Here is a 72,089-nt window from a genome sequence, read left to right as displayed (position 1 = left end):
TTATAAATTGAAATGAACTCTACAGAGCTCACGTTCAGAATGAATTATCTTGCCACCTCATCGAAACCTTAGGCAAGGAATAATTCTAGTTATGGCCCTAACCCAAATCACCAATTTTAAATAAGAACTGTACAGATAATTTCGACAAAAGAAAGACAGATGTGATATCTGATTTGTAAATGAATTCTAAGGAAAGGAAAGGGAAAAGAAGAAAAAATTGTTTTCCTAAAATAAATCAGAGGGAAAAATGTAAGTAATTTCAGTACTATGCTTTAATATGAACAGCTATTCATGTGTCAAATGCTGCGTTAATATTTAATAAAATCTTGCATATTGCTACTAGTATTTCTTTCCAGGAATACTTCTTTTTTTTTTTTTTTTCTATTTCCTCCCACTGAATTTCTGGATAGGATTTTTAATGACTTGTTCCTATACTGAATTCCTACAGCTTTGTTTCCTAAGATGTCATGAGTACATTTAACCTATTTTGCTTTACATATTGTTTACCCATGCCATGTTTACAATAGGTGTATTCATTGCCCACACTCAGATTGTTGGTGTCTATAAGCATACATTCACATACTTCAATATGTGATTTCCCCTTGACTCATTTTTAAAACCCCAGTTCCTTGTCCATTCTTTTTGCTATAGTTCTGATTAAGATTTTTTTTTCCATTCTGCCCATTTCCCTGTATACTGTTAAATTTATTTACTATATATGTTAAATTGGGAATACAAGTTCTAAAATAGATAACAGGATTGGACAAAATAGGATATATTTTGCTTCTACTTTTTCTGCAGTAATAGCTTGCTCTTTAATCTCCACCGTATTTATTTTATGGGACATTTTTGGTTGACATTTTTAATAATAAAATTTCACCTTAGAACTGATAGTCTTTGTTCAAGGCTTAGCTTGCTAGACATTCTGGGGATCCTTTTAGGCATCTAAACTCAATGATTTGACACCTTTTCCAAGTGAATATGAGGTGTTTGGAGAAGATGTCTTGCTTGCCAGGAGTCGATCTTCTGGACAATAAAGTGTCCATTGAATGGCAGCATACATACTCAACATTTCAAACAAAGGCATGCAGATGTTTGTTTCTTAAGTGCTACAGAATATCTCACATAACAGGTAGGATCTTTGAAAGCCAAGCGATCATCTACATCAAAACAGGGCATTCTTATTTAGATATGCAAAGCTAAGACCAATATATATATTCCATTGTCCATAGCACGGCTACTTCAGTGTTTAGGTGCCTGTGCGTGGTCACCCTCAACTCCTGGCTCATCTCCCCTCATGGAGCTGCCCTGCTCTTGCTGCTCCCTGAAAACTGGACTGGAAGGTGATTTACTGTAAAACAATACTGTTTTCACTCATGCACTCTCGCAGTGGCACAGATGAGCACCAGGACGTATATGCACAGGCAGTCTGTCCAGCATCAAAGATGCCTGAATTCAGGTGGTTTGTCCAGGGTTCCCAGTGGAGGACAGGACACTGTCTATTGAGTCCTCATCTTGTCTCCTGGTTTGGGAACCATGTGCTGAATTCTGCCTGTGCCTTTTTATACCTTTTAGGCCCTGACGGTGATGAATATCTCCACCCCATCTCACCTCTGCGTGTTGTTGGGATTTACTCACTGTCCTTTGTATCTGACCTGGGTGTCCTGAGGAGTTGCACTTTGCTGTGTGTTGGGATTGTGATGAGTGACCTTATCTCTAGGTGTCTTCAAAACATGGTTAGACATTTCCATTCATTCCCCATTCACACTGCTCACAACATTCCTATTACTTTCTCTATCACATCAGTCGCAAAGTTTCTGTTACTTTTCTCTACACATTCCGCACAGGTTTTTTATGCATTGAACGCTTCCAGTGGTGGTCAGGGTGCCCCTTCTCTTTCCAGAGGAATAAATCAAATGGCACTATCAAATTTTAGACACTTTAATTTAAGAAGAGTTACATTTCAAGAAGCAGAGATAAAGGAGAAATTAATAAGTTTCCTTCATGTCGTAAAATAAATTCAGGTCTAGACTTAGAATTGATTGTATTTGCCAACAGAATAATGCCTGTCTTTACTGTATAATTCAAAGGCTATTGGGCAGAAAGAAGCAGGGATTCTGGATGGAAGAAAAAGTCACTAGCTCTTTGATGGCGGTTTCTGTGCTGCAAATATAATTGTCCATGTGAAACAGCAGTGTTACAAAGAAAGGTATTTGGAAAAAAATACAGGCATTAGCTTTAAACAAGACATAAAACTATGATCCAGTACAATTCAATCCTTTCTGTCTCCCTAATGTGTCTGTAGCTTCTGCAATGGGTGAGAAGATCCTAACATTGCTCATTATTATCAACGAAATTTGCAGTTTGTATTTTTTTTAGAGACACGTGTTTCCCTGAGGAGTTTGTGGCCATGCAGGTAGATTAAATATGTCCAGGACTGTTCTCCAGCACTGAGGTCAACTGGTATGCCATAGCCTGCCTCTACCAGTCCCAAAACAGGTCAGCCATGTGCAGACCACCCTTGGAAATGACTGGCCGTGCCAACTTTTGAACATTGCTTAGGAAATATTTAGGAGGGAACTAACTGGCTTCAGGCAAAATCAGGCCAGAGTTTGTTGTAAGAGTTTACTCCTGTAAATGAATGAGTTCTCATTCCCAGGGCCTCTGGCACAATGTAATTTAGCAGTGTAGACATAGTCAATGCAGACTAAGCTCTTTGAAAAAATACAACATATTTCAGCATTTAGAGTCAGAGAAGGGAAAAGTCATACACTGCACTGTGTCCAGATGTATTGTGTCTAGATGGTTTTTCTTTTTTTTTTTTTCTTCTCCCTGTCTGCTTCAGTATATTGTCTCCAGAGTGGATATAAGAACATTCAATCTTCCTTCTAACTTTCTTCCAGGAGATTATGTAGATTTTATTTAGATAATAATTAGATTTCTTAATATTAGATCAGATCTAGTGTTAGTAGACATAACTTTGATTTTAATAAGAAAATATTCCTATTTCATAGATAGGGCCAGCTAATTAGTAAAGGGGTTCATAAAGTCGCTACATTTCAGTCCCTTCCTCAGATGTGATTGAATGCTAATTACAGGACTGCCATTTGCTCCTGATACTTAATAGGATATTTAACCTTACATGCTTCCTAAAACATTAAGCTTTTCTTATTTTGTTGCTGCTTCTTTTCCTTCTGACCTGATTCTTAGCTACAGGCAGTTAATCTCCATTCTACTGCCTTCATCATTTAACAGAGAAACAAGTGGATCTGAGATTTTTCAGATCTGGACTTGAAAAATAATTCTTTCTCCTGGTGATAGCCTGAAAAGTGTTATGAAAGTGATTTGGAGACAGAGGTGACGCTTTGCCCGGGACTGGGGAAGGAACATCTGCTTTCTTTCTTTTTTCTTCCTTTTGTTCATTTGCTCTTTTTAAACTTCCACTCCTAAATCACAAGCTGGGGACATTACTGGACTTACTCATGCTCCTGTCTCCCAGTGCCTCGAACAGTTAATGGATGTGCTTTTTAACAGAACAAACCCTTGTTTTGTAGTAGTTTTTCTCCAAAATTCACAACATCAGCAACAAGGAATGCCTAAAGTCCTTGCAATTGCCAGGTTCCCGTCAGCAATGAGTGCAATAGGCTCCACATGTGCAGCAATAAGAACAGCACTAGAAAACGAGACTGGTAATAGAAAAGAAGATCTGCTCAACCTCTTCAAGCAGTGTGAGCTGTCAGATTTAAAATAACTAATGCAGTTACCAGGTTACTAGCATCAGGTCATGATTCATACAGCAGCCAGCCATATTAGTAAATACCTTTAAAAATAACTACAATTTGAAGGAGGGCTATTTTTATCTATATTTTAGTAACAAAACAACTGTTCTGCATGTTATTTACTCTGAATGATTTGCTAAAAGACTTCAGCTTTCTGTCAGAATAAAGGAGAATTAATTATAAAGTTATATATATAGTCAGTTCACAGCAACAACCCATGAATGGAAGACTGACATCCGACAAAGAGACTCAGGTGTCTGGATGAACCTAGTGGAATCCAGCACTTTCCTATAGATTCTTCTCCATTTGCTAAGAGTTTTTTTTGCATGCATGTGGATATACAGCGTCGTAGATGTTGTGTCTGCAGACTGAGATTCATTTGTGCAAGAGGTACAAAAGAAAAATAACAAGCCGCTCTGATCATCCTAAAATAAAAGATACATATTGTTGGTCAAGGATTTATAAATAATACGCCAATTCAGCATTAACATACTGTGGAGCAGATCTGCAGCTATAGTAAAGATCTGCTCGGCAACTTCTTGTGCTAGCTGTGCATTAACTATCTGGAACGCCTGCTGTGCGTAATCAGGGATTAATGGCCTTTCCGGATGGCTTCTTGCCTTGGTTTGCTGCGGGATCAATGGTGGGTGTGGTGACTACCCTGCAGGCAATGCAGTGGAAGGCTTGTGGTGTGTTTTGAGTTAGATGAGTTAGTAACTGCCCAGACTTTGCAAAAGCAGCTCCTCAGCTGTGTGGACACGGCCTGGTGAGAAGCTACTGGGCACGGACATCGTCACAACTGATTGCATCATTTACAAATGAGGCATTTGGGCAGCTGTGTTCTTCCCATGGCCAGCGGCAAGAGAGAAGCACAGGAGGAGGCTGAGCTGTGCTGTGTCTCTTCAGCTCCTGTCAGAGAGGAGGAAGGAGATGCTGCTCTGAGCCTGGGGAGCCCTACGGCTCACTGGCTGCTGCATTTGAGAAGCGTTGTGGGGAAGTTTGACAACTTGCTTGAGCTCTTCTGGTACTTTCCACTTGGCATCTTATGCTGACCACTTCTGGAGACACAGTACAGGACTAGGTGGTCTGTTTGCCTCTCCCTGTTCTTAGATTTTCATTTACTTATGAATTACCTCTGGCATTCTACCTGTTTCCACTGATTTTATATGGCACTGAAGTGACTAGCTTAGACTAGAATGCCTTAGTTTCAGATAAAGGCAAATTATATGAATTCTTGCTTGAAGTATTAACATTTTACTTTGGGAAAAGCAAATATACAAAAGGTTTTCACTCCTTATCCTGCAAGTAAATCTGTAACATCACTGGGACTCGGCATGCGTTTAAAGGTTCATTAGTGCCTTAATAACTAAAATGTTGCTGAATAATTTTGGCAATTATGATAACACAACTGTGCATGAATAGAATATTTTTCACTGCACTATGGTGTAACCTACAATATGCTTGCAAAATAAACCTGCAAATACTTGCTGCTTAGCCTTTCTTGTCTCTGAAATTTGTAATTAATTCAGTCAGGGACTTTATGTTTACTTGAATTGGCTTTGATTTAAACACTAGTTAAGATAGCATTATGCTAATTCATGGCAGATGTGCGAAAATTATTCTTCAGTTGTTAATAATTTTGTCCAATCCCTATCTTCCTAGACAATGCTTCTAAAAAGATCTGTTTCATTTTTAAATATTACCTTTCCTTTCCTAGCCGCCTGGATATACTTGAAAAGAGTGAGATTTGTTTTTAGGTAGAGAAATATTTTCCTCTTCCTTACCCTTCAAAACACCTGAAACACTGATCCCCTAGCTCCCTTTAAAAGAGTTCTCTGAGGTGGAGCCTTCCTTCCTGAGATTTTACACAGAAAAGTGGAAGCTGCAATCTGGTTGTCAGAGACCTGTGCTGCTTCTGTGGTTACTATAGGGATGTTGCAACATGACAAGAAATGTCATTTTCTATTTAAAGGTAGAACAAAAAGTCTAAATTCTGAGTTAATAATAAAAAAAAAGAGTCGGTCAGGAACTCCTTCATATGATTAGTTTAGGCAGATAGTCTTCATGGATTTATATGTAGTCCATACTTAGACTACTCCGTAAAAAATTTCAGTCAATGGGAATTAATGCTCAACTATTACTATTAATTGGACAGTTTCATTCCTTAACTACTTTTAAAATCAATTCCTTTATGTCTGGGTAATGAAATGTCATTCTGCCAACCAAAGCAGTTGTTATACTGCAATGCAGTGCAGGAAAAATACAACGTGCTGGTGTAAGGAAAATTTGTCTGGCTTCACTTTCCTCTTCACTCAAAGTTTTGACAAAATTGCACAACAGTTCTAGTAAAAATCCAGAGTTACAATGCAGCTACAATACCTCCAGAGGTGTTCTCATTCCAGTGTTACAAGAATTAATACATGTGAAGTAACTGCAAATCTTGCAAAAAGAAAAACAATTGAACATTGGTGTGCATTTACTTTGCCTCTATTGCATCTCTCCTCTATGCAAACGTGTATGTTTTCATCAAGCTGTTCCCTTGTACACTACAAAAAATGCATCTGCAGGATAATGTTTTTCCCTGGCCTATTTTTTGCAAGAGTCTTGAGAAGATTCTTTCTGATATTTCTCCTTTTTTAACAAAAATAGCTTTCTAATACAACAGAAATGTTCGTTGAAAACATCTGCTTTCCCTCAAAGCCTATTTTTTCTGTCAGGAAGTGAAATCCAGACTCAAAAAACTTTTAATCCACAAATCCAAAGTTCATCTGATTTATGCTGGCATATATTTACACAAAGTTTGTATAAGTAGGTTTAAGACACTGCATAAGCACTAAATATTAATATGTCCTGTGGGATTACCAGCCTCATTCCTGTTTATCCATGACACACGGGAATGAAGCATCTTTACTTCTGCAACTTCTGTCATTGTGAACCTCGAGTGCTATTTTCTACCATATTTTCTTGTTATTTTCTTGCTGTCAGCTGTAGTCAACAGTCCATCCGTCACCGTTGCTTTGATGATTGCCAGAGCCCCTGCGTCGAGGCCACACTGTCAGCTTGACATCCTGCGTGTGGAATAACCTTCCCACTGCAGCAGGGTTTTCTAGCAGCTCAAGTGCCAAGGGGACAGGCTATTCTTTGGAGCTGATAAGCATACAGATGAGAAAAACTCTTCTCTTTCCTGGGTTTACTATTTTTTTTATTGTCTGTTTTGATTTGGCTCTTTGGTCATTCTGATTTTTCTCCTATGCTCATGTTGCTGCTTTGACACAATCTCTTATCTAGGAATACCTTTTGAAGGAACTGAACACGGTTTTATTCACTCTGGTTGACCACAGTTAGCAGGAATGCATTGTGCCATCTGCATCAGATCTGATTTCTCAGTAAATACTAGCAAAATGGTGCTATGAAGGCTAACTCTCCTGAGTTTTCCTTATTTTGCATCAAAGCAGTTTTAAACAGCATGTTCTAGACTGGGAAACAATATGTTTGCTTTCTTCCTTTCCCATATGTGTAACCCACACACATACACCTGTATGTATAAAACTGTTGAGTTATATACATAAAGCAGAATAAAGCGAGTCAGCTTCAAGGCATGAATGGACCTAACGCAGAGGTAACGGTGCTATATCCCATGACATGGTTTAGCTTTTGAAGGGGCTGTGTGCCCTTGCATAGCTGGGAATTCCTTGGTGAAGGAATGTCGTGAACACCATCTCTCTGCCACATCAGTACAGCCTGGGACATGCAAGCAGGCTCACAGGGTTTCCATTTCAGTCAGTCATAGTCAATTAGTACACTTATGTCTTTCATTACATTCTTTGATGAAGAAAATAAAAGCACAGATAGTTTTTTTTAAGTTATATTTTAGTATAAAATGTGTCCTTTTTCTTCTCTCCAATGCATATTTGTGCTCTTGAGAGTCTTATCTTGAACAGCTTTTTCTTGTACTCAAAGCCTTCTAATATTAAATTGCCTAATTGGTCAGTCCCACAGCATGCGAATAAAACATCCCAGAGCACAGGATCCCTCAAAAGATCTGTTTCAAGAGCATCTTCCCTTGTTGCATATTTGTTGTATTTCTCATTGATGTAGTCTGGGACTGCTAAGGCAACAAAATGTTCCTGTTTTGAAGTTTGGGGAATGATGTGTCACAAAGGATTTGCATATTCCCTGCTGTAGCAGAGGTTTTCCTATTGTAGGCAGCATGATGCCTACATGATTTACCATTTTTCTTACTTCAGAGGAATCAGCTAACGCAAGTAAAAGCGAGGAAGTTTGAACATCTGCTCAGAGATGACAAAAATAAAAGTTATATCGGGATAAGGCTTTGCTTTCTACTTTCTATTATCAAAAATCATTTCATTTTTTACCAGAAATCAGAAGGCAGTCACTCTGCCCATAGCTGCAGTTAATGAACAGCATTGTCACAAGTAGGCCAAATACTTCTCAGTTTATAGTTTTCCAGATACAGTTGCAAATGGAAAGGCAATATCCTCCAAGTAACAGAAAGTGTTAAAGAAACTAATAAGCAGCTTCTGTAAAAGGTTGAAGACAGCACTTGACACAGCATAAAGATGAATATGTCTCCAGAATTGGAGGAAAAGTATTCTGGAAAGGAGCTTCAATCTGAATGTTGAAAGATACTGAATTATACAAAGTGCTAATGAATATAATTTGATGGAACTATCAGAAAATAAAATTACATTTAATATCTCCATGACAGAAAGTGCACCAGAAAATAAAGAGAAAACTGCATCACTTCATTACTGGAAAAATGAGCAGGCATAATTTCCTGAAGACAATCAATTCCGGAACTGCCAGTAAGTGGTCTGCCAGTGCCATGGCATCTGCAGATGTCAGGAATTCATCAGTTCCTCTCAGAAAGCTTATGACTAGCTCTGCCATTACTTGGTCAGAAAAATTCAAATTTTGGTAAATATATGTTGTTCAAACATATGAAATTGACAAAAAAAAAAGCAGCAATAAATTTAAATTTCAGTTTAAATTTAAATTTATTGATATTCAGAATCATAGCTGTCAGTTTTCAGTAAAAAGAACTGTCAGTCTCTCCCAATCATAATTTTAAGTTGATGTGTCCAATATTGGCTAAATCATCCATTGTTTTATGAGGAAGGTTCCCAAAATAGTTTATATGCTTTTTTTTTTAGAGGCACGCAAAACACTCCCAAAATGAAAGTGTTACACAGCCCTGGAGCAGGGATCTACAGTGGTGCAAAGGGTGGGAGCAGGGATAGAAGTGATGAGATGAGGACAACCTCCCCCACCACAGCAGAACCAGACACTTATCCTGGTCTGGCTTCGTGTGTAAGCAGAGCTGCACGACTACCAGAAGAAGGAAACTACAAGAACAGAGGATAAATTAAATCAGAAGGAAAATGGGTATCTCTTGTGCAATTGCCTAGACTTTCCTGATTCTTTTTAACGTAATTGTTGCATTAAATGCCTCATGGGCCAAGGACAGGCTGCCAACTTGGAAGACAAATTGCCCTCAGAAGAACCAAAAGGACAAAAGGGCACCACCTTCTGTCAAAGAAGACAAGAAGACTTTATTATTGCCCATCCCCAGGCATTCAAAGGTTGTGGTCAAGCTCCAAATAATATGAAACTGGCTTCAAACTCACAAGATTGAATTAAAAGTTAGATTTATTATATTTACTACCTGATTCGTGAGCCTGGTAGTAAGGAGGCATTTCTGTTACATTTTCAAATTTCCCAATGAGCATTAGGGTTGGACCCTGTGGCTGCCTTTTTTCCTTTTAACAAAAGGAGCTGAGATTGGCACCGAGTCACTTATTTCCAGAGTTAAATTTGCAGAGATAAACTATAAACTATTGCAAGAATCAATGAGATACTGACAGTTGTCAGCACCAGGTATACTGAAAAGTGGCAATAATCTGACTTCAGCTTTGCAGAAATAAATAATACAAAGTGCAATTTCAAAGAAAGCAGGGCTAGGGGCAAGAAAGGCTTTTGTCAGATTCGTATTCTCATTTCCCTATGGCTCTCTCCCAATGCCGAGATGGCTGCATTTCCAAATGCCTATCTTAAAAGTTTGTACTGGTCACAGGATTTTTAGGGTAGCTTGAAGAATATACTCCTTTATCAGCAAGTTTTTCTGGACAGCTGTCTTTTGCTGAGGAATTTTTTTCAATCTAAAAGTTTCTCTGTGCCTACAGAAGTTACCCTACAGAGGAAGATGTTTTGTTTAACGTGAATGCTACCATAGTCTTATTAGTTTAGACTTAATTTGATATCTAGTAATCAAATAACAATGCCATTTCATGGCCTCTAGGACAGAAGGGTGCCCTGACAGTGTAATACTTTTTTCCATCCCCATTATTTGCCAGATATGGGCCAAGGTCTGTTTTCAATGGTACTGGTCAGAGCCCAAAACAGTTTTCTGAAGTGAAATGCAGTGATGCACTGGTGTGAAGGAAGGCATTTCAACTGAGTTCCCAGTTATCTATTAATATCTTCTTTTTACCTTTCTTTGTTTTATTCTCTTTGGATGCTGGTCAGCATCACTGTGGCCCTCCCAGAGTTTTACCTGAGCAGTAGCTCTGCATGGCAGAGCCCAATGAAGCACCGAGGTCCACTCGCGTGCCAGCAGCGAAACTGGCTGAGCTCCCCTCTGCCTGGCTGCCACGGATGGGGTCAGTCAAAGGCCAGGGCTGAGATAAAAGGTTTATTAAAGTTTAAATGATCTGGTTGCTGTGAAGATGTCTTTTATTTGTTCTGACATCTCCACTGTCAGCAGGAATGACAAAGTGTTCATCACTCATCTGCTTTCTCTAGGGTTCAGGGAAATGGAAATCTGGAAGAGTTTAGCTGGGGCATCCAGTTAAGAAGAGTCACAGGGTTTGACACTGTTATAGCAAATGTTAGCAAACAAGCAGGGCAAGGGTTGCCAAGAGGAAGCTTAAAGGACATCAAGGGACCTATGATGGTCAGAGAGCTGGAGCACCTCTTCTATGAGGACAGGCTGAGAGAGTTGGGGCTGTTCAGCCTGGAGAAGAGAAGGCTCCAGGGAGACCTTATTGTGGTCTTCCAGTACCTAAAGGGGGCCTACAGAAAAGAGAGGGAGAAAGTCTTTAGCAGGGCCTGGCATGATAGGACAAGGGGTAATGGTTTTAAAATAGAGGGAGGTAGATTCAGACTGGATATAAGGAAAAAAACAATGAGGGTGGTGGAACACTGGAACAGGTTGCACAGAGAGGTGGTGGAGGCCCCATCCCTGGAAACATTCAAGGCCAGATTGGATGGGGCGCTGAGCATCCTGATGGAGTTGGAGATGTCTCTGCTCCTTGCAGGTGGATTAGACTAGATGACCTTTAAAGGTCCCTTCCAACCCAAACCATTCAATGATTCTATGATCTTCACTACTGATGTCCCAAAGTGCCCTTGTTAGGGAAACCTTGTGGAATGTGGTGAGGGCCTACAAGCAAGAATCCATTTTGGACATGCCAGGAGAGAGCAAGTTTTCCAAAAGGCAACCAGGTCCCTAATTCTCACTGAAACCTGTGGCTCTGAGGACCAAGACCTGAATTCTGAGTGCTAGGAGAACTTGCAGAAGACTGACTGCAACTGTGACAGCATAAAACGATGTAATTTTTTTCATGTCCTTTTTACACCTCCACAAATTCTCAATTACCCTAGTGTTACTTCATTCTCATCCAGTTCCTCACAAAGAGGTTTCCTGAGGTGCTCAAACACATTCATCAAGCTTTCATAGGTAGAAGCAAACACGGGGGCATCAGGATGTCCTTTAGGCCATGTCTCCTCTGAACTAAATTGAGAATTTGTAAAAGAGAAATCAGTCTGTCTTTCTGTTAAGGCTCAGGGGCTGAAGAGGAATCATCCTGCCTTACCCCCAGGCTTTCTCTCTTCAAGGGTTTGCAATTCAGTAAGTACTGCATTACTCCTAACTCCAAAGTTTTTGCTAAATCAAAGCAAGGACATCTAAGGACTAATAGGAGCTTCCTTCTCTTCAGCAAGAGATGCTTCTCACTCTCAGGCACACAAAGTGGCTGGCAAAAACATATAGCTTCAGTAGATGGCCATCCAAATGCAGGCATCAGAGACTGGAACTTGTAAGGCAGAGATCTTCATTATTATTGGCTGCTTTTCTCTTGTTTCTCACTAAGTGCCAGGAGTGAAACTACAGCCTTAAATTGATCGATATTTTGCCATCACCTTGAGGAAAGTACAGATTTCCCCTGCAGAGTCTGAGACTTTTCTTCTCTGCTAATATGTGCAGAGAGGGCAAGGGTAGGCTTCCTGGGGAACCAAGTGAAGAAAGGCTTTCCATTAAAAAAAAAAAAAAAAAAGCAGCTTCATGTTATAAAGCTAATTTTAGTATCCTGTTTGATACCCTGTCCAAGCAAAGGACAAAGCAGTGACTACTGTCTGTTTAATGTTGCTAGTTTAGGACTGAAATAACTTTTGTTAGAAGTACGTGACTTTAGGCAGGGATTTATATAGTGATATCAGAACATATAAGAGTTATTTGGGATGTCTTAGAAGTAGATCAGACAAAGGATAATCTTGGATCTTGACCCTAGATATTTGGTATTGCAAGAGTTAAAGACTTTAATACTTTTTTTATTCTATTCTAATAAATAACTAATATTCTATTTTGCATCACAGTTACTGTATGAGCATTGTAGATGACCTTTTATTTATCTTCATTAAGATACTGGTCAGATTTGACTGTAACTTATTGAGAACAATAAATGCTTAATGTGTTAACTTTTCAGTCTAATTTTATGTGACACCTTGCTGAGCCAGCAAAAAGAAAGGAGGACAGATTGGGATGTGCAGTGATATCTGAGAGGTATTTATGTACAACAGCTATGGATTTGTGGCACGTTTGCCAGGATTATTAAACTATTTTCACATCGGTGAGTCCTCTAACTACCTGTCCATAAAATGGAGAAAGGGTCATCTTGCAGTTCAAATGCAGAACTTGATTTCCATAGATTAACATTTAGCTCCTGTCCATGCCATAGATTTTGACTGTGACCTTGGGCAAATCACTTATTCTCCCTGCCTCTCACTTCTCTGTAAGCTGAAGTAGGGATAATAACTCCTTAAAGGTGAGAATGAATATGTCAGCATTCATGTGGCACTCACACTTGTATTCAGTTCAGGGTCTTACCTCTACCTCGAGCTAAGTTGGAGTTAATCAAATTGTATTTCACTAGCAGTTTGTTCCAAATTTAATTTCTTGCTCTTTTAATGTTTAGACACACTTATAGATGGTGACTGGGCTGAGACTCTTCCTAAAATGATCGGTCTGTACCCTAATAGATTTGAAGACCTTTGTTCGCCCTATCTTTGGTGCAGAGTACTTTCTCCTTTCCCAAATATTAAGCCAGATTCTGCCTTAATCGGACTCGTTCCAGAAGCTCAAGGCTTTCTGGGTACCCAGCATTGCCGCATAACCAGCAGTAGGACTTCATTTCATCAATTTAACAAAGCGCAGTTGGAAGGGAAAGAAGACCCTGGATAAAGAATTTGTTGTTTTTTCTTTGATGTAAATTATACATTGGTAATGATTTACATAAACCAGCCTGGTCTGCAGCATGCTAGGGGGCATGAGTATCTGCTTATCTGCACAAACAAAAGTTTGTTGTTGAGACGATTATCAAAAAGCCTTTGTATGACTGTGGTTATACGTAATCACTAGGATGCATGCAATGCTGCGGTGTGGTTCTTTGCCAGATACAGTTGTTGTGGGCTCATCTGTCTCCCTTTTAAACAAAGTCTTTTTCATGATCTTATGCATCTGTGACAGGACTTGTTTAGTGTCAGTATGTCACAGGGCATGGAAGAGACTTAGGAAGGTCATAGCTGTGCCCTTCTCACCCTCTCTTCCCCCATACTTGACAAATGGCTCATACAGATTGCTTCTTTCTTCCTTCCCCAATGGACATGTTCCAAGAGACATTTGGGTTAGATCAGCAAAATTTCTCCATGGCGCCGGGGTCCTAAACATCCACCACATGATAGCTACATGGTACAAGCCACAGCAAAATCCCATATGCTATTGCCTATCAGTGACGGTTAGATGCAGTGATAAAGCAAATAATATTACATTAAGTGTTATGCATTTAAAATCCCAGAAAGCATCCAAGGCAGCAGAAAACATGCTGCTCTGATCCTGTGAAAAAGTAATTCCCATCTCCTCTCCATCACAAAAGCCAGACCACTCTGGTTACCCATTGGGTCAGCCGTCATGCTACTTGAGGTGCCAGCAATTAAAATCACCACACTCCGAACTGAAGTTGCCTTTCTCTTAACACCAAAAAAAAAGGAAAAGAAAAAAAAAAAACAAAAGTCATACTGAATCTGCCAGGCAGCCTCTGAATACAAGCACACAGAAAATTCCCAATAGATATGGGATCAGTGAAGAGAGCACTGGAATTACTGAATATAGCTGGCAAACTATAAAAAAAGAAAAATAGGAACCAGTTCTCTCTGTGTTATCTCAGATGAAACCATCTTTTCTATTGGAGAAACAAAGTATCTTAAAATGAAAACAAAGATAAAAAAAAAGATATCTTAAGCAAGAAATGGGCACCATTCTTCTAAGTTGTGTCAGGCGTACTTCATCCTCAATTGAAACAATTATTTATCAATGATAGATAATTGTTTGTTCCTGACAGCTTAGGTTTTTAAATTAGAGTCAAAATCTCATTTTGTTGTATTCATAAATGGAAACAGAGAGCTTAGAGCTGTCCTGAGGCACTGCTGTGGTCTAGAGTGCCTCAGGGGAAGTCTTTAAAAGTGCCCTTAAAATGAAAGAGAAAAATATTTCCACAGAGAGGGTTTTTTACATTGAGGGGACAAAGGGCATGTTGAAACTGTTCAGATTTACAGAATGCAGTGCAAAAGAAAAGGTCATGAAAATCACATATGAACTAACAAGCACAGTTTACCAAGGGTGAACTAGATGTTTGGTCAGCTCCAACCTGTGCCAGGACTCTCAGAAAGGCAATCCCTACATCCTTTTGTGTGTCTGAAGCTGTAACATGAAACAGTGACCTTGCTACTTGCATGTAAGGTGCGCATTGATGAAATTGTTAATGGTATTAGTGAGAAAAGTAAAAATTGCATCTTCTGAACAAGTCCCCTTCAAAATCATCCTGTGCCTTACAAAGCAGACACAGCATGCACGCTGCATCAGACCCCTTCCAGTCCCTTCAGTAAATTTGTGACTGGAAAAGACTCTGCTCTCAGCTGTGAATACGTTGCCTCAGTTAAGCTTAGAAGAATAGAGATAATGAAGCTCTGCATGCATGTTGTGTCCCCTCAGGGAGAAGGACTGATTCACATAAGAGGATTAGAGAAGCAATTTCAGTGAATTGATGTGGGTTACATTCATCTTTATATTAAAATTTATATTAAGGCCCTAATTTCAGCTTCAAATGAGAATTCATGGGTAAGATTGGTGTTTCTTGAAAGTCTGTACTCCAAAGTGACAAAAATGCATCTTAACCTGTAAAGACCTTAGTGTTAAGATGGGTATGTCCTGATATAAGACTAAAGAAAATTTTGACACAGGGGCCTAAAGTTCCTCTTGAAATTTCATTCTTCTTTAATGATTGATTCCCTTGGTCAAGAATTTGTTTGTGATTATGATTTTAGACTCCCCAGTGGAAGAAAGGCATTGACAGAATGGAGCAAGTCAATGGACAGGCCACCAAGGTGGTCAGAGGCTAGAGCATGTGATGTAGGAAAAGAGGCTGAGGGCTGGGTTTGCTCTGCCTGGAGAAGAAATGGCTCAGGGACATCTTATTGCTGACTGCAACTGCCTAATGGGAGGGTGCAGAGAAGAAAGAGACAGGGTCTTCTCAGAGCTGCACGGGATCAGACAGGATCAGAAGGCAACAGAACCAATATGAAATCTGAGAAATTCCTCTTTGACATAAAGAAAAATTTTACCATGACAGCGATCAAATATTGAAACAAGTTGCGTGGAGAGATTGTGGAACACCTGTCTTTGGAGAGATCTAAAATTCAACCAGAGCTGAGCAGCCTACTCTAATTAGGCCTGCATTGGTGACCTCTACAAGTCCCTTCCAACCTAAATTATTCTGTGAGTTTATGAGTCAGGTCAACAAGGCGTTTTCATTGATTGATTCAATGGCTTGTGGTTTCTGCACTTCAAGACACTGTCTCTCTGAAGTATTGGCAGAGAAGAAATCAGTGAGGGTGTCATAGTTCAGCCCTGATCAGGACCAGATTATGCAGTCTCTCTCTCTCACTGCCCCCCACCAAGCAAGCCTTGCTCCCCACTTCTGCTATAGTAGGTACCATCATGACCTATTAGGGTCTTCATAGTCCTGAGCAATACCCAGACCACACTCAGGCAGAAGGAAGGGACTGAATGATAGCACTGTGGAATCATTCAGACCATAAAAACTTTGTTTCTGTGCTATGCTCCTTAAGGTTGTTTTTTTTTTCAAGTGAAAGGACAAGGTCTTTGGAGGTCCTGGGAAATGTTGCCTGTTTCAAGTGCAGCTGCTGGTGCAGGCCCTTAAGAGGACCAGAGAAACTGATTAAGGCCATTTGGTGCAAGCAACCATAATAAAATAAAAAATGATTAAAACTTTGCTGTAACCAAGCCTACTTCTTCTGAAGTCTGAGGGAAATATATCAGTGAGATAAATGGGAGGAATTAAGGCCTGAGAGCATTTCACCTGGATTTTCCTTTAAGAACTAAGCACAACTCTGTTTTACAGGTTAATCTCAGTGCTTCATCTCAGTCCACACTGGCATGCTTGCAGCTGAAGGAAATATTTATACAGCAGAATAATTCATAGCACTCTTTTTCCTCCTATATGAACCTACTTCTTATTTTATTCCTTTTCTCCACACTCCTCATACACATTCACCAGCCTAAATTCTGTTTGTTACATAAGCTGTCAAGTTATCTGTGTAATGTTGTGTTAGGGATTTAGCTAAAGAAACAAATTCCCTTGGTGCATGAGTAAGATTAGAACAGCATGTGTATGTGATGGATTTGTGGACTGAAAACTCATTCAATTTCAGTTTGATTATGAAGGCAAGGTTAAATGCGAACAATGTTAGCAGTAGTACAGGCCTGACTTCTCAAAAACCCATAAACTTTAAAATCTCTGCAAAACTGTTTGGTGCAGCACCATCTCATTAAAATTGGTATGTCCTTCTTTCCTACTTTCTATTTCTTCCTTTAAGCAGCTAAAATTGCTAAATACTTCAGTAATCAGCTTTCCTAGCCCCACTTATTTTCCTCAAGGTCAAATCTTCCGTATGCCCTCAGAAGAAGTGTACTCCAAGGATCATGTGCACATGTTGGAAGAGTAGAGGGAGCAAGACAAAACCTGCACTGATGCCACGACTGGGTGTCGGTGATACCATTGCCACAGAGGCACACTGAAACATCTCCAGGAGCGCTCCATGCTCTGCTGTCTACTCTGGACATGGCAAAAACACAGGCTGGTGCGAGAGGCTATGCAGTAGCAGTGAGTCTGAAGCTCACTGATAATGCCCGGCAGCCCCTTACTCCTCTCTCTGCCTTTGGAGCAGTCAGGAATCACAAGCCAGGGAGAATAGGCTTAATGTCACGTTTCTGCCATGAGATTTGTTATCCACAGCCATCCCCAGACCAAAGGCATCCTGAGCGTTGAGAGGCCACTAGAGTCAGCTGGGAATGTTGCATGTAAGACTGGGTGAAACACACTTCCCATGCAAAGAGATCAGTGTAGTCATTGAGGCTGACACACTGTATTTCATGGTGTTTTCAGACTCAGAAACAAGTCAGGTGGGTTGGTCTCCTAAGCTAAAATTTTCTGTGAGTCTGCTGATGATCTGACTAAGATCAGAGTGCTGTGCTTTAACCCAGCAAACAGCTAAACACCATACAGGCGTTCACTCACTCCATCCCCCCCAATGGGATGAGGGGACAGAATGGCAAAAAGGGTAAAACTTGTGGGTTGAGATAAAGACAGTTTAATAGGACAGAAAAGGAAGGGAAAATAATAATAATAATAATAATAATAATAATAATAATAATAATAATAATAATAATAATAATAATAGAATGTAGAAAACAAGTGATGCACAATACAGTTGCTTGCCACCCGCTGACCGATGCCCAGTCTGTCCCTGAGCAGCAGCTGCTGCCTCCCAGCCAACTCCCCCTCATTTTATTGTTCAGATGAACAATAAGAGATGTGAGTTCCTTCAAGTTCTGTTTACACACCTGGCAGATGCTAAAAGCAAGAAAAAGCTCTGCCTGACATCTCAGGTACTCGCAATTGCAAGATAGGCAAAATAGATTTTCCAGGTCATCTCTGACTGAACACTAAAAAGTAGCTTGACACATAACTTGAAGCTTCAGCCTCATCAAAAGTGAAGCTATTAAAACACTTTGAGCAACTAAAGATCTAGAACCAAACCCTCCTCATCAGTGTGATTTTTTCCTTGCTACTAGCAAAACCTGGAGCTAGTTCCAGCTATGAACTGGTCAAAGTTTAAGAAATATTGAAATCTCAACAGCTATTCAAGATGTTACTGTATAAATCATAACAAATTTGCCATGACATTTTCAGTCTCTTCTGGTCAGTCTTGTATTCTAGTAAGAGTATGAAAATTCAAGGACCCATCAGCAGTCTTTCGACAGCATACCAAGGTTGTCGAATACCCATGGTTTTTTTGAGTAGTACGACAGAATTCAGAGACAAGGCTATTTTTTGTTTAAGAAATAAGAGCAATATTTGGTTGTGCTTTCTCAGTTTATCAGAGGATTTCTAAATCCCAGAGAATTAAAGGCAGAGGTGTTGCTGGAAAGCGGCAGACTTTTCTCCGTATTGTTTGTTTTAATATAACAAAGAAAAGCTATAATTTAAGCTAAAACTGCAAGTAAAATATATCTCTCCACTTATCTACCGAAAGGTCCCTCCTCTGGTACTAGTAATGTTATAATTCTGTTTATTCTCCAGTTTAGTTTGTAGGTTCTTTCAGGGGAAAAGACTTTTCTAAAGTAAAAATAAAACCTAGAAGGAAAAATTCACCTGTTTATTCCCTAAACAAACAAACAAAAAGATATAAAACCCCAAACTTTTCCCTTTTTGCAAATCCTCTTTGAAATAACCCAACGAATTCAAATGTTTTAATGATTCAAACTAAGAACAAACATATACCAGGTTACTCTAAAAACATATGTAAAACACAGAGCTACAGTAATAAGGTAAGGTTACTGAGGCACTTTGTACTTATCAGAGTTTTAGCCTTTATTACTTGATGGACTCTTAACAAGCTTTGACTTTTCATTGACTTTCCTCACCTTTAATTTAAGACTGCATTGACTTTTTCTGTCACTTTAATCCATTTCTAGCATTAAATTGCTGCACAGCTAGCTATAATACTACTCAGTATTGATTATATTCTTTCCTCTCAATAATGCTTTGTTACATAAATTGAAAAATAATCAAAGAAGCTTCCTAGTGCTTTGCTGCTTTTTAGTAGTGAATAATTCCACTGATTTTTTAACAAGTGTTTTATTTAGTGTTTCACTGCTCACTTAACCCAGGTCAGTGTTTTGGAGAAGGGAAAGCTGTAAATAAGATGTGGTGCAGTGGCAATGCAGAATGTATTTGATGTCTGGGGTTCTCCATAAATGACAACTGCATGAGAGGAAATCCTTACCAGGTCCCAGTGGTGGCTTTCCAAGAAGTCAAAATCTCATTCCACGGCTGACGCCCAAGTTGTTTCCAAGCAGGGTCACCACAAAAGGACGGGATGACAAGGAGGAATGGAAGCATCCTCGGTCTCAGAACTTCCCAACTGTATAACCCACCAACAGGAAACACAACACCCCTGGGGATTTGGGGTTCATACAGTCTGAGCACCCTCTGCTAATGAACACCTACAGATGAGCTCCTCGGGGATGCAATGACGCTAGAGGAGCAAGACCTGTCCATGTGTAAGGTTTGCACAGACAGTGCCTGGAAAGCCAAGACTAATTTCCTCCACGCCCTTGCCCTAAAATGGCGGCAATATTTCCTTTTCATGCAGATCTCCCTTGTAGGGAATGTGGGGTTTTATGCCAAGGTGCTCAGTGGGGGGTCACCTCCGTTACAGCAACCCAGGCCTGATTAAAAGGTATTTCCATGTTACAGAAGAATTGGAATTACAGAAGTGAAAAGATGAAATAAAATATAGTATTCTACAGGCAAATACTGTATGGAATAACACTGTGTTAGCTGAGGCTTAAAATGCTCTGGGGAAATTTAAAAGTTGCTTGAAGAATTACACAGGGAAAGATAAAATCTTTTTTTTCCAGCCTCAGGATTTAAGCTTGAATTTATTGTTGCATGACAGTGTGTCTCCTCTCACCATTCACTGGATCATAAAACAAAAACTTATTTTTTCTTGTTTCTAGTCAAAGAGGTGACTCATACTTGCAGCCCAGACTTAGAATATGTGCCTGTCTAGGTAAATCTTCAACACTTGTTTTCGTAGAGAAGAGAAGGGCCATATCCGTGATAAATATGAAATGGCTTTTGTATTGTTTGGATGAAGACAAGTACTGTGTTCATTCCTGTCTATCTCCTTGACTAACCATGGTGTCACTACACAAGCTCTCTCCCTTGCCTGGACATTATACAGGAGATGTAACACAGGGCTCACGGGAAGAAAATCTCTTCTCTCGTAAGACTGTCTTCTCTCCCAAGGCAAAAAGGCACATCTTTCGTTGTCCTCAAAGTCAATCTGCTTAAGTGGACACTTCACTAAAAAATGAACTATAGAGTTTAAAGAAAATTAATGTGATGTTGTCCAATATGTACTTCTAGTAGCAGCTTTAAAAGAAGCTTTTGGTTTGGTTTTCTTCTCCTTGTGTGTTGTGTTTGGTGTCTTTTTTTTTTTGTTAAGGATGTATCCCCTCTGATTTTCCTTTCCTCTTTCCCATAATATTAAAGTAGCTGTTTAATGCAACTCAGTCCATACAGACAAGTGCTAACAGGTATATGATTGTGTGCCTGTTCCTGAGCAGGGTGTTAGAGGACACACAGAGAAAGCTGGTTTGTATAACAGCCTCCACCACGGACCTCAGATATGACCTCAGAAAAACCATTCTGGTTTTCCCCCTTGTCTTCCCTCTCTGGTCCCTGGTCTGCCCAGTCCAGGGAGAGCAGAGCCTTTTGGGGGCCAATCACCTCTTTCCGTAGGAAACTGAGCTCTGCCTGCTGCAAACTCTACCTGCTAGGAGAATAGAAATTAATGACATTAAACTACTATTGAAAAGCCTTATTGACTCATGTCTTTTATACAATATTAAAGCCTATATGGTTCTTAAGCCCCTCCATCACAGTTAATACCAGCTTTCAGTCATAGCTTTTGTAATTGAAACTCAGCAGGAGACTTATGGATGACCAACTGTTTTCTGCTAATACACAGTAGAAAGGAGTGTGCCTGATCAGTTCTTAAAAACACTCACAGTGAAGAAAGTACTCGAAGAAAGTCGAAACTCTGCTCTTTTTAAGAGCACATTTTTTATGATCCCTGATTCTGCATTTAATTCTGTAAGCGTAGTTTAAAGGGCAGAGGGAGTTGTTAAATTTCATTTCACATTCACACTCTTCTCCTGTTGGCACTCCTGTGGAATTGTTACCGCTGCTCATGCATATTGAGGGGGAGTGCACCCCTTCACAAGATCTGCAGCTCATTCCCAGCTCTGCAGCTCATTCCCAGCCATTTCCCAGATGCTTGGCACTGTGATAGCATCAAAGCCCACAGGATTTCCCATTTATGCCTTTGTCATTTTTTCTTGCTTCCTACAAAGGATCCGCTTTTGCAAAAACCGTCTCTATGGCAGAGGAGGGCTGGATGTGATGTCCTCATAAGCTCATCAGCAGTTTCTGCTGTTCCTTCAAAGTTCTCCACATCCTTCAAAGCACAGCAGATCCTTCAAAGCACTTCTAACTCTTGCCTGTCAGCAAATGAGAAAGCAGGGCAGGAGCCAAAAGTTAAAGATCCAGGTTGCACACTGCTGCTGGGAAGCTCACCGGTTCCAAGCGTTTTGACATCAGAATTACTGCCTAGACTAGGAGCTAGGCCAGAGTGCCTTGTGCCTCTTTGTGGATTAGCCGGCCGTGCCATGATTAATGAATTCCTGCTCTTCCTCATTTAGACAGAAGCTACATGAACTGTTCCAGTCAGCTTCAATTTCCAAGAAGAAAATTAGTACAGAATATAACTGCACTGCAGGAAGGAAGAAGTCAGTGCTTCACCAAAGCCTGGATGATCATTCTGCCCATGCAGTTCAGGAGGAGTCCCAGTAGCTGAGAAGCTCGTAGGTACAGCATGCAAGGAGTCATATGGCGTGTGTCACGGCAGGACACCTTTTATTGCATGCTGTGGCAGTTTCTAAGGTGTGTTGTAAGGAGATACAGCACATCGTGGCAAAGCAGGCGGCAGTGCAGTTTGGGAGACAGAGCTGCAGAGCTCTGCTGTTAGAGAAGAAAGCAAGCCATGGGATAAAATGCCTCAGATGCCACCAGGAAGGTTTGACGATACAACCCTTATAACTTCTGTGTATTCATTTATTTACGTCCTTCTCATTTGAAATCAAAGACAAACCCCAAGATTGTAGTGAAAAGCAGAACGTTTCTCATCAACAAGACACCTGGGATGGAAAATTCAGAATGTGCACTAATAACCATCTAAAAAACCCCTCCATTGTGCTTCCATTCCAGCCACTCTTCTCACTGTGGCTCTCCCAGGCTTCCTCTGCTGCAGTGCCTTCCTGCTAGACACTGTCTGACACGAAGTCCATGCAGACAGAAGAGAAGTCAAAGGAGGCAGTTAAGCAACTGAGTGTCTCTAATTCCTTTCTTGCTTAAATTGTGTGTACTCAGGTGGGAAAGGATTTTATTTTTCTTAGCTGAAAGAGATTATTGGCAGGCTTGAGAACATGAAAGAGTACGTTAAGCTGGAGACAGCTCAGATAATTTTTCAGTTGTGAAAGTTCTAAATAACTTTAATACAACGTAAATATGTAGCACTGCTTGACATAGGCCAATATGTGATGTCTGGAATGGCTGTTGTTCTTTGTGTTTATTAAGTCCCTGTTATTACTGTGCTTGCAATAAAGTCAAATGAGAAAAGACGGTTCATTATACCATGTTTTCAACAAACAGGGAGTAAAAGGCAGTTTCTTTCTCAGAGCTTTTCTCTAACCACACAGGTTGAAGAGGAATGGGAAGGACTCTAAGCAGAAAGGATGTGTGATAAATATCATGCTGGCATTGAAGTTTGAATAGGTGGCCGCTTGAGGCATTTCTGATAAAAGACAAATGGGAAAAAAATAGAAGAGCAGAGACTAGAAGGGGCAATAGTTGAAAGAGATGAAAAAGGAAGGAGAGCACATCTGCTATGGTGGAGGGGAAGGCACTGAGAAAGGTGTGTTGGATCATGCTAGCTTTTACAACAGAGGAGAAAACGCTTAGAGCCAAAATTGTTTGATATAACCTCTTGACATTAGTAAGAATGATATCGCAAACCTGCACAGTCCTTGTTGCTTAGGTCACCATCTGCTGCCATGGACAGGACTGGGACGTCTTGTTTGGCCTTCCTCTGGAGATGAAAAATTACTGTCGTGATGTCTTACACTAAGTGGGCAATATAATCTTCGATTGCATATCCAATTCTCATAATCACTTCACATTTCAGATAGGAGAACACTGGATGATGTCTATGACTATAGTTACAGTAAGGGAGCATTTCGTTGATGCTAATGACAGATTTGTGCCTTAGCTTTTTCTAGTCTGAATAATTGTAAGTATTTCTGTCATTGTTTGATGGTCCTCTCAGCATAATGTTAGCATTTAGGCCTTTTGTCAGTGCTGAATGAAGAAAGTTTAGCATTGCATTTACCCATTTCATAGTTTATACTCCAAAAATTCTTGAGCTTCTACAGACTCCTTATCCTCAGGCTCAGCTCAATGTGTTAGATTTTGATGGTGGAAGGTGAAAAAGAGAGAGTGCTTTTTCGGGAATGAAGAACTATATAATTTACAAGCTGAAAAAATGACTACGTTAGAATTTAGAGGAAGATGAATATACCTATGTACATAAAATTTCAGTGCTAGTGAGTAAAGCCATATACTTGTCCACGTGAGCTGAACTCCACCAAAAAAACAGTCACACATGGCAAACAGACCACTTATACGACAAATGTTTTTCTATTTCACAGTAGTTCCAAGAATGATTTGGATGTAGCAATTTTTTGTTAATTTTCTTACAGTTATTTCACAGACAATCAAAAGGATGTACAATTAATAAAAGCAGAGAAGTCTAGAAATGGTCTCTGAATTTCTCAGCCCTGGCCTCTGTATATCACAGCAGCATTTCTGCAGAAATTCTCCCCAGCCAATCAAACAGTATTCTGAAAAGAACCTTGTACCAAGATAACATCCCTGAGTGACAGACTAGATGGGGATGAAGAACAAATGTACACTTTACATTCATACACATAGTGGGAGCATTAAAGATTCAGCTCCTTATAGCAATATTCATAACTACCGGCAAATATTTGCTCTAAATTAATCTTCAATTTGCCGTATTTAGGTTTCATAAGCCATTGCGTTACTTTTACTACAGTGGTCTGCTAGAGTAAATTCCACAATAGAAAGTAGAGAAAATTGCACTGTCTCTGGCTTTTGCTAAAGATATGTAGTTAAATTATTTCACCCGAAATACCAGATCTACTGCTGCTAACAAACCCAAACTTCTCTTCATCCCCATTCGTGCCCTGACCTTTACTACTCACGTACCCAGACTACCATTCTGAGGGTCTGGTGGATCATCAGGATTAGTGTGGATGGCAGCTGCTACCTCGTTTTCTTCTTAAACCTTCTTTTTTTACAAGTTTCCCCCGCTCCGCTTTCATTAAGGATCATTATTTTGGATTAACTCCTTCTTTCCTCATGTCTCTATATTTCATTGCTCTTTTTTCCAAAACATAATGAAAGACTTCCACATCCTTTCAATTCATTTGAACAATAGCCTCATTGGTCTTGGTCTCGGCTGCTGAGTCTTCTTTTTTTCCAGCCCCTCTTGTGTCACTTCCATCCAGCTTTTCTACAGCTTTGCTACTCAGCGTAGCTTTCTTGGTGGACCATGTCACTTGTCTGTTTAAATTTTTTCCAAGATCAATGCTTGCTCTTAAACTTCTGGTCTTTATCTCCACCTCAGCCTAAATCTCAGAACTGAATCTGGCCCCTATATGGGGTGGCTTCTGTCACCCACTTATTACCTTTCACGTTGTCCTTTACCATAAAACTGTTCCCCGGTATTCCCTATCATATCCAGTTCTGTGTACTCATCTTACTCAAAACATTTTTAATTTTTTTTTTTTTTTTTAATGTGAAGGCCACACTATTAACTTGTCCTCCCCAGCTAATGAAAAATATGCTCGGGTTACTTAACAAGCACAGCTGAGATGCATTTGGTAATAGGAAACTGTGCTAAATTATATCAGCAGAAAATTGGCCAAGATACAAGTTAATTTCTTCATTTAGGGTTTCTTACTGTGCTTTGATTTATTTGTGTCTTGTCTTCTGGAGTTTGAGCTGCAAAGGGCAAGAATTGTCTTTATTACTGTACTGAATACCACTGCTATGTTCTCAGTTCTTTCAAGCAAGTAAATAATGAAATACTCATGAAATTCTTAGTGGGTGTTATGTTTTAATAACTTATCTGATATCAGTGGGAGGTTTACCTGACTAAGATCTTTTGGGATGCCTCCACAAAGCAGAATAATTTCTACCAGGTAACAAATGCCAGCTTACTGCATCAATCTATTATCACATAGTTATGTATTATCCATAGCCAAAAGCCCTTAATAGTAAATTCTAATCTCCTTAGGATGATAAAGTAGACAACTAATGTGATCCTATTGCAAATAAAACTGAATTCCCTAAAAGCAAGGCCTCTTTGTATCTTAATAACACAATACTCTTTCCAGCTGCCAGCCTAGAAACTCGGTACTGCTCGGTATTGCATACTTTATTCTGTTGTAACGAACCTGTTAATAAAATGAGCCCTATGGCTGTGGGAGTGAGGACTGCGGAGTGGGAAAATATTACATCTTGTTCTGCATGGAAAGTGAAGCTGCACTACTATGGCCAAGGGCAGAACTGGGGTTGTTTTGTGAAGAAGCAGTTGAGTATGCATTTTGAAGTTCAACCCTTGTTTTTGCTAGCAGATGAGAGTTTAATTCAGTTGATTGGACAAAAACATGTCCCTTCCCTGTACGGTCAATGGCTGTGTGATATGTCAAAGGGTTTTTTTTAATTGTCTGATATAACATCAGAGATGTAACATTACTGGGTAACACCCCACAAGCCATATTGTGAAGGACACCAGACGTGATCACAATGGCCTCCAGTCTTTCCTTGTCCTAATTATTTTTTCCTTTTCTAGGAGCTCCTGGTCTGTTTTATTGCCACGACCAGGTGGTACCTTGTAACATGGACACCCAAAAATCCACTACAAATGTTCCATCACAACTTGTCATGATGCAGTGCAATACGATTATGGGTTGTCTCAATAGCAGAGAATTCTGCCCATGTCTGGCAGAAAAGAGTTTGGCTGAGGGCTAGCTGGAAAATAGACAGGGCTATCTAAAATACTAAAGAGCTATCTAAAACACCAGAGAGCTATTTGCCAAGTGTGAATGGAGTCAACACTCACGCTGCAGAATATGATGCACATCTGATACTTCCCTTAATATGCAGGAGGAGTGTCTGCCAAAAGGCAGGGAAACCATATACCACCATCTCTTTCTTTCCCAGATCTCTTCATTTCTTGTGCTAGTTTAAACGTTCTCTTTTTTCCTAAGTGTTGAGCTTTGCTAACACCAAACTTACAATTCATTTCACTTTGTGACAATTGGTCTGCTGGTAATTTGAAGGTAGATTAGTTTTTTGTTACCTGTAATTACAGACAGGCACACTTAAATGTTGCTTTACTGCCAGTCTGCTGCTCTAGTCAAGAATAATTTAGATACTTTCTCTTGTAATTGAAAGTAACTGCTGATGGACAGGTAATCTAGCTGATGGATGGACCTAGTAAGTGTTCTTTCCTGGTAAATGGTACCAACCAATAAAATTCCATGGACCGCTTACAGTGGCAGGGATTTTTAGTTCAGTTAATTACCATTTGTTGTTAATCAATTGCATACAACCAGCACATACAGTCTCCATTGACCTGTAAGAGGGGCGATCATTATTTTGCATAGCATACTGCTCCCTTTAATCACTGGGTTCTTGACAGAAGGCACAGTCTTGCTTCTGATCCTCTCCTGATTCAATCTGAATGGTGATGGAGTGGAAGCTGTAGTGCTCAAACAGGACTTGCGTAATATCTCTCAAAATCTTTTGGTTGTCCGCTGTCTCTGCTACAGATAGCAAGCAGAAAGTAATCAAAACACATATAATATGATAGTTTAAAGAAGAGCAGGTGTGTACTGGCAGAAACTATTCACAAACAAGTTTGTTTTGAGAAGTATTTCTTGTCCTTTTTACCCTCCTTTCAGGAACCTCCATGTCAGCAAAAGTTTGTTCATTCAAATGCAATCAGAATATGCAATTTTGGCAAAGCTAAGCTAAGAGTAGTCACCAAAGAAATTCAATTTGGCAGAAGACTGGAGGAAAGCAGGAATACTTAATAAAGATTAGTTCATCCAGTCAGGGAGTAGCAACAGTGCCAAGTGATTCAGGTGGCTGATAGACCCACTCTTTTTGGGAAGCAGGGAGGACTTCACCTCTGCACCTCATTAATGGCCAAACACAGGTGGAATTTTTTTTTTAAATAAACCTTAACATGTACAAAGCAAACAGATAAACAAGAAAATTGATCTAGGTAGCAGACAATTTGTCAACAGGAATAAGGACTAAATGAAATATTAAAAAAATGTAAAGATTAACTGTTCCCCTGGAGTTACCTCTAAGCTCCCAGCTATGTTTTAAAGATTGTTTTACAGCTAGAGATGCATCACGAATGCAGATCTGTCCTGCAAGTTTTTCTTATAGGGATCTATAGTTTGACAAATTGACTCCAAAATATATTTGATATTGTGAGAAAAATCCAGGCTGTCTCATTCTTCTAATTTACTTAAAATATCATCAAACAGAATAATAGAATCGTATCTTGTAGTTTACTTCCTTGTACCACAGCCTCTGCAGTTTTCAAGTTTTGGGCTAAGTAGAGGTCCCTGTTGTTTTGGCAAGATTTCTGGGAGGAGGATTTGAGCACTTTTGTTGTTGTTATTTTTCCAACACAATGATGACATTTGTTTTAACAAGCAACAGATATACAGTCAGTTGTATCCCAATCAGGAGAGACTGACCTTTACGAGGCAGCAGCTGAATACTTACTCCCTGTTTACAGACATTTACTGACCTGTGGCAACGTGAGCAGATAGAATAGTTTGGTTCATTGTCAGAGACCAAAGATGAAGGTTGTGAACAGACTCCACTTTCTCAACTGCTAAAATTCTTGCTTTCACTGCATCATAAGCAAATCCTTTTGAAGTTCCTTAAAAGGAGAAATTGGTGGGAAAAAATATTTTGAAGAGATAAGAATGATGAACATTAGAGGAAAATGTATCATGAACCTTTATTCAGTTAGATGTATCATTTTTATAAAAATAGTCAATGCTTTGGAAAACCTGTCTGTTTCAGAGTTCACTGTGAAATGGAGTCCTATCTCTTGTTTTATACTTCTCCATGGAAGAATGAGACTCATCCATGCCTTAGGAGATACTCTGAGGGTCCAGTTTACACAGGGCAGGGTTTATGGCATCACCTGAGTACCTCTAAGGGATTCTGTCCTTGATACATTTACACACTAGGGGAGTATCTGTTTAGCAGAGAGGGAAAAACAAACATAGAGATTAAAATGATTTGACTCAGGAATCTTAGATTAGATTAGATCCCAGGTCTAGTTATTGAGTAGATGAGCCTTCTTGCCAAAGATGATGATAGTGATGACCCATATTCAGAGTGAGGATTGCTGTGAAAGGGTGAGTTGCAACATGAAATTCAGAGTTTACTCTAAATCTAAATTTGATCAAGGAATTTAACTACAGATCTTCCCTGGAATGAGACTGGGAGTTTGGAAATGCACCTCTGTGCCCTCATGAACAGCTATGTTCATTGTGCTTCACTTGGATCAGTAAACTGAAAAATATTTTTAATGCCACCAGTTATGAAGTATAATAATGATAAGAAGAGTTAGTTAATTTTGCCTTTCATACAATAACTGATAATTATTTGTAATTATGCATGACCTCAGTGTTGTATGCTTTGTCCTATCTGTTCATTACAACAACGATATGCTCTATGGAGTACTGACTTTAAGTAGAATATGATGCTGACATGCACATGCTCTTTCGAGAAAACTATGGACAGTCAGTGCCTGCACAACATCAGTCACAGGGGCCGTGGGGCTGATGCTCTCGGAGAGACTGGATGAATGGCCACCTCTAATACCAGCTCCAATGTCTAATTTCTTTAGAAAATTCTGGGCAGCATAAGCTACTTAGGAGGTAGGAGACTGGCTTCAGAGATCTCTCCAGAAGGACAGCATAAAAGGGTTTGTTGCAGAGGGGAACAGACCATTGCCCATTTTTGCATGTTAGCACAACTTATGGAAGCTGGGAATCACTGCTCTGAGAAAGAGACCCCTGAGTGTCAGGGGTTGCCAGGCCTTCCTCATAGTTTGATTTTTTTTTCAGTAATCAAGAGTTCTTCTGATTATTTGGCAGCCAAGATACATTCAGTTGCTTCACTCTGTCTAGGTACACTTCTACACAAATGTATCTCTATCTCACAATCACTGAAAGCAAACCAACCCTAGGATGAATCTTTACTGTAAAACAGTATTGGAAATTTTCTTTCTTGAAGCAGAAGTAGGTGCAAAGTGAAAATGAGAAGTAAATAGCCATACAGTCATACTGAGTAACTCATATCCATTCAAAACCTACACTGTTAAAGCGGCTTTTCCCTTTAATCCTTATGTCTTCATAGCTGAGACAGTGGTTGTGTTATATTATTCAGTGTAAGGAAGGCAAAAACATGCATCTATGACTGCTCAAGTCATTTGGCCTTGCAAATCAAATGTTCAGGCCCATAGCTGACAGGATTAAATATTGCTAAGCCTAATTCTCCTTGCTGCTGATGTGCTGAGAATTGTCTATTCCCTTGCACCTGAATGCAACTGGAAAGCTCCGTTAGCTTGCTTTTTCTGGACTGGTGTAACTAAATTTTTTTTAAATTCTGCCTCTTGCACTCAGCCTATTTCACAGACACTGTTCAAAGCACAGCCTTCTTCTTTTTTTTTTTGGTTTTTTTTTTTTTGGTTTTTTTTTTTTTTTTGGCAAAGGCTTGTATTTCACATGGGTAAAGGAATTACACAATGAACAAAGCGAGTAGATATCTCATATGCCAAAGGGGTGATAAAAAGCAATGTTACACATATGACAAACAAAACCAATGCAGTTTTAGGAATGCACTGGGAGTTCCTTAGCAAAACACCAGTGCATAGATTTGGCATATGTTTAAATCTTCTAGTGCAATGGTAGAAAACAGTTTTGATTTAAATTGTAATTAGGTTTAAAGTATTATCAGAATTATACAAATATTGGAAACTGATATAGAAGTGTGCTATTATACTTTCATCAGCAAGTGTAAGCGTTATGGAGAAAGAGAGAGAAAAAGCCCCAAATATAATTGTATTGATTCTGGAATTGCGTCCTACCTTCCATTAACACAATCAAAATATCCCTTAAAATGGTGATGGTGGTTGCCAAAACAAAGATGGAAAACACAAATGTGCAGATTGGGTCGGCTATTTTGTATTCTGGCTAGAAAAATATGAACACATCAGTTTGTTAATTTAATTATTGTTGGTTATTGCCATTTTTAAGTAGTTAATCTCAAATAATAATATATTCCATTCATCTAGTACAGAAGGAGTGCTGACCTCCTTTGCCAATTAGGGAGTCTCAGCACAGGGAACAGAGGTGCTATGGACAAAGGAAGGGAGAGACATCGAAGTATCCTCCTTGCAGTTGAAACACCACAAAGCAAGTGTTGCACTCTCAACAGTCATTTTAATTCCCAAGAATAAGTATTATTTTCTTTGACTAAATTACAATGTATATTATTAAGAGAGAGAAAATATTTACACAGTACCTAGTGTCACAATGCTTTGAAAATAACTGTTATCCTTAATTGCAAGGAAGGCAAGTGAACTAATAAAACTAACCTTAAAGAAGATGATAAGTGCGCTAACTAGCACACTGATACTCTGGAACAGATCTCCGATGGTGTGTACAAAGGCTGCTCGCAGGCTGGCGTTGCTCTGAGCTGCCCTTTCCGGAGGGGCCGCCGCGTGTTCCCTGCCTTGTGCCCCATGGCTGTGCCCGTGGCTGGTCTGGTGCAGAATCAGACTTAGTCTGCAAGAGGTGTAAAGCTGCAAATATCAGTGGGGTTACCGCATTTCTGAAAGCAGTGATGTCATACACGTCATCAATCCTCTTGCTTCTGAATGCTGAACAGGAAAATCAGACACATTAGGTAAAAATGCAGAGTGGCTAAGCAGATAATTCCTAGGTGATTTGGTGTTTTTTATTCAAACAAGAAAGTCTGTGAACAGAGGAATTAATGAGGCCTCATTTTCTATAGAGTTCTTGAATGTTCTGACATTTAACAAAAAGTGAGATGGTGATTAATCTTTTCCTGGAGTTTGTGCATTTATAATTTCCCTTCTTAGTGTCGCAGCTAAGAGAAAGTAGGAAAACAAGTGCAGCATTCAGTAAGAAGCAGGATCTCTCTTCTCTACCCCTTTCCATATTCTTATGAAACTCATAAACACTTAATATTTTTGAGGCCAATATCTCTATCATTTGTTATTGAAACACAGCAGCAGGTTCAAGATTCAAAAGTTATATGGAGAGGAAAAAAATTAGCTTACAGAATGTTGGCAAGCACGGCACAGGCAGAGGTAATGAGCATCACTGTAGCATCAATATTGTAATCGGGGTGTAGCAGCCTCATGCTAGCCAAATACGTCAACACACCAGTCACCATCCAAATGATTATCATAGACATCAAAGCTCCCAGAATTTCTAGGAATTAAAAAAATCTAATTTTAACAGGAATCATAACAGAAACACAAGAAATTTTGAGGGATTGATGGTAACGGTTCCAGATTTGTGAGCTTTATAGCCAGCAGAGTTACTTCTTGCGTATTGGCAGCCTTGTTGCTCACAAAAAACAAGTCAAAACCCTTTCTGGTCATAAGAAATCCAGTGGCTGCCCAGGGCAACCCTATGTATATGGTGGACAAACCCTGTTCTACCTGCTTCTACTTTTGTGTCCATTCCAGTGTTGAGTTCATGCAGCGCTTGGAGAAATTGGAGAGATGAAAAAGATGGGGGGGGGGGGGCGCGGGTTTGGGAGGAGCACAAGGAGCTGTAATGGAAAGGAAGGATAAAAAAGCAATTATTTTTCACCTTGTGCAGTTGCCTGTCCCTGTCAGTATGGTGTAAGGACCCCAGGAACCAGCCCTCATTCCCCAACAAGATTATCTTGATCACAGGAGCAGAGGTTGGAGAGAAGGAGAGAAGCACGGCTCATCCAAACCCATTGGCAGACATAGTCCCCCTCCAACAGCCCTCCCTTGTTTCTACACATCTCTCATCACTTCATACTTCAGAAAGGCAGTGGTAGCCCCCAGTGAGCCCCTGCCAGCAAAACCTCTCCTTCCTTTCTCCTGGGACTCATCCTGCCAATGCCACAAAATCTTTTTTTTTTTGTGCCACCAGTGGTGATGAGGACAAAATAAGTTATTTTTTTCCTGGGGCAGCAAAATTTAATTTTGTCTCTATTGGCTCTGAGTTGGGCTCAAATAAATCCAGTCCCCAAAGCCACCTTTTATGGCACTGCCATAGGCAAAGTCCAGGGATGTTCATATGAACGTGCAGCATGTTTTTAATAGAATGTGGGACCGGTAATTGCCATGTGACTTGAATGCGTAAATGTGGCACTTTATGAGCAGAACTGAGACAATATCAAGGAAAATGAAAGTTCACAGTAAGGTGAAAGGCAGTAGATAGCCAGAAAGAGCAAAGCACTTGCACAGACCTCCACTATCAGGTCATAAAAGCAGCTGAAACTCAGCTTATGGTTTTGAATGTGTATTTATGAGGGTCACACCTTTTGCAGCAGTCCAGGCACCACATGCTTACCAAAACAATAATTTTGTCTAAAGTTGACAAATAATGAATGAAAGTGCACTGAAATCTAGTTTTGCTTAAAATTAGGTAGAGAGAAGCTAACATAAAGCATACCTAGTGTTTATATTTTCTGCAAGTTAGGTTCTGTTGCCTGGTTCTGGCTTAGAAGACAGGAGGTATTCAGATGGCTCCTGCTAAACCTGAGCCCTGTCATACACAGCCTTTTCATGACAAACCCTATCTATCAGTCTGAAAAAAAAAGCAGTGGAAAAACAGTTTCCAGTGTCACTGAGTGCTGCAGCGGCAAGACTTTGGTAGTCAGTGCACAGTGACTTTGCTACCCACCTGACTGCCCTCAGCTACTCTATTAAAGCACCCACCTGTGTATTAAACTGGAAACGTAGCTGGGAAAAAAAGCACAGAACAGGATAATTGTCATGGAATACAATTAAATAGCTGCTGACATTTGTTGCAGGGCTCTCTTTGCTACCAGGAGAAAAAGACAATGAAAGATTGGTTTTGAAGTTCTGCGTTGCAATGACAAAAAAACCTAAAAAATCTAACACAGGCTGAGGGTGAAGTTACAGGAGGTGGTTGAACCTTCCTACCATCTTGTCAGCAAGAGAGAGAAGTTTCTCTTTCTCTTTCCTTTGTTCCCAGGCTAAGAGAGCATAAACACAAAAAGTAATTATGGATCAACTGATGGTGAGTAGTAGTTTGCTAAGGCTGCAAAATACAGCTGTGTGTTGGCAACACAGTTCCAGCCATGCTTCAGTCATCCTAAACCTTCCTCTCATCCAGCAGCCTGTTTCCAGCAGTGCTGGTAAAATACACTTAAGGAGTAGCATAAAGACAGGATGAGTATGGCATATGTCTTCTCTGGTACATTCTGCAGCTACAGGCAACCTTGACTTGCAGACATTCTGAGTTAGAAACTGCTTCGGGACCTTCATACTGAACACCCTTGAAGTCATCTGAGTCCTCAGTTCAGGTGCGTAGGTGTCTAGAGCCATTTGAGATGCACTGACACCTCCACATATGGCTTGATGCAAGATGTAGAGATGACCCATAGCCTTCTAGAATGGCAGTTGGAGACTTTGTGGAACACATTAGGATATTTTGCATAGCACCAGTCGCTTACAAATGAGCAAATAAATTGAGCCCTACGACACTCATCATGGGATTCATTTCCAGACTGAGGGAACTAAATTAAAATGTCTACATGTAGATGTGAGCTAGGTGTTTAAGCTCCCATTGTGGACAATGGACATCAAATTAATGGTGATTCACACAGCTCCCTGCTCTATTGACTGACTGGGAACACATCCTAGTTTCTTAACCATGGGTGTTAATATGGGATGCTCTGGTCTTGTGCTTGGCATCCCGTGCAGTCTCCTGTAGGGCTTGTGCCAGAGCTACCATCCCCATGCCTAAGTCTGAGATACCCTAGGGATATAGCACTAGACCTCTGTGTTTAAGCAGCTGAATGGAGCCTAGATTTCTGTTGAACATATCAGAAACCTGGACGTTGTGCTGATATGTACTTATTTATGTGTAGACATTGATATTTACATGTCTAAATCTTGAATAGAATCATATTGCTAGAAAATTTTTCTCATCGTTAATATTTCACTTGTGTCTTGTCTTTTGTAAAAGCACTTCTGTTTGATTGTAAGGTTTTTGGTATTAGGTGTCATTTGTAAATATATTGATTTTGGTTGAAGACAGAGAACTTTCAAAGCCTACCAGTGTTTCCATCTAATAAAAACCAGCAGTGATGAAGAGATATACAAGGAGAGGATTTAGGTAATGGTAAAAGTTATAGGATCTCACTTTTCTACAAATATAACATTGTTTTCATTTTAAAATAATTTAATTATTTGCTTTATCCTTCTATAGGTGGAGTAGGCCCTCATTTTTATGGGTATTGCTGCTTTTATAGAAACTTGTATTTCATAGTAGTCACTGCGAGAAGTTGCTGTTATCTCAGTCAAAGCTAGCACCAGCCCAAAACTGTATTCAATAATGAACTAAAAGACACATTTGTAGATAAAAGATGAGTGTGCTTTTTAGTTTTTTGAAACTTGCTCTGTTTGTCATGTATCCTGCAGGCTTTGAGAGCATTAGTGCATTATCTCTAAACATCTGCAGACCTGTGTTGGACATCGATACGTTTTCCAGTGTCTGGCTATGATGACTTCCCTTTCCCATTCCACATGTTTGAACTGTGACATGTCTGCTACCTGCTCGGTGCCACCCAAAAGTTAGCTGCTTGGTGGGAGGTTTGGAAGCAAGCCACAGTGAGAAGAGGCTGATCAGGAAGCTTGTCAGGTCCACCAGGATGTGTGCCGCGTCGGTGATCACCGCCAGGCTCCCGGCAATCTGCCCACCTGTGTGAAACATGTGTCCGTATCATGGCTCTGGTCGGAAGCTTGAGTTGACCAGATCAAACTAGAGACCTGCTTTCCTGTGAATCAATGGGAACATTCAGTTTTCAGTGATGAAACACAAAATTCAAAGCTCTTCAAAGTTAGTTTCATTTGTACCTCATTCATGCAGTGAAAGGTATTAATTAATAGAAAGAAATAAGCTAAATTTCTATCTCAGAGAGAGGGGACAATAAGAATTGTGATACTTAGTGCTGTAGTTATACTACTATTGGACAGTTTTACTTTAACTATTTTAATATCAGATTTCTTGGTGAAAAGGAATATTAGGGATCACATTTCCAGTATCTTCCCACTATCTCTTCCCAGATCGCTGATATTTTTATGTATGTGCAAATACTCAGACTCTTAGCTTAATGGATTTATTTCCTATTTGTTATAGGAAAATATGTCTGTTCTTCCTGAGTTTTGGATGGCTGGATGCCCAACTATTTATTTGTCACAGGCAACACTAAAACAGGAGTAAAAGGAAAGGTCACAGTAGAAGAGCTGTGATAAACAACCAGCCATTTTCATGAGGGCATAGGGAAAAATGTTCTGTTTGCAGGACTAATCTATCATTTTGCATCTGTAATGCACGATTTAATTTTGCTGCTAGAACTGGAAAAATGTGGCTGACTGTCATTTTACTTTGAGGGGTTTTGGTTTCATGTGAATTCTCAAAAAAACAACAACAACAAAAAAAACCACCCAAGCCATTTTAGGCTATCTGAAACCACATTTCTTTTACCCAGTAAGCCAAATATCATTATTTTGCCAAATTCTTCTAAACATGTCTCAAGTCTAAAGGCAAATCCAAAGAAACTAAAAGACTGCTCTAAACTACCACAGCTGCCTGTGGTTGCAGAAGACAAGGATCACAGGCTGGAAGCTGTCCTGCCAGCTTGTTATAGCAGGGGAATATTTTCATCAGAGTGGAAATGTAGAAAAATGGAAATCTGAAAGAACAGAGCCAAAACATCTAGTTTCTGTGTTTGGCAATATATTTCCAGCCTTCTTCAGTCATTTGATTAATTTCAGCTTGCCTGTTTCTCCTGACCGCAACCGATATGAGAATCAATGAATCCAGAAAAACATCATAAAATGCCTCATTTGAACCCGTGGCAAGATACCACTGCCAAAGGGACATGTAGACACATTTTTGTTTCTTTTTAGATAGAAAGTCTGCAGGCCAGCAGGATGGTCTGTCTGTTTATATACAGATTTTAGATTAGAATACCTAATACTGTATGGTTTGTCACCACAGGAGAATGCATATTGCACATACAGGTCATTTTTTTTTTTTTTTTTTTATTGCCTCTCTGTGCATCCCATTTACAGCTGCCTGAAAGTTACTTCCCAAAAGGGAGCAGGCATGACTGCAGAATCTGGGGGCATCTCATTCCTTGCAGTAAAATGAAAAATTCAACAGAATGGGGATTTCCCAGAACATAAGCTGGTGTAAATGCGCATATACTTTTTGGTCATGACACAGCTCCTAGACTCTCACTGTTTGCAGGATAGCTGTTTCCCAAGTGGGAAGCAATTTTGCATAGCAGAGGGAAGCAGTCTTGTCTGGCAGTGCACAGATGTTGACAACCAAGGCATCAACTATCTTTCAGCAAAAAAGTATGCAGAGAACAAGCTGCCTGCAAAACCCTATTGCATTTTAGATAGTGTATTTCGATTTCTGTGGGACAGCTTTACAGAAGCTTGCTTCTAGCTTGCCGCCTTTGAAAAATGTTGGCAAATTATTATTTTATGTATTGCTGGCATAACTAATGCCTTGGGTGAGTTTCTGAGATCTCAGTCTGCTTATCTTAGCAACCTGGTCAAGTCTTTATATTCCTTTCTGACACGATGACACATGCCGGATTTGTCTCTCTAGTGCTCAAATGGAAATAAAGTACTTTGAAACCCACATTTGGTCCTTAGCCACTAGAAACCCTTGGAAAGCACTTTTGTATCAGAGCTGTACATAGGGTGTCATAGGTTTGACTCATATCTCCAAATCTATGGAGACTGTGATGGATCTGCATTAGAAGAACAGAAGATAGTTGCCTTTTAGAGACAGTTGGTGTATCAGGCTCAGCCAACTGTGGCCCTTTTGGGAAAGCAGTAAGGGCCAGCACAGATGGTTTGCGCGAAAATATCACAGGAAAAATCCAGGGATTCAAAGCAGCACAACTTTTCAACCTCTTTGAGAGTGATGCATCTTTTTTTCTTCTGTTCATCCTAATAGTGCCCACGGAAGCTGTTTGTCCTTAAGATGAGAAGGAAGGAGAACATGTTCTTTATTTTCAAAAGTAAAGCCTGTTACAGGCTTTTATTGCTTTGTAACAGTACTCCCAACAAGTGGCCTTTATGACTTACCATTACCCACAAGGTGTGTTTATAGCTTTGTATACCACAAAGCAGTAGAAACTGTCAGTCACTCAATGGTCAGTCATCAGGCACAGGCTGTCTAGCCTAACGATTAAAAAAAATTAAGTGCATGGTTCATAATTATAAAAATCTCAATTGACTGCTGTCTGTAACTGCAGTTAATAACTGGTTTGTCAAAGTTTAATGGTCTGAAGCAAAATGATCTTCAAGCCTGTTACTTAAGCTGTCACTGCAGAAAAAGCTGTATGATTCATTAAGCAAAATGAAACATTTAGTTAACATATCATCTGTCCTTCCAATTATCCTCTGCATTGCCGCATTCACCAGGCTTAAGCCTACTGATTATATGGTTTCGTTAATAATGCATTACTTCTGGAGCTGGAAATTACTGTGTGGAGATCAGTGGTATGCACTGGTTTTCATGGGGAAATGCTTGTGACCTACAAAAAGCGGGGCTTCACGCGGATGAAGCACATGGGAGGAAAGAGTTGGAGAAGTCCCTGTGGGGTCTGGCGGCCAGGGGAGAAGGCAAAAATGCAGCGGCTCTTTCATTGCCTCTGATTCCCACCTATGGGGAAGATAAAGCCATTCTACTTAATTTTTATGAGGCTCCTCCAGAGATGCTGAAGCAGGGAAAATACGGATTTCTGAGGCCTTCCTGGCTGATTTTTGTTACATCCCCTGGGGTGCATGTGGCAAAAGCCTGTGTGGTTCCTCGTGCCTTACCTTACCTCACCTCACCATGGAGAAGGGGAAACTAAAGAGCCAGGAACTATTAGGTGGGTATAAATATCACAGAAGCCATGCAGAGAGCAGATGAGGGGGACAAAATGAAAGTTAATGCTCTATGAGCGAGCCAAAATCTTGTATTGGATATTGTAGGATGGATCCAGAAGTGAGGGCTAATTAGACAAGGGAATAATCTTGCATTGATCCAGAGACACACCAGCAGGCCAATTTAAAAGATAAATGTGCTTTGGTATAAATACATTGACTTAAATGGAGAAAAGCAGATGGTGAATCTGGCCCTGGATTTCCCTGGGTTTTGTAAAGACTGTTGCATTTAATATCAGATCCTGCTGCTAGGAGCCTTCATCAGTGCTACGGTCTCATTGGCCTGGATAAATATGTAATTTTTTTTAATCTTTTAAAAAAAATTGTAACCCAATTTATTAGAAACCTTTTATGACCTGGTGCTAAGACATGCTAGACATATTTAGCCGAGCTTAAAGACCTAGGAGAACAATTCAGACTGGTCCTTGTGTTCCTACCCATTCCTTAAAATAATATATGAAAATATTTAGGTAATTTCACTTTAAAAAATCCCCACAATTCTTTTAAAGGCTGGGGAAAAAGGAGAGTTATTTCATCCCAGGTGGGTTCACCTCTGTGCCCCATGGGTCCCTGCACTAAGAGTGGGTGCAAAAGGGCATGAACGCAGCTGCACTGGGCACCAAACTGAGCTCTCTTTGAGTAAACATACTCCCCTGTAATCTCAGCAGTCATGAAGAAGATGCAAATTATTGATGCTACACAGAGCTTCCTCCTGGCTTGATGCTGCTCCCTTTTCCTGTTCTCATAGGCCTGTGAGTAGCTGTGACAGTGATACGCTGAATTAGCTTCAGTATCTTCTGCTTCCTGCTGCTGCCTCTCTTCATTTAAATTCTTCTGATGCCAGCTCATCCTTTGGGATTGAAATAAACAGAAGATTAAAAAATAAAAACCCCAGTTATTTGGGCATCTAGCCCTGTAGCCCCAGAAACTATTTAATTAATGCTTGCGAAGGATAAAAGCAGCATTGGGAACAACAGGTCATAGAAGAGGCCTGCTCATGCAAGCAGGATCCTGCAGGAGGGAGCTGCACATGAAATGACTGCTCCGGCTGTGTCTCCCAGCTCTTTGGGCTCTCCTACATCATTTAGCAGTTTATGAAGCACAGGGTGACTTTCTTAGGCTGTGAAGTTTTTGCACACTGTATGATTTTAAAAAAGTCGTACGTCCTGCAAATAGTAACCAAATTCAGCATAGCATGGAGATAATTCTATGGAAATTTTCAGGTTTTTAGTCCCAACGGCTTTGCCAGGAAGAGTATTTTAATTTTTTTTTTCTCAAATATAATTGACTGAAGATATTTCTCTCCTCTCTTTGCATGCAGAACTATTTTATCTCAAATTTCCACATATGTACAAAAACTGTCAATCTTCCAGCAAGGCCTGAGTATAGACAATATTAGCCTGAAAGTTTCAAAGGCACTTAAAAAATCAAAGAAATCCATTCTCCATCATACGCCGATCCCTTTGTGCCACTGATTTCACAGAAAGATGAGAAGTTCAGCAGAAGTGGCTCTTTGAGCATTGGTCCGTCACAAGGTGATTTCCCAACCAAAACTGATCTGCTACAGAACCTCAGAGCTGCCGTTCTCAGTGCATATGGGATGGGGATAGAGAGATCTGGGGCCGAGCATATTGCACTGCAACTGCAGGAGCTCCTGAACGACTGTGATGGCTGGTGCTATCACTGCAGCAGCCCAGAGACTCCGTCAGTTTATTGCAGGAGGACCCAAGGTGGTTTGGTAAGCAAGGATATTCACTTCTTCTATCTCTGAACTGAGAAGAGCTCAAATGGCAAAAATAAGACAACCCTAAGCCCTGGCCCAGGATGCTTGATTGAAAGCCATTGCGTCTCTCCAAATACAACATTTGTTGCCACAGCTGCTCCTACTGTGATGCCGCCGGTGGTATCACATCCCCTGCCATGTGCACTTGCAGCCCAGAAAGCCAACAGCATCCTGGGCTGCATCAAAAGAAACGTGGCCAGCAGGTCAAGGGAGGGGATCCTGCCCCTCTACTCTGCTCTGGTGAGACCCCACCTGGAGTACTGCATCCAGCTCTGGAGCTCCCAACATAAGAAGGACATGGATCAGTTGGAGAGGGTCCAGAGGAGGGCCACAAAGATGACCAGAGGGCTGGAGCACCTCTTCTATGAAGCCAGTCTGAGAAAGATGGGGCTGTTCAGCTTGGAGAAGAGAAGACTCTGGGGAGACCTTATAGCGGCCTTCCAATACCTAAAGGGGACCTACAGGAAAGACAGGAAGAAAGTCTTCAGCAGGGCCTGTTGTGATAGAACAAGGGGTAATGGTTTTAAAATAGAGGGAGGCAAATTCAAACTTAATGTAAGGAAAAAATTTTTTACAATGAGGGTGACAGAACACAGGAACAGGTTGCCCAGAGAGATGGTAGACGCCCCATTCAAGGCCATGTTGGATGAGGCTCTGAGTAACCTGATCTAGTTGGAGATATCCCTGCTCCTTGCAGGGGCGTTGGACTAGATGGCTTTTAAAGGACCCTTCCAGCCCTAACCATTCTATGATACTATGTACTGAGACTTATGGGAGTGCACTGTGGCATCAAAAGGTGAATTCTGCCCAGATGCACATACGTAACGTCTATATAACCACCACAGCTGTTTGAGGTCTGTGTGTGCAGGGCCATAGTCTGCAAGTCTACCCGGGCATACAGCAAACTCCACTGCTGTTTCTGAGTCTGAAATTAGCCCGGGGGCATGATGTGGGGTTAACTGACCCCAGCAATAACGGCCTCTTTTCCTCACTCTGACTAAGGATTTTCCTTTGGGACCAGGAAGAGTTGATTCTTCAGCTGCGGGAAGGAGACTTGTGCTTGGGGAAGTGCATGCTTCTTGGCAACTTTCTGTAGTGTTTCTGCACTGTTTATGAAAGTGTCTAGATGTCTAAAATGTTGCTGGAAAGAAATCATGCCGGTGGCTGCCAATCTGCAGCAGTCAATGTCAAGAAAAAAGTTGCGCTGAAGTCAAAAGCTTTTTCCAGCTGCCTTTTTGGGCAGCCTGAGGGGGCTGCAGCTGCTCTGCGGGGCTGAAGTCCTGCCAGGTCCCCCACAGCCCACTCTCCACCAATGGGCAAGAGGCAAAGGCAGTCACAGAGCTGTGGAAGCCTTGGCCCTGCGTTGTGTTCATCAGCACCACTGCGGTACTGGCGGCAGGAGAAAAGCTGACCCATCATGGCAGCCAAGCCCTGCAACTGTAGATGATCAACGTGGATTTGGTTTTGTAAATATTATTGAGATGTTCCAAGGATGCAATGTGTTCCCCTGAGTCAGCTTGTTTCCCAGGCAGGTTTGCATGTGGTCTCTGTTTGCTCAGCAGAGGTGACCAGTTGCCCCTGTACGTGAGGAGCTTCCGTGAAAGAGCAACTGATCAGATTTAATGCCTGATGCCTGCAGACAGTGAGTTTTCTTAGTCCTTTTGTCAGTGTTTTCCTTTCTTTTCCTCACAGCAACAAATAAACAGGAGCTGAACTGTCTGGGGAACGGGCTGCCGGGGTCCCTGTTAACCAGTCCTTCTCCAGTCCTTTAGTTCCACATTTATCAGGCTCCTCATGTGCCCTGTGTCGCTTATGTACAATATTTTCCTGATGAATTAGACTCAGAAGGTACCACAAATTGATTCCTTCCAGATGGCTGAATAAAATACTGTAGTTCTCTCACTGTCCCCTGGAGATCAGGACATGCAAGTTTTTCTTTCTTGTGATCCGTCTATGGGGTTAACTTCCAGTGCTTTTCTATAGTTTGCAAGTAAAATTAATTCTCCTTTAACTCAATTTTCATCAGCTGGCATTGAACGTTAAAATCATCTTAACGACATGAGTCATGATCAGCTCAACAGCCTGTCAGGGCAGGGATGCCAAAATTACCGCTGCAGATTTCTGAGCCACCAAATCCTTTCCTTGCTGTTAACAAAATACATTGCTTTGTGATCCCCCTCCCTTTTTTAATCTTCAAGTCTCTCCATCAGCTAACAAAACCTCAGCATACCGCTGAGGGGTAGGAGAGCACTGTCCACAGATCTTGTTGAACGGATGCAAAAAGCAAACAGAGACAGCGTAAACCCACAAATGTCACATTTTTCTGTCTAAAGGGTACCTAAATAAAAGCGGCCTGGTTGTCAGAGGTGGCGAGCGTTCGCTGCTCCCTTTGAACTCGCAGAGCAGCATCTGGCCTGATGAGTTAGGAAGACTCCTGCCAGCTCCTGTGCGTAACCATTATTTTTTTCTTCCAAGAGCAACCTGCCCCTAATTAAAAGAATCCAAGATACAGTTTTATAAATGTGTGAATCAAAAGCTTAAGGTGCAGAGATCAGCTCTGTCAAACCATAAAGCCCTTCTGAGTGCGTTAGAGCAAGATGTAGCCTTTGAGCATCAGATCTCTGCACTAGCACACTGCAAGCAGAGTCCCAGATTAAAAAATAATCTTTTCTCCATTTCAAATTCTCTTTCCTTTGTAAAAAAGATGGTCAAGGGAATGTCACAGAAAGGCTCCCACTGAGTCATGCCCGGAAGGGGGGAAGGAGAAAATGTTAATACATATTACAGATTCCATTCAAATCATTAGCAAGAGCTTTTGATTACAACTTCCTTTTGTTTGTTTTCACTTGATCTGTTGGGTGCCTTGATCTGCAGACTGATGGGAATAATTGCCATCCTCCTAGATCATTATGAGATCCCCAGTCAAAAGAGCAAATTGTGGAATCACTGCACTTCCCACAGGAGAGCATCTCCTTCACAAGGGAAAACAGTAATTTTTTGGTGCCTGAAAGAATAATGAAACTGCCTTCCAAGGAAAAATTATCAAAGCCACAGTCATCTCCCTTATGCTGGCACCACTCTGATTTTAATTGATGTACCAATCCTGAATATTTCCAAGTCATTTAAGACCCAATTTATAGCCTGGTTGTCCAGATTCTCCTTTGCCTTTCACAGTATTTTGGGCACAAACCAAAGGTAAATATTTATATATTTGCATACATTTAGATATCTACTAGATGGGAATTGGTCCTGTAGGTATTTTGTTTAGTCTCATTTTGAGGTTTTGGCCATGTATGCATAAATGTATTGTCCATAAATTTCCTTCTGCATAACAGTATAGCAATAGCTGTACTGAGGCAGACCAAAGGTGCATGTAGCCAAGTATCCAAACTCTGTTTTGAACATTAGGGGATACATAAGGGCAAAGTACAAGGCAGATGTACAAAGTGCATGTCGAGAGTGGTACTGCTCCCTGGTTGCACAAATCTGGAGGCTGGGAGGTGGCTGAACCAGAGCTCATGCCTACTAGCCCTTTAAAGATCTTTCTTCCATGAACCTGGCTGACTTGAAAGAGGTGAGTTCCACAGTTTAATTATGATTTGTGTAAAAATAACGCTCCCTTTGTTACTCTTAAGCTGTCTGCCTGATACTTTAATTAGTTCCTGTACTAATAGAAATAACTTATGGCCATTCCATGTTTACCTTCATCACATCATTCATGATTTTATGTGTCATCATTCTACCCCCAAGCCATCAATTCCCTAAGCTGCTGTCCTGGTTATTTAATTTCTGTTTAATTCCTCTTACTATCTTGGTTCTAATTTTCTTTCCAAGATAAAGGGGGCAAAACTGAGGTGGGCGTAACGGAGATGGCATACGGCCAGTACTGGGCAGGCTCAATGCTTTCTACAGAGTTGTAATATCAGCTAACACGAGGGCAAAAGCAATAGGATGGGTTTTGCTGAGTCCCCTAAGAAACTGCGTGCTCCTGGGGCCAGCTGGCAAGCCAGTATAAAAGAGACATAATCACAGGGCCCATAGCTAAAACCCTTCAAAAACCACAAGAAAAACCCAATTTTTTTCTGATCATTGACTTCTGCAAAGCACAAAGAGTGGTGAAAATCCTTTATTTGATGAGGACTCTTTGATCCTGTAAGAGTTTTTGTATCGGCTGAAGAAAGGCAGAAAAAGAAGTAAATATTCTCTACATGCTTGTCATAGAAAATCAATCTCCACTTGAAGAAACCATCTCCCAGGCTCACTTCAAACTTTTTGCCTACTGGTATGGGCCTGGCAGACAGGAATCAATTACAAACCTAAGGCTTCACTCATAGATAGGAAGAACTACAGGTCACTAACGCTCTGTGTTAAAAATTTTCACATGAAGACAAGGCCTAAGGTTTTTAAACATCTTCCCTGCTTTCAGCATTGCCTCCCTCTTTTTTTTTTTTATTTGTTTCTTGTCTCAGAAATAAAATAAAAACGAAAACCTTGACACTAGAACCCTTGAGTTTCGCTTGTGTGATGGTATTCAAAATCCCACTATAATTACATATAAAGAACATGATCAGAAATCCAGAAATCCATGCTGGCTCAAGCCAAAATCTAGCTCACAGTATACTTGGTACAATCTGATGCAAATCCACTGATTTATTAAGTGGGATATTGAATATTTCTGGTCAATATTACACTGATCTATTGTCAGCAAGAAATAATCTGGCCTGTCTTCTTTCATGGAAACTTCAGGAATCTGGTCAAGACATTTCCTAGTCTTTGATAAGTGATTACCTAGATCACCAGATAGGTAACCAATATACGAAGTCATTACTCACTTAAAGAATTTATCCCGTCCCACCACCATCATTGACTGTAAAAAGGCCTCAGAAAACTCTCTTAGACATAGGCACCTAATTGAAACTTAATTTAAAGAGAGATTATATGAATCTCACTTGATAAGGTTTACAGAAAACATTTTTTGCTCTGAGTGCTCAGCTTCAGACTGTGTTACAATTATGGTTCATACGCTTTCTGGAGGCTGGTAAGAAGTAGTGTCCTATCCTGGGACCAGTCCTGTGTAATATCTTTGTTTGTTACCTGGAGGAGGAGGTGGAGTGCACCCTGACCAAGTTGGCAGATGATGGTGCAGCTGATACATTGGAGGGCAAGGCTGGATGAAGGGCCTGACAGGAGCATTCTGAAATTCAGCAAGGATGAATGCAAAGTCCTACACCGGGAACAGACTTTTGAGACCACATCTAGAATATAGTGTCCAGTTTTGGATACAGGAGAGATCATTAAACTGGCATAGGTTCAGAGGGCCACCAGGATGGTTGAAGGTTGGAGCACCTGCCCTGAGGGAACTGGACTTGTCCAGCCTAGAGAAGAGGTGGCTTCAGGGACACCTAATATCTGCCAATATTTTTCAGGAGATTATTGAGAACATGGAGCTTTATTGCTGTGCATGGAGGAAGGAGAAGAACAATGGTCATAAATTGAAACAAGAGACATTCAGACTGAATATAAGGAAAAAAAAAATTGACTGTAAGGGTAATTCAGTATTGGGGCAGATTGCCCAGAGAGGCTGTGCAGTCTTCATCCTGAGAGATTTTTTTCAAGACTAGACCAGATAAAGCTCTGAGCAACCTTGTTTGATCTCTCAGCTGACCCCGCTTTGAACAGGAGGTTGGACCAGAGACCTCCTGAGGTCCCTTCCCACCTGAATTATCCTATGAGCTTAGAGCTGACCTGATTTTCAGAGAGCTCAGTTAAAACCCACCCCGTTGTAAACATTTCTAGTTTGGCAAGGGAAACCTGAATGCATCCAAACCTGCCAGTGACTGCAGACAGGCCTGGCATGCACAAAACATTCTCTCCCACAGCCTTGTGTGCAGGGAAAGGGATCTGTACTCAGCCTTCCTACTCACATGGTTAAGACAAAAACAGTTTTGTTCCCTGTGTATTGTAATAATGGCATTTATTAAAAAGAAAGAGGCTGGGGGATTGCAAAGAAATAGGCAATCTGTGTGCAAAATAAATTCTGTTGAAAGCATTAGAGCTGTTCATTAAGCCTACGCACAGGGAACGGAAAAATGTGGTAATTTACACCGAAGACTAAAATGAGCTTATTGCTACTGATCGGCTTAAGACACCTGAAGCTGTGCAGGCAGCCAGTCTGTGCAAGCCCGAGCCCAGCGGGCTGCATCCCCATCACCCGGCTGGTTCCAGCCCCCGGGCTGGCACCCCGGGTTGCTGAGCTGCAAGGGGGATCAGGGCAAGGGCTTCCCTCAGAACTGCCAGCCCTTCCGAACAGGAGGGAGACCCTGACTCTCAACCTCCGTTTCTGGTTATTGAAGAGATGGAGTAATTAGATCAGGCAGTTAATAAAACTGCACCTGACAAGAAAAGCCAAGAGGAGAGACAGCACAAATGTCATGTCCCTGAACAACAAGTCCTCCTCCTCCTGGGGAGCTGTGCTACCACAGCCATAATTCAGCCATCTCAGGACCTCTGCTATGGAGCCTTCCTGGGACTGCCCCCTAGGCTCTGGGGATGTTGGGAATGTCTGCAGCAATCAGCCCAACAATTGCAATTGTTGCAGTGATTCACCCCAGCTAAATTCAATCCTAAATTAAGAAATAATTATCAGAGAGAAATTGACCCCTCCAGAAGGTGAGTCAGCTCTCAGATGGGAAGATCAGCTGCTAGGGATTCTTGCTCTCAGTGTGCATCCTACTCCTCTTCTCACTGGGAACATTCCCTGTTTCCAGTGATTCAGGGAAAATGAGGGCTTCCTCATGAGCCAGCCTAACAGCTATCCCTGTCTCAGGGCACCCTTCCATGCACTGTGAAAAGGGTTTGTCCAGAGATGTCCTTGTGTCCAGAGGCGGCAAGGGGCCAAAGGACCTCAGACACTGAAGCTGTACTCACGAAACTGTGAACTGTCAAAAAAGCTCTGAGAGTCTTCAGTAAATAAAATGAATTGCAGAATCATACGGAATCTTTTTGAAATAAATATTACCACAAAAGTCCTTTTGGACAGTGCCATGTATATTTATGGAGCCATGCAATAATATTTAAATAATAACCCAGACATTCAAATGACTAAAATACGATGGCAGTGACCCCAGTATAAGAACACGGAGAGACGGATTTCCATTTGAACTGACAGTGTTTATGCCAAGTTTCTGTCCCACGTGTTTTAAGAGAGCCAAGCAATAAATAACCTGAAAACCAATGAGATAATGGAAATGTCAAGAGGTGCTAAGCTGTAACTGAGCAGCTATTTTCTTTTAAAAATACGTGTTGGTCCGAGGCAAAAGGAAGAATGAAAATAAGTTCAACTGCAAAATTGTTTTGTGATAGACATTTACACTCATTTTTTAACCCAAGCTACAGAATAACATATGTTTTCAGAGGGTCTTTCTTCACTCAAGCAGGCATTTACTCACAGGACGTCTGGCACACAAGAGGTACATCAGCTCCAAGTCTGATAGACTGTCCACATGAATAAAGTTTTGCAGGATCAAGTCCTTAACAACATCGCATTTCTTTCAGATCAAATAGATAATTAAGACATTCAAGCATGAAGGAGTCTTGAATCAAATATGGTGTCAATAGCACTATTATAATTCAGCCTAAAATTGCAGCATAATCCATGAGGTTTTGCATCCCACAGTAAATCTACTAAGCTTATAAAATACATAGCAAGAGATACTTGCTTCAACAGTAGATTGGATCAATCCATCACAGGTGCAGACACATCAGACTGCTGTCTAGTAAATGCATCAAACCTTTAATAAGAAAGTTTCGGAAGGAAAAAATCAAGCAAAACATTTTGAAAGTGGTGAAAGACATTCCCTGTACGCGCTGTGAAACTCCCCATCGGCAGACGGGTGATCTCGTATTGCTCTCAAAGACAAAGCAACAGCAGCGAAGGAAGCAGAGAGTTGCGTTACCTGTCTAGGGCCAACGAGTACTTCTTGGTGTCCCTCTCACTCACAAGACAAGCTCTTTCAAGACCATTTTTGGCAGCCATCAGGATACTCAGTGGGGTTTACTTGAGTTTTTTCCCCCCTTAAACTCTCTTTTTTCAGCTGGAAGCAGATGCAGGCAAAAACGTCCTCTGGACTTATGCAGACATCTCTGGCAAATACTTTTAAATGAAAACGTTTTGTTAATCTTCTCAGTAAACCCACTGCAAGAGAAAGCTGCTTTCCTAGGGCTGGTGGCGTCACTAACATGCCAAACAGCAGCAACCTGCCGAGCGTGTCAGATTAGGGGCTTTGGGCCTCCCTCTTTTTTTTTTTTTCCATCTTTCTCCCTCCATGTTTGATGCTGTGATATGCTCTTTGGTCACGCGGCGTGTGCGTGCTTGCTGACTTGGGGTCAAGCGCAGCTGACCTGCACCCAGGCTTTCAGCCAGGCGCACTGAAAGGGAGGAGGAAGGTGATTAAAACGGCTCGATTTGCCTGGAAACAGTCAAACCACTGTTTGCCTTTCTGCTTCCTCGGCTTGGGAGGAAAGTACACCTCCCTCACCCCAGCTCGGTGCAAGCCTCTTTAATCTAAGCGATCGCTATGAAAACTTATTTCTACACCTGGCACGTTTGCTCCTAACGGTTCGAAGTAGAAGAGGCTGCTTATTATTGCTGTTCACGACACAGGATATTGAAATCTTCATTTCACCAGGAAGGACTGCTTTATTCCATTTGTTAGTTCTGTTGACAGCCGCGGTCACTGGAGGGGAGGAGAAGACCGCCAGCCCCACCTCTCTCACAGCCTGGCCTCAGGCACGCTCTTCAGCCCTAATGGGAAATTTTGCATCACCAATGTCTGTGTTTTACTGTATTCTCAGCAGAAGCAGACCATGATTGAGATGCCTGCCTTCACAGGAGAGATCAGAAACAGGCAATGAACAAACACTGGGTGGTGCATTTAAATCTGCAGCTTTTTTCACCATGGGTAGCCTAATACGTATATGACAAGCTGGATCTCCTATCCCTTCCACCAGCTTGCAGGACACATACTCTGAGGCTCACGGGGATGGGGGCACATTTGTACATCATATAAATGCGAAAAATGGGTTTTATGCCATCAGAGTTCCACATGTTGCCTCCCACATGTCAGCTGTGCAAACACTTCCCTGGAACTTGTAAGCCAAGGAGCTGATGGTATCTCTGTTTCTGAACAGCCACATGTTTTTTCCACAATGCGTTGTTGCCTCTGCCTCTCTAATGTCCTTTTCTCAAGAGCCTTTTGCCAGGTGCTTATACTCACCTATGCAGACTTATAAGCCCCTTTGGTGGAAGAGATTGGTTTTCTGGCTCATTGCTGGGACTTTCTAGCTTCTTCTCGACATTAAAATTTGCTCTTTAATGTTTTTTAAAGTTGCAGCCACTTACTGGGGCCTGACACTTAATGTGGCTGGCTGGCTTTGAGAAGAGAATCAGGTCCAAGGATGAATAGTATGGACCCGGGGCATTTGCAGAAATCTTACAAAACCACATTACTTACCATCCAGAGACGCCATTAAGTAGCAATTTTATTCTGCAGCCAGGAAGGAGGAAGGAAGGACAAGGAAGGCAGCCTTTCCAGCTGTGTGCCCCAGAACCTGACACGGGCTTATAATTCATACCCAACAAGGGCTTCTGCCGGCTCCCCATCCCATAAACACCAGCATTATTGCAGTGTCCCTGCGTGCTTCTCAACTCATCTTTCCTTCAGAAATTACCCAACACCAACATCCTGTCACAGACCAGGGATGCCTGAAAAAATAAACCTGCCTTGGGATCTGATTTACTGCGGAGCTCAGTCTTTCTAAGGTGCTAAGCTGAAGTATCAGGTCTAAGCACTCTCAATTTAAGGAAAATTTAAAATCCATCTCAGAAGATTACAGATAAAGCCTGTTTCTGTTTCAAATAACTGGAAGCACTTAATTTTTGTTAGTGAGATAGATGAGTTTCCACCATTTTGCAAAAGGGTCTCAAGCCTCAGGTGCATACTGAAAAACAAAGCCATAGATAATTCTCAGCATTTAATCTCAACCTTTGTTTTGTGTTTATTGTTGTCAGTGCTGATGGTTGTGCTTCTCAGGAGACAAGCTGTGAGGCAGGATAGAAAGAAATCTCTTCAGAGCTTTCCACAAAGACTTGGGTTTCCTCTTTATATAGACTCTGAAACTCATTAGGAAAGAGACAGCAGCTGTCTGTGCAATTTCTGCTTCAGAGAAATTATTCAGACCATCTCAATAAATTCATCTTTGACTTTCAATAATAATGCAGTTTGTTTCCAAGTCTACATTAAAAATGTCACGTATCCAATCACACCAGTTCTAATGACCCTCGTCAAGGACATTTCTCAAAATTTGCATCCAGTGCAGACATGTGAGGCATCACACTTGCTTTGGCAAATGAAAGCCCTTCGTCACTATTATCCAAAATCTCCATCAGTAAAAAAAGCTTATCCTTGATCCCATTTCAACTTTAATCAGACATACTTTAAAAATAAAAAAAAATAAAAACTTTCATCCTGTCATTATAGGAGTAGATACTGACAGCTTAAATGTACAGAGTGAAATTCAGTGCATATATTAATTGAAAATGCCAGTGAAGTCGGTCAATTTAACCAGGGATGAGACATCTTAGAGATCATCTGCAAAGTTCTTCTCCACCTTTCTCTGACATCATCTTGCATAGCTCTGTACTGCATTGCCTGCAGCCTAGGGATCCAGGCATTTGTGATTTCTGGGGCCCAATGACTACAGTTTTTGCATTTATAGTGAGAATATGCTTTTTCACCCAATAGAGCTCCAGTGACTTTGACTGGAACATCTTCAGCCGTTTGTCATTTTGGGATCCAAGGCTGGAGGCAAGACAAATTGAGAGAAAAAGGACTTCCTTCTTCTTGTGAAACTAGTAATGCAGTAACCTTTTATAAGTGATTGTCAAAAGGAAAATATCTACTCTGATTTAGAGCTAATTTAAAAATCATTAAAAGGATGTTAATGTTCAATATTTTAAAATACTGAATTTTTAAACTTCAATATTTTTATCTTGGCTATGACACCAATATTTCAAAAGAACAGAGACTTTTGATAGCCACTGAATATCTCTCTACTGAGGAGAAGAATTCCTCTGCAATGTCTTAGACGGATATTTAAAATTACAGAAAACAGTTGTGGAGAAAAAGACTTTTTATTTTTCAGGCCCTTGTCAAAGAAATTTGAGTTTGCATTGGAAGTGGGGATCTAGCAGGAATATGGCCTGATATTATTTTGTAGTTACCATTACCTCCAACCGTAAAAGTCTATGCTGCTAACAAATCAAGTGGGAATTCTTCTACGGAAGCTAGAGCCTCAGGTCAGGAGTACCAGACATCTACTCCCCACACAAGGAAGCGTCCAAGCTCAGAGTTTTTCTTAGTCTCCTGGTTGAAGCCAATGGTGTGAGACAGTTCTTCCCAAGACAGACATCTCTAGAGGAGCTCAAGATCTTGCTACGGATAGCGAGAGAGCCCAGGGTGCCCAGGCTGGGCAGGGAGCACACCCATAAGGACATGAGAATTACGTGAAGAGATGTGGGATGAATCTGGACCACAGCATGGGAGTCCTAAAGCACACCACAGACATGAGCCTTGCACAGCTACAAAATTCATATGGCCCATGCCAGGTCTCTTGAAGATTTATTTGCTTCAAGGTGTGATATGAATACAGGTCTAATCTGTACGGTCACAGAAAAAGCAAAGTTGTTTTGTCCTTTTTTTTAAATTTTATTTATTGAAACTTTTTAAAATCTTATTTTCTCAGGGCCAAGTGCTCTGAATCAGCTTCCCAGTGTCTCAGCTCTTATGGTTGAATCCACATTATCCAAATAACCCAGCTCTAATTAAGTTCCTTGGAGAGAGCAGACCTTCAGAAGTAAGCAATGCCAAGAAATGTTGTTTTGATACAGCTGCTTTGCTTTTCTGAGAGTCTGGCAAGCTACTGTGGTGTCTGAGTGTCCCAAAAGTCCTGATCAGGAGTAGCACAGAGTCTACCCTTAGAAGAGGCTTTTCATTCTAGGCTGTAGCTTAAAAGGAAAAGACAGTACAGTTGAAAAATAAATGCTAATGACTTCTCAAATGTTATTGTCAACGAGTGTGTCAGCTTTTGTTATAAAAATATATTATTATCTTCCTCTGAACACTTAGTGTTTTCCTGTCTCTTTTCCACTGCTATTGCAAAGGGCTTCTGCCTGTTTTTGTTTTTATGATGTCTGAAGCTGGTTGGGGAATTAAGCCTGTAATTGCATTGCTAACAAGTATTTCTTAGATACATTTATTTTTCCTTGGGGAGAGAGACCGTTAGGAAGAGAGTACACATATTTTGGCAGCAAAAGAGACAGCTATGACATTTGGTTCCTCAGTTACTACCTGGATATCATTTTAATTGTTTTCTTCTACTAATAAAATATAGTAACTTTACTGCATTAGTTCCTTTATTACACTCGCAACATACATTTCATTGTCATGCTCTTCCTAAATACATTTGGGTCATGAAGATACATTACTGTATATATTGAGAGTCAGTTTGTTAAAGACACAAGGAGTTCTGCATTATTTCTCACCCGTGCAAAACTAATTGTTTTTTTTCTCAGCTACTGCATATATATTCGTTTTCTATTTTATCATCCCTATAATTGCCCTTTAAATTAGGAAAAGGACAGAGCAACCTGGTAATAGCATTTGCAGGGGCATCCTGTGTAAAAGCTTCCCAGCAACCAGGATTTTTCAAGCCTGTTGAATTGCAGTTGGTGTTTAAATAGCACTCGCGTCCTTCTTGCCTTCTTGCCTGTGCCGTGCAGGCACTGGCCATTGCTCAAGCACTTTTTCTTTTCTGTAGGACTTCTAAACTTTTCTTTGCAATAATGGGTAATGTTAGTGGGAGGTAGGAAACCAGGGCTCACAATTCAAATGGTCAAGAACTGTGAGACTTTGAAAAAGTGAGTTGTTTTTGTTTACTCCCTTTCCAGTTTCAGAGTGTGTAGGATGTGCTCGGGCACCAGAGCTGGGTGCACCCCAGGTGCGATGCTCCCAGGCGCAGGAGCACACCTGCATCGCTGCACAGGGATGGCATGCCTAGGACTTCTCCATGAAATGCAGCCCACATTGCTCTTGTCTCCTGCAAACTGTTAACTAAGTAAGATTTTCTCTGTAGCCACATTTTTTTTTCTCTTTTCTGTTAAAAAAAAAAACCCAACCAAACCAGAAAGGCCAGTGTGAGTCCAGGGCTGGGAATTCAAAGACTGCCACTCTTGCCCTGTATTATGGCACACACTGATGTACCCGTGTAAGGGATCCACATGGGTCACACTGGCCGGGTTTCAAGGCAGACAACACCACAGGATCCTGAGTCCAGCATCTCAGAGATGCAGCACATATGTGATCCCCAGGCAGGGTGAAGGGACATCAACCTTGCAGCCTGAACCTCTCAACCTGTGAAAATAGTTGAAAGGCTTCTAGTTTAGAGAAGCAACACTAGATAAGCTATAATTTTATCAGCATTTTCCACACACATATACCTCTGAGCTGCCTACCCTGTTTCCTGCCGGGGTTCTCTGGATACCTTTTATATGGTGCATACACAGCATCTGGAAATTAAATGAAGAGTTAAATAATGGCTCTCTTGTGTACAGAGCACAGTAAAAATTACACAGTGAGTTTTTATAACTTTTTTTAATATAATAAAGCTAAAGAGACTGAATATTGGTTTTATGACATGAGATTTCCAGATTGCTCCCAAGTCAGCAACAAGCTATTCATAATCTTTTATTACATCATTGTCATGATGACTGTAATCAAGTCCCTGAGCTGCCTGATGATACCAAGGGTAGCGTGAAGCTGGTAAATATCAATAAGTTTGCATTTAATATGACATTTAAAGAGTCTGGATCTTGCTTTCGCTAATACTAAAAGCCTGCTGGATGTAGTTTCCTCCTTTAAAAGTATCTGGGTTTTGTAGATATCTTTAGGATACCAACATATGAGCTGATTTGGTAAAGTATGAGTTAGTGTTCCTACTATGAAAAACTTCTTCGCCAGTCTCCCTCCTCACTTACCCATTGCCCATAGTTTTCAAACACCAATTAAAAGTTAGAACTAAGCAAAATCTGGCAGGAAGGAATCTAAGAGCATGCTGGTTATTAGAAAGGTGGGTCACACTTTCCTGTTAGGCTTTTTCCTGTGTATAAATCCTAGCACCTTGGTTGGACCTCAATTCCTGCAGAGCATCTGGGCTAACCTCATACCAAGGGGTGAATTAGAGGGTTTGATTCAATGCCCTGTCCCCTGTGTTCGTAACATTTTGAGGTACCATCTGTAAAAGCAGGCCTTCTATTGGGGTTTGCACACATCAATAAATGAAGTACTTGCTCCAAGTCATCTGTGTGCTAGTGCTACACAGACAACAGCATATCACAGTCATGGGATTTGCATTTAGAAAATATAAATCCTCTCCACTCAATACTACCAAAATCAGAACCTCTCTCCCTCCTTTTCATCCCCACATCTGGTCTGTCCATTCCTGCACAGCTTACACACACTTTTCTAGCCTCTTCTTAAAAGCTTCCAATGATGGATATTCCTCATGCAGTCTATTTCTGTGCTTAATTACTCTTGCTATCATAAAGCTTTTCCTAATGCCTAACTTAAACCTCACTGTAATTTAAGCCATTATTTCATAATGGAGAATTAATTCCTTCCCTCTCTACAGCTACCTTTTATGCGTTAGAGGCCGCAATCGTGCCTCTCCATGCTTTTCTTTTTAGCAAACCGCTTCAGTTCCTCCAGGCTGTGGTTTTGGACCGTTCTCTACTGGACACTCACCAGCGGCTGCATCGCTTCTGAGCCGTGGTGGTTGGGCACATGCTCCAGCTGGGACCATGCCAATGCTGAAAGGAGAAAGGTTTCCACTATATGTCACATAGACAAAATCCTGCTTATATGTCTCATGGCAATAGATATTCCTCTGGAAACAGCATAATCTCACTGACTTTGGTTCACCTTGTGATTTACTAAGTGCCCTCCTTTCCAGTCAAATCTTTTCCTGTTATACCGGTACTTATCCAATGTTGGCTATTGCATATTTAGGTGCATATTTATACACACTACCTCTGTATAAAAACCTTTCACTCGGTCTGATTGAATTGCATATTCTTTTTTTTGTTTGTTTGTTTTAATTATTTATTCAATTTGTCAAAAGTATTGTGAATTCTAATCCTATTTTTCAGTCCTCCAGGTAACCCTTTCCAGATTGGAGTCATCTGAAAAATTAACAAACATATTCTCTATGCCTCTGTCCATGGCATTAATGAAAATACTGAATAATGCTGGTCAAGGACAGACCACAATGAAACCCTGACTTAATGCGTTAAAGTGCATTAGGGTACACAATTTGCAATTGATTTAGCATTGAACTCACAGGCATGGATATCTACCTGCACTTCCTGTGATCCCTGTGGTGATGTTGCAATATGGCAATATACGGCTGCAAGTCTGGCAGAAACAGTGATAGCACAGTGAAAAACTTTGGAAGTTATCCTTATTTTTCACCAGGAGTATAAACGCTTTCTGGAACCACATTTTGACCAGGGTAATAGTTCCCAGGATTTCCTTTAACACCTGTGCCTTGAGAGCACGGGGAAGTGTTGGTCTGTATCTGATATTTTTCTGAAACTTTGCCCTTCATATGTGCCACATGGCAAGGACTTAGGTCAAGGCCCTGAGAGTGGATTAATTACAGGGATTTGGTGGCTGCAGCTCCCCACCAGTAACCTGCCTGATACTGAGCACCCATTCCTGCTCCCGTGGCTCTGCTGGCTCCCCGTTACCATCAGGCTTCCTTCTGCCTGAAACTCACAGGACCCTTCAGCTTTTCTACAGGTCCTAGAGCAAGGTTTATTTGTTTCAAAAGAATTATACATTAAACTGACATTTAAAATCCATTATTTATTTTTACATATAGTGAATTAGGCAAAATGAAGGAAAGAAAAAACCTCTCCTACACATTTAAGAAGTTTTTCTGTTGAAAGAAGTGAAAGAGAAAAAAAAGAAGAAAAATTGCTATGAAAACCACATCTGTTTTGCTTGTGAGATTATTTTTCTTTGGGAAAAAAAAAATTCAGAAAAAAAAATTCAAGTGGTTCTATGCAATGTCATGTCATCTGCCTCTGAAATCCCTGTAATGACCTTTTCTGTGGCAGTTCTTCATCAGCCAACAGCATACAATGGCCTAATACATGAACTGAATCAGTATCAAAATCAAAGAGCAATAATTTTTGGAAGGCAAAATGTCACAAGGAAGGCATCAATCAAGGGCAGTGAGTTCAGCTGAAGGCCACCAAGATGCTCAGGGTGGCAGCACTTGCCCTGCACACAGAGGCTGAGGGATCTGAGCTCATTCAGTCTGGAGAAGGGATGGCTTGGTGAGGGGACAAAACAGCAGCCCACAGTGCGCATGAGGAGGTCATCAAGGAGATGGAGCCACGTTCTTCATTTTTGTGCCTATTGGGAGAATGACACACAATGGGCATGAAATGAAAAAAAAGAGAAATTCAGGCTGGGTATAACGATAAACTTATTCCCCATGAGGACAGCCAGGCACAGGAGTAGATTGCCCAGTGAGGCTGGATCATCTCCATCCTTGAAGCATTTCAAGTCCCAACTGGAAACAGCCCTGAGCAACCTGGTCTGACCTAAAACTTGACCCTACTTAGAGCAGGAGGTTGGGCTAGAGACCTCTTGAGGTTCTTTCCCGCATGAATTTTCCATGTGACTTGTACACTTACCAGGAGAAGCCATAGCAGTGGTTTTAACTTCCACTTTGAACGTATTCATGCCTTTAGCTCTGCGTCACACTGTAGTCTCATACATTATTTAGTGTTTGTCATGGTGTAAATAAGCTGAACAGCACCTGTGTCACCCTGTGAGGTGATACAAGTCGTAATGTGGAAGTAAACAGCCCACTTTATGAGACAGAAATATGTCACGTAGTCTGAGGAAATATCTACAATTAAAATAATTTCTGTACTGGAACATGGCATTTATTCAGGAAGAGCCATACGTAGGTAGAAACAGACGTAATGTATCATTTTCCTAGCACCAAATCTACGGTAGTTTTACACCGATGATTTGCAGTTTAAAACTTCCAAGTGCAGTGAAAGATGATTTATCTGATCTATATGGTACAGTTCCAATGTTCTGTGATAAAAATGAGCTATTGATCTCAGGAGATTCTAATTTAGATCAGTTCACTTTAAAAGAGTAATAAACTGAAACAGTCTGGGAAGTTTATGTTTCAAATGACTTATCAAGGAGTTAAAAAATTTAGTAACCCAAGCCAGCAATAACTTTAACAGTAGCCAGAGTCACAGATTTTACTGAGCCAAACTTTTTTGAACTATTCACATGAGTACGTGGATAACAGCTATTTCTATTGCACTGATGCCCAGAGAGATGCTCATTTGTAGTAGATCTTGTGAAAATAAATAAAAATTAAAAGACATTCGGGAGAGCTCAAAACATAATCTTAGCAGTGATGACTTTTTGGGCATAAAATCTTACAAGAAAAGTATGAGGAGGTCAGTCCTATTTTCCTATAGATTTTCCATTGCTGAAACTTCAGTTTTTGCCACAGATTTGGAGAGATTTCTAGAAAAAGCTTGATTAATATTTTATTGCTGAAAACCTGACTAAATGGGTACTTTGGTCATACAATTTCTCACAACCACAGTTTGGTTTTAACTGTCTAGTGTGCATAGCTCTGGGTTTTTTAATTAAGTTAATTAAATAAGCATGAATTGAGTGGATTAAAGCATATAAAGGTGAATGCACAAATTACTGTAAGATTGCATTCAATTATCGATAACTCAGAACAGGCTGTGTCCAGCACAATTGGGTGTTCTGTTCGATATCCCCATTAAAGACTCAGATAACAGAAAAGCGTGGATGTCCTCAAATGGGAAAATAATGAGTAAAGGGCAGCTAAAAGCACTTGAGAGGATTAGAATTTAAAACAATACATTGGAGAAATGATCTGAAGTCAAGAAGATGAAAAGCAGCATAGACAAGTGCAAAAAGTGCTACACTTGGAAATAGGATTTAATCAAAAAAGGAAAAAGAACTGGGCAGCAGCACAGCAGAAAAGATGATTGTAGGGAACTGTAATCTAAACATGACATAACTGATGTCATGCTGTTGCCAGAAAGGCAACTTCTATCCTGCAAAATGAACAAAAGTTTTCCTCTTATCAGCACTTCTGAAGCTTGACAAAGAGTGTCATGTCCTGGTTTAGATGTTCCATACCCACAGAGATGAAGATCCTCTGCTTGATGTTAAGAAAAGTGACACTTAGAAAATATGTTTTGTTGAGGTTGACTGAAATAAAATGTGTTTGACTTAGCTTAGAAGACTGATGGGAAGGCAGAAGAAAGGTGATATTGCAGAAGTTGTACAGAGGGATGGAGGACAAGAAGGACAAGCAATGGACAGAATAATTTGCAGCAAAAGTGAAAGCTGGGCAAGAAAACTGTCTAGTTAGAAGAACAGTTAATCAATGGAGCAAACAACCAAGGGCACAAACCCTCTGTCACTAAAGGTTTTGAGAAATGTTTAAAGCAGATGTGAATTCTTCCTTCAAAATGCACCCTATAAAGGAAGCCATGAGTTCCTAGCTCTTAAGTAGACCCCCAGAAGTAGAGAAGGGGAGTCCCAAGCAAGATGGCAGAGAAGATTGAAGGAGGCCTTACTCTAAGTTAAAATAGAATCCTGGGATATGAAAGACCCATGTTTAATTATCCATGAAAATATTTGATTCAATTCCCCCGTTAGGATGCTGTCTAATCACCACATGATACCTATAAGGTGGGAGAAGATCTTTCTTAAAGACATCTCATTTCCAGTAAAATGTTAAAATATGCATTAGCACAAGAGCTGAAGTCCAAACTAGGAGTTTCAGGAGTAAGATAGAGGCTTTATTTGCTTTCTACTCCAAAGGAGGGATTTTCCAGTAGAGGTGAAACCATGTTTCTCTTTTCTATGTGAAGAGTGTGTCCGGGGCTGCTGCTCTGCATGTTCTCTCAGCGCCCCAGGAGCATTGCACCACTAGTACACTTGCTGCATGGACACTCACAGAGTATTTGCTAAAAATAAATAGATTCGAGAGGTTGTTTCCATAGGGTAATGCCTTAGTCCCTCAAACAGCAGGGTTGGTTACTGTCCAGATGGTGATGGGAGTCTCTGTTGCGAGGGTCCTTGCATCAGCATCTTCAGACGGACCTGGTGAGACTCCTCAAACCTCTGCTCGCAAGATATGATCCAGCTGGGCTGTGGTCTTGCATGGCCACTTCAGAACATGCACGGTTTGTTTCTATAGGTAGTATTCAATTATGCACAAAATATCTGACTATCTTGACTGTGTACAAAAGGCTGTGCTACGTTCCACTACTCACAAGTGTCTTCCCTATGTGCAGCCTGGTCAGTTCTGCAGCAGGAGCTGCCTGGGTGAGTCCCTTAGGCACCCAGGTTCCCAGCCAGGTTCATCAACACATCTATCACACAAATAGTCCCTGTTGGTCCACCCAGGCACAGCAGGAGCTGCCTGGGGGAATCTCCAGGCCAGTCTGAAACTTCACTCCTGCAGCAGTGGCCCGACAGCTTTGCTGTGCAGGGGCTGGGAGCACAGGCAATCACACTGTCCCAAGGCAGTCTCTTCTCTTGAGTGGATCCCTTGTTTTATGTACGCAGAGAGAGCTCTGCACATACAGAGCGCTGGGATCAGGAATTAGCTGTGCTGGTTACACACCCAAGCAGAGTCCTGATCCCCAGCTACACCACAGTCCCAGCTGTAGGACAACTTGAATTTCAAACTCAGATCTCACGACTGAAATTCCATGGCTTTTGCCCCACACGTTCACAGAGCAAAAGGTACAGGCTAAGCTCCAACCCTGTGCCTGCCGAGCACCCTCTGCACCAGTTATCACCTTTTAGTTTCCATGGCAGTGTTTTCCCTCTTTCCCAAGAGAACTCATGCATCCTCTGTGCTTTCACTACTTGTCGTCATAGAACTGAAGCTCTTTGTTAAAAGCTTCGCTTGCTGGACAAATTTAGAAGCACATAAGCCTGACGAGATAGCAAGTTAATAATGGTCTGCCTGCATCAGGCAGTAATAGAGATGCTGTAGTTTAAATAACTGTTTCAGGGTTGGTAGATAAGATTTCTCATCTCCTGTATGCAAACTAAACTTCCTGATTCAACAATAATGGTTGTCTGCAATAAGCACAAAGCCCCGCTTGTATTTAATCCCAATATGCATTTCCCAGCCTGAGGAACTGTACATTTTACTACATCCTTGAAGGTCCTTTCCCCATGACTTTTCCTACATATTTAGTGTAGCGAACACAATAATAGTACAAAATTCTATTCAAAACATTGTAGCTTCCACTTTGCAACTCCACCAGTCTCATAAGACCTTTGATACCTCTATTAGCATTACCTGTGAAATTAAGTTAAATTAATTTAGTTGCCTACACATGAAATGGTTACACATTGTGACTGGTAGTTTCAAAATAAATGGCTATACTGTATTTTGGAGGTTTTGATGGAGAAAAAATAAGAAAAAATAAGATACTTCAGGGTGGAGAAGTAACGTGTGTATTATATAAGCAAATATAGAAATGTCTACTCCAAGGAGGTGGTGACAGATTTTTGGGCCTGTAATGACCCTCCTCTTCCAGTTCCTGGCTAGTTGCAGAGTGCAAGCTCTGCATGAAGGAAAAAGATCCACACTGAGGAAAATTCAGAGAATAAAAGATCAAATAATGCTCTGCTTTGTACTGTAAAATAAGCCAAAGTTAATTTCTTCATTATTTTTTTTCCTAGTTAGACAGCAAACTGGTGGCTTTGACTTTCCTGGAATTAATTTTTCTCTTACAAACAAGGATAAAACTCCGCACCACTACAGTAAGAACCTGCTAAGAGTTTGAGGCCAGGTATCACATCACCGAGGACGTCAGTGACAGCTCTTCTGAAGAGATAAAACACCTAAAGGAATTCATTTCATATGCACTCACTGGGAAGTGCAGTGAGACAAGGGTGTATGGCTAAGAACTTTTCAAACTGAAATACAGGAGGGCTAGGGATAGCCCATGGGGATGCAGTTCTGAAGATTTCTCTTTCTCTAGCTGTAAAAGCAGAATAATGGCACTGCTCTTCTCTGGAAAACATTTTGAGATAAAAGGAACTTGATAGCATTGTAGGAGAAAAGCCAACTGGGAATCATGAAGTTTCCATACTCAAGTGGATAATCCGTCAATATAAATATCTATTGACTGCTGAGAAGCTGTTTTTAAATAAATGGAAATAATGCATTTTTGCAGTATTTAAAGGAAAATAAAACCTTTTTTTTACCGAACAGCCTTACTCTTTATATGAACCTAGGGGATCTCTACAGCTTTCAGCATCCCAACACCTGAATAAAGAATTACATTTATAGTCATAAAGATAAAGATCCCCACAAACGCTACTGTGCCGCACACTCAGGACTTCACAGGCACAACCAGAAGAGAGCTCCAAAGACCATAGGAAATGACTATACTCAGTCCAGCTACTTCAGTGGCCTCCAAATCAGACCAGAGGGGCACAGGCTGCTTGAGCTGAAGCAGATTCCTCTTTTGCTACACCATTTTTTGACCCTCACATTGATTCTGCAGCGCTTTAGGCGCTACATGATTCTATTAATAAAAAATTCTGTTATGTGGGACTTGTGTAGCACTGTCGCCACAACACTGTTGCCACAACACACACATTGTAGTTTCAATAAGGATGGGCAGAGAAACTGGCTCACAACCTGCATGAAAGCACTTGAGGGTGTTAATGTGCCTGCAGCCAGACAAGCCTTTGCCTTTGAACAAGTCAGGGGTGGTCACAATGGAAGGACTGGGTACTGAGTAGACACAGAGACTGAAACGGCCCTTGCAGCCCAGAAGGCCAACCGCATCCTGGGCTGCATCAAGAGGAGCGTGGCCAGCAGATCGAGGGAGGTGATTCTCCCCCTCTACTCTGCCCTGGTGAGACCCCACCTGGAGTACTGTGACCAGTTCTGGAGCCCCCAGCACAAGAAGGACATAGACCAGTTGGAGAAGGTCCAGAGGAGGGCCACGAAGATGATAACAGGGCTGGAGCACCTCTCCTATGAGGACAGGCTGAGAGAGTTGGGGCTGTTCAGCCTGCAGAAGAGGAGGCTCTGGGGAGACCTGATAGCGGTCTTCCAGTACCTCAAGGGGGCCTACAAGAAAGATGGGGAAAGGCTGTTTAGTAGGGCCTGTTGCAATAGGACGAGAGGTAATGGTTTTAAAATAGAGGGGGGTACATTTAGATTAGAAATTAGGAAAAAATTTTTTACAATGCGAGTTATAGAACACTGGAACAGGTTGCCCAGAGAGGTGGTCGAGGCCCCATCTCTGGAAACGTTCAAGGCCAGGCTGGATGAGGCTCTGAGCAACCTGATCTAGTTGGGGATGTCCCTGCTCCTTGCAGGGGGGTTGGACTAGATGACCTTTGAAGGTCCCTTCCAACCCTAACCATTCTATGATTCTATGATTCTATGATTCTATGACTTTTTAAGCTGCATTCATTAGCAGTCACTTTTATGGATTTTCAGAGTATTTTGGATGCCAGGTTTGAAAATCTAGAATCTTTTCTGCACATGTAAAACATCTAGATTTTTCTAAGTTCACCTTTTGTTACTTGCTTTGCCATATTTTGTCAAACAGCATTTCCTCTCTGTCTGTCTTTCTAGGCCAAATTTTACTCTTACTAAGAAAATGCTACTTGCTTGACATCAGTGCAGTAACACAGGTGCAAGAGGAAACTGGCTGTGTTTATACTCACTCAGCTGCTGACTCTTTAGACCTGGAAAAGGAACTTGGGAAAAGACTAAGCAGTCTATCAGCTATTAACTTACTGACTATTTCACACTTCATATGCCTTTTCTCTGCCTTCAGAACTGTGTTGCTCAAAAAGGCCTGTCAAATTTTAGTGACTTTTATAGCTTGTGCTCACGTTCACTGAATATGTATTTCCAATATCTCTTTTACATTCTTATAGTTTTATAATTATGCTTGTCTTCTATCATCATTTGAAATAGAAAGATGTCAATTTTATTTTGTCCTAATTGCTGTTAATGACTTATTGATGTGAGCAGTGGCTTTCCATCTCTTATTTCCTTGGAGGTGTTTGTGTATGTGTCTTTAATACAGTATCAGGAGAAACATTTCTGGGTAAGAGGTAGGCTTTGGTATGATTTTCTTGAATCTACTTCAGTCTATATCTACTGAATACCTCATGAGATGGTGGAGGTCAAAATACTTAGAATTACTAAGGACAAGGTTCTAAAGGTATGGAAGCACCTGAAAATGTACATAGCTGACCAACGACAGTAAAAAATGCCCAGGCATCTAAGTTAAACTAAAAACACTGACAATGATCTGTAAAATACATACCAAATGAAAACAGAAAGTGTCAGAGCACTAGCAAGATACATGTTCATTGTAGACTTTTAAGACTAATACTGAAATGTACGAATAATAAAAAATGGGAATTGCTGTCCCAAGAGACAGCAAAATAAGGACAATTTTTAAAACAAGAGATTTCAGAATGATAGTAATTGGATTTGTGCAGGCAACAATTTTACCATCCTGCACAAACTGATATTTCAGACATTTTTCATATTCTGTAAAGCAACAATAGAAAGACTCTGAAACAGTTTTTTCCCAAATGACCAGACAGGTCCATTCCCTTAGTATGTTTGTGTTCATAATGAGTAAGCATGTCAACACTGAATGCCGTATAAACAAGTTACGAGAGTAATATACGCTACTGTATGCTTATAACGTTCACTGTTGGAACTCAATGTTAACAACAGCACTATAAACGAGACAAGCATAAAATGAGACCCAATTTCCTGACCACATATGGCTCCTGTTGTACTGCACAGCTCCACTGACTTTACAGAATTGTCCATCAGATCAGGTAAGGCAAGAATAGAGTCTGTGGCATCTAAAGCCATTCCTATTCAGGTCACTGACCTGGTGATTTGCAGAAGGCTGTTATGTTTCACAGAAGCAAGTTCCTCAGTAGCAGCTCTACAGAAATTTCCACAAATTCTCACTACTTTCCCACAGTCTTGCTGCTGATGCAATTAGCTCTGTAGGATGTCCTGATTGCAGGATAATGTCTTGGAAAATTATGATCAGGCTTCTGGAGGACCCAGTACACCACCGCAGAAAATCTCACTTAGGCTGTCACAGGAGGAATTAATGCAGAAAGTAAAGCAAGAATCTGAGGCACTCAGAATAACACTCAGATGGCCACATACACCAGGGAATATTTTGGGTTCTTGTTCTAGACCGCAGAATAATCTGTGATAATTATCTTGACGAATGCAAAGATGACAGATCAGATAGGGTTCAATTTTCTGCTCTTAAAAAAAAAAAAAAATCTTCTGATTCCAGGACTGTATTTCATGTTATTGGTATGGCACTGGCTTGGAAAACTGTTTCTAAATAGCTATCTATGCTTCTAAAGAACAGTGCTAAAAGTAGATATTAAACAAGTTAAACTCAGTGAGTGGTTAAGAAAGAAAGTGAGGTTTTGGCATGCACGATTAGCACTTCTTTGTCAATTTTCTAAAGTATTCAATTTTACACCTATTTGGATTAGTCTCTAGAATTCAGCATCCCCCGCAACACACTTTTAATGCAGAATTTGTATTTTAGTAATTTCCAGTTTCATTTTTAGTTCTGGATGACATTTTTTTTCTTCCTATTTCATTAAACACAAATTTTGATAACAGCTGTTTTCTTCAAGTTATGTTTAATAACAAGGTTTAAACAAGGTCAGTAGTGGCATCTGTCAGAGATATGCTGCCAGTAAAATTCTGTGTATTTAGTGCAGCAGAGACTATAATGAACATTTCTTACTAGAATGTCATTCAGAATCATGGTTGTAAGAGAGGCTCATATCTTCCTGTTCGCTCTCACCTTGAAATTTATCATAATGGAAGTTCATATCATAAGACAATTCAAGGTTGTTTTCTTCTAAGCACCTTGTGCAAATTGCATTGAGCAGCAGGAGACAATTGTTTTTAATAGCATAAGAAACTGGAAGGTGAATTTTGGAAGCATTTCAAATATTCTACCATTAAATATTGTCCCTTTCTGTCAAGCATATGGTAGATTCCTGATTGAAACAGAAGGATACAATCAAGTTCATATTATTTTTAATGCAGTGATGGGTGCTTAAGCCAATTGTGTTAATAAAAGAACAGGACAGCTCTGAAAAAAAACCATTATTATTTCTGGACTACAGCTGCTCACTGATATAAGTCTGAGAATTTCCATAGGGAAGGCACTGTTTAATCTCAGACAGCAGAAGGTAAAAAGAGAAAGATGCCCTTTCATAGTCACCTTTGTTACAGACATATCATCCACTGAAACATTCAGGGAGAGACTAGTACGGGCTAGTATTTGTATCAGTTGTTGAGTCCCTGACAAAGGCATATACACAGGGAGATTTCCCCCTTTTCACATGTTCTGCCCTTCATTTCTGAATCCATCCTTTATTACAACAAAGACTTCAAGGATAGTCTCAGTTTGGGATAAAGACAATTAACATTAGATGTCTGCGAGTAAATGTCTATATGTGATTTTAGTGCCTAAACCATACAGTCAGTACCCTCAGTGGAGGTTAGGGCGATCCAGCTGCCAGTCTGGTGAGTGCTGAATCTCTCTGCTGACTCCGCTGACGTCCCTCAATCTAATAATAACTAGGGTTCTATTCAATTAGTAAACATAGGTGTCCAGTGCCATTTGAGATGACCTAAGATTCAGGTTGCCCAGAGAGGTGGTGGATGCCCCATCAAGGTCAGGTTAGACGGGGCTCTGAGCAACCTGATCAAGTTGAAGATGTCCCTGCTCCTTGCAGGGGGGTTGGACTAGATGACCTTTAAAGGTCCCTTCCAACCCGAACTATTCTATAATTCTATGATTCTATGATTCTAAGATACCTACACAGAGATGGTAGATACAGCACAGGACCTGCAGGAGATGTACACTCTTCTGGACTTGCAGCTGAAGGCCAAAAGAAAATCCCAAAGGGTTCACAAGGGCATCTCAAAAAGCACCAGGCACCTGATTTTAGGCACCTGAATTAAGCCTTTACATTTAGACACCTTAATTTAGGTGTCTCAGTCTTGAGCTGAATGCTTGTACTACATACAAAGGATTTTTCAATCATCTGAATTACCTTTAATCACTGAAGAAGTCTGCAAGAATCACATGTTCCTCAGAGGGAGGTAGGGACTCCCCCTGTAGCACCAGATTATGGAGAGGATCTTTATGGATACTAAATCTTTCCGTGTGGAAAGTACTGCTGTTAAGCTTAAGTGAACTAAAGAAATTCAGTCACAGAACTGGGGAATTAGAGTGGCAATACAGAGTTTCCTCTGCTCATGCAAAGAGAGGGTATTGACTGTTTCTGTTAAACCAGGGATTAGATAAAATATCAATGTCATAGTTATTTTAAACAGTCTTAATAATTTTTTTTAAAGTTAGGGGAGTCAATAAGTGGGAAAACAGGTTTCCAGAACACTTTAAGCAGTGTACGGTTAGCATAATAATAAACAACTACCAACTCATGTATTCTTAGTGAATAAAGGTTTACTGGAGCAAGACAAATAAAAATAGGAAATGTCTATTCAAATTCCAAACAACCATGGGCTCCTTTTTCCCATAGGAACTGAGAGACAATTAGCATCTCTGAAAATTAGTTCATTGATTTTGACGGCTGCATACAGACTTAGGTACTTCACTTCAGACTAAATTGAATATTTTGTTATCTTTAGCAGTTTCCATAAAATGTACTACCATGGTAATACAAGAAAGCGAAAGCCATGTCTGGGATTCCTGGAAGTGGCAAGATAGATAATTACTGTGATTAATAAACATTTTGGCAGAACAACTCAGTACTTAACCTCTGCTGGGTCATGGCTCAGATAGACAAAGAAATGCACTGGATCTGTTGAATTATTATACCGATTTTGCTGCTTTAACAGTATCTTCTTCTCATCTTTAGATTGATTTCTACTTTTGAGCTCTGATGTAAATCTTGAAAGTTCCCAAAGACAACATAGTCCCCATTTTCAGCCTGGTTGTGGTTATAGGATTCAGCCAGGCTCTTTTCTCCACCAGAGCTGCGAAGTTGCAGTCACCCAGCTCTCCATTGGTGTGGGTTGTTGAGGTTGTCTTGCCCCAAGGTAGAATTCATACTACTGGCTTCAGCTTTCTCTATCAGCAAAAGAAAGGAGAAGACAGGAACTGCCTCCTTTACGTAACTTGCTGCTTCGTTTTTTTCTCTGGAGCAGCCACAGTCTGAAGGAAGAGGTCACAGTGACCTATTCTCCCACCCCTAGTGCAGGAAGAACAGCTGAAGGAAAGGTCTCTCCCTTTTCTTCCCAGGTTTTTGTGGTAGGAGAACTGAAGCCTGTGTCTAGCAGCTATCTGTCTCAGTGTTTGAATAAATTTCCAGAAGAAATGGCCTCTCTCCACTAAGCCTTCCATACAAGCACATTTCTCCTTAATGTGGTGGTGAGCCATGTGTACTTAAAGCACTGTGGGTTTGATAAGTAGCATATCTCCAGTGGGAGCCATGGTTGCTTCATGAATCAGGAAAAGCAAGGTCATGCAAAGCTCACTGCCTTCTCTTCCATCTCCAGAAGATGGAGGGTCACCAAAGAGATGAAAAACATGTTGTGTAGGCGTATGCAGCACATTTTCAGGCGATCTTCACAGGTGTCTTGGCCATGGCATGACTGACGTGAGCTTCACGCACTCATGTTGTGGAGGTCTTCTGTTGTCTGGGGAACAGTCTGCCCTGTGTCATACATATCAGCGGAGACTTGGTGTGTCTGCTTCATGCTCGTGCTTAGCTCTGATCCTTTCAATTGCAAAGATTTGAAACTTCAGTCATTTTCATAGGCCCAAGGGACAGATAGGCTCCGTGCAGTTTTGACATCAGACCTGAGGAGGAGGGTTGTTTCTGGTGCGTGAGGGGGTGGTGAGCCATTTTAAGTAAGTAGTCAGATGTATTCTTGTCTTCTTGAACCTGCACATTGACATTAGAAGAAAAAGTATATTAGAAGTATGCTTGAAAGGAAAAGACAAGTTTTGAAAAAGTCTCATAGAAAGCACTCCATAAGAAATTTTTTAAGTTAAAAAGAGAGAAACTGTAGGAAGGATTTGTGGAGAGAGGAAAGCAAAGGAGATGAACTTACTGAGCCTTTGAAAGCCAAAGAATATTGCAGAATGGTTAAAAATATCTAAAACAGAAAGATATCAGATAATAGCAGGATTTCTAAAGAAATAGTAGGTCATTCTGTAACAACAATATTGAATGGCTGGACGATGAATTTCGAAAATAAATTGAAGAATTAATTAAACTGCCAGTCAAAATAATTGAAAATAAAGTAATTCCATTTGTTTTCTAAATAAATGACTTTGCAAACAAAAAGTTTTATCTGTAGAAATGTTAATGTTTTCTACCAAAATAATCTAATACTCCAAATACTCAGTTTTCAGCCAAGATTGATTTTCAGTGCAAATATGTTCTTCAATGCCTTTGTGGTTCTACTCACTACTATGTTGCCCAGTTGTTATGAAGATTACATCTCACATTATGCTCCTTTGCAAAAAGGTTTTGTGATGTGTATAGCTTCTCAATAAAAAGGGAGAGACTAATTTAACAAGAAAGACATAAATTAAGCAGATCTGATTACGGTGAGTTCGAGCAGATCACAACTCCTGTACTGGAAGCTGCTTTCAGAAGCATTCTGAGAAGAAATTACACCAATTTCAGGATTCAAAATAATTAAAGGAGAGGGAAACATTTTCTAAACAAATCTAGTTGGTACATGCTGTGGTTAAATACTTGTCACTCAGACCCTTCTTAATCAAGACTAGTATTTTTTTTTTTAATATATACTTCAGTTAAGAAAAAAAAATGTGTGTTTTTTTCATGTACATGAAATTCTGGTTGAAACCATAACCATGTTCTTGAAAACTAGGTGCGTAGTCCATCTGGCCTTCCTTTAATTAGACTACAAAAATATTAGAAAATTGTAGAGCCTAAGAAGTAGAAAACTATTGCAGAACTGACTGGATTTTTTAAATCTACTTATCCACGCCAACTTTTCTATCAAATATGCTTCAGTGAATACAATAAAAGAAGTTTGTATGTTTGATGATATTTCAGAAAGGCAGAAACAAAAAGAGCATGAAGACAGGCCAGCTGAACTTTATGAAGTATAGGGCAATTTGTAAAATGATAAAGAAAAAAGAGAAACAAAAAGAAAACACAACAAGAAAACTGCCAAAAAAAAAAAGAGAAGATACCAGTTACATGGAAACCTGGTTAGATCTTACTTTGTACTCAGTTGAAATTCCCTCCTTTACACTACTCAGGTGCCTTTTCTGACTTAGTTCCTAGTAATGCTCTAGGGAAAAGTTACACAGATGGCAGAAATGTGCTACAAGAAGAATTTACTGTTATTCCTCCCATTAATAGATGGGAATGTAATATTCATTAAAAAGATTCCAAACTTCAGTCATCCCCTAATGATCATGCAAATTCCCTCATCAATGCATAATAGAACAAAAGAGATATCTGCATTAAGAATTACTTCTACCACTTTCTATGGCATTTCATTAAAATATCTTATTTCAAAAAACCTTTTGCAGAACCTACTTACCAGATTTGCTTATGCAACATATCGGAATAAGGGTGAAATGCAGATGCTTTCCTGTGGTTCTGTTTCTATTTGCTTGGTTTGCCCAGACTTGGACGTGCCAAAGGTAAAACCCAACATAAAAGCTTTATGCTTGGTGTTGATTTTTATTGCTGTAATACAAATGAAACATCAGGACCACTGCTCCCTCCATGATGTGGGAGGATTTTGTAACAATCTTGTGGCAGATCCAACAACAAGAAACCAGCAATAGGAAACTCTGAGTAGAGGGATACTCATGCCTGCTCCCTAGCTTGAGCAATGACAGGAAAGTATCTTAGATTGGGGTGCTCGTTGGTAGTAATTGCCCTGTCTTTAGGTTGCTTTACATAATATTTTCACTCACAATAGTGCAAATCCCTCCCCCAAAAAACCAGGAATTATTTGCATCTCAGGCCCTGTAATCTGCCCAGAGTTATGGACAGTGGTGAGAAAGAACTGCAGTGGGGTTACACTCAAGGAAGATTGCCAAGCCAGAGTTAGGCTGGGAAACTGGGCTGCCAGCAGGAAGGATGGACATCCTAAATTTAGTCCAATTTGGTTTCCTGCTCTGAATTGCTCTCAGGATGCTGTTTCCCTTGATTACCTGGGGAGTCCGCAGACTAACCTTGGAACTTAGGTAAAGTGTCTTAAAACTCTTCACATTGACTGAGACCTCTTCTTTCAAGCCCTTCTTTCAAGCACAGCTATTACATGCCTGGAATAACTGTGGGAAGATCATATATGATTGCTACTTTCCTCCTGCTAGAAAAACCTAAAATTTAATTCACCATGAAATAAGACCCTGTACTTAAATGATAGCTGAAATGACTGTGAAGCTGTTCAAGTTTTGTGAGCGGAAAAAAAATACAAAATGCCTGAGGAGAGTAGCAAAACACCAGGTCCCCAGTGGTGCATCTTTCTGGTCAGCGTACCATGCTCAGGGGTTAGGAGAGTATCACTTGGGTCACATCACGCTGGAATGACCCAGCGCTTAGACAGGGCTGATCTAATCGCTGTAAGAAGATGTCTAGAGCAGTTCAGTGAACAGCAATAATATTTTTCAGGTGAGAAATGCAAGGTAAACCCCTTGACCTTGCTGTGCTTATTCGTCTGTGAGGATACGAATTTCATTTTCTCTTTGTCTGTAACAGCATGCTGGAAAATAACAAGGCAAAGCTCTGGATTTGTCTCAGGTGAGGTTCATTTGTCAGGTACCAAGTTGCTTTAAAAACAATTCAACTTCTACATAACAGAGAGTCGGTAAGCATTAGATTTTTTGCTATCTTTCTGCCAAAGTCTGTGAGTACAAAAGCATTTCAATATCAGGGCTTTTCTTTATCTGACGATGACACTGTTCAAAAGGGAGTGGGGTTGAAGGGAGGAACACAAAGTCATGCTTGAGTAAGTTTAATCATTAGTAACTTGCTCATTTATAATTGGCTAAAAAGCCTCCCGTGTTTCAGTTGTTAGTTCAATGGATTAACAACACAAGGACACTGACCTGTCGTGTCTTTGCAGGAGGAACTTGCTGAGTGGAGATGCAGAAAGAATGAGCTCGTTATGCATCCTGGGCAGGGGAGGATCAATCCTACTTCAGAGATTCAAGACAGAGAGCAGTGAACGTGGTAGAACTAATGGAAAGGCCCTTTATTTTTTTTGTGCTATGCTTTCTCTAAAATGTGAAAAAAAAAAAAACGGCTTTATGTTAGGTC

The 72,089-nt window shown here is 40.6% G+C and overlaps 1 protein-coding gene across 1 annotated transcript; it reads right to left on the bottom strand.

Moving 5' to 3' along the window:
* Positions 1-27,109: 27,109 nt before the first annotated feature.
* Positions 27,110-48,562, bottom strand: SLC30A8 (solute carrier family 30 member 8). The gene is made up of 8 exons (XM_010120055.2): positions 48,483-48,562; positions 39,390-39,594; positions 35,343-35,481; positions 31,836-31,989; positions 31,128-31,317; positions 30,618-30,723; positions 28,260-28,394; positions 27,110-27,255 (listed from the first exon to the last, which is right to left on the bottom strand). The coding sequence occupies exons 1-8, from the start codon at positions 48,560-48,562 to the stop codon at positions 27,110-27,112; spliced, it is 1,155 nt and encodes a 384-aa protein (XP_010118357.1).
* Between the last annotated feature and the right edge of the window lie 23,527 nt (positions 48,563-72,089).

This window comes from Chlamydotis macqueenii, chromosome 2 (assembly GCF_036417535.1).
Source record: "Chlamydotis macqueenii isolate bChlMac1 chromosome 2, bChlMac1.mat, whole genome shotgun sequence".
In the NCBI taxonomy this organism is placed as follows: Eukaryota; Metazoa; Chordata; class Aves; order Otidiformes; family Otididae; genus Chlamydotis; species Chlamydotis macqueenii.
Note: the sequence above shows the minus strand (reverse complement) of the source record. Positions and strands in the feature narration are given on the sequence as shown.

What these genes read in the sequence shown, in the direction of transcription:
- SLC30A8 (XM_010120055.2), bottom strand. Translation starts at nt 48,562, where the DNA reads ATGGCTGCCAAAAATGGTCTTGAAAGAGCTTGTCTTGTGAGTGAGAGG. An exon ending in TTTTGGGTGGCACCGAGCAG is followed by an intron (nt 31,990 to 35,342) that starts GTAGCAGACATG and finishes TTTAATTCCTAG; the next exon opens with AAATTCTGGGAGCTTTGATG. An exon ending in CACTTATCATCTTCTTTAAG is followed by an intron (nt 30,724 to 31,127) that starts GTTAGTTTTATT and finishes ATATTTTTCTAG; the next exon opens with CCAGAATACAAAATAGCCGA.